The 61,189-nt window shown below is 39.1% G+C and overlaps 1 protein-coding gene and 2 pseudogenes across 1 annotated transcript; all 3 read left to right on the forward strand.

Moving 5' to 3' along the window:
- LOC122334845 overlaps nucleotides 1–372 on the forward strand; it is a 1,571-nt pseudogene extending 1,199 nt beyond the window's left edge.
- Nucleotides 373–20,698: 20,326 nt separating this feature from the next.
- Nucleotides 20,699–22,271, forward strand: LOC122334843 (serine/threonine-protein kinase pim-3-like). Its single transcript, XM_043232735.1, has 5 exons — nucleotides 20,699–21,011; nucleotides 21,133–21,215; nucleotides 21,301–21,351; nucleotides 21,422–21,794; nucleotides 21,934–22,271. The coding sequence occupies exons 1-5, from the start codon at nucleotides 20,759–20,761 to the stop codon at nucleotides 22,269–22,271; spliced, it is 1,098 nt and encodes a 365-aa protein (XP_043088670.1). The 5' UTR covers nucleotides 20,699–20,758.
- A 17,430-nt stretch (nucleotides 22,272–39,701) lies between these two features.
- Nucleotides 39,702–41,934, forward strand: LOC122334844 (annotated as a pseudogene).
- Nucleotides 41,935–61,189: the final 19,255 nt, after the last annotated feature.

Consider the following 61,189-nt stretch of genomic DNA (forward strand, 5'->3'; position numbering starts at 1 on the left):
ACACAAATCCTGTGACGTTTGTTGTTTTGTGTTGCAGAACACAAGTGCTGTGTTGTGTGTAACAGAGTGCCGTCAGTTGATCAGCGCGTGTCTCAGTGCAGCGGCGGCAGATCGGCCCACTTTAGATGACATTGAGCTCCACCCCTGGTTAAACTGAACAGGTGGACAATGACTTTACAGAAATCACAATCACTGCGGTCTTTGGTTGGGTTGTATGGTCAGGATCAGTCTAGATAAATGGCTTGAATGATTTGTACTGACACAGAAACTGTAGAGAACAGCTTCCTCTGGGCACCAAAAGAAAAGAGGAGAAGAACATCAGCTTTCTCTCCTCTTCTTCAGTCTGTGAGGAGCTCTGTGTAGATGCTGGAGGAGCTGAATATGCAGCGCCAGCTGAAACCCGAGCTCTGATGGGATCAGATAGAAGCTAAATATAATTGTATATATGTATATATTAATTGTGTAAATAAATGTTTTGTTTTGTAATTAAAGTAGTACATTGTGCTTTTATAATTGAGACAGGGAAAAGCACCCGGGAAAATAAATAAAATCAAAGGTCAAATCTATCCTGTAGTTGATGACAAATAAATAAACATGCAAATGTTAAAGGAGAGAAACAACAGCACCCACCCACTTTGTTCTGAAATCCATTTTATGAGATTTTGAAAATGTCTAAAAGTTTTTCACAAACTAAAACAGCATTTAAACAGTATTTGGACAAATAATGTACCAAACTGTAACAGCTTTGTTGAGAGAAAGAACTACAGACCCATGCAGCATTGGATATGACATAATCAATTGAAAAACAGATCAATAAAAAAATAAAGAACCATTAATGCAAAATATATTTGACATTAATAGCAAAATATGCATATACTGTACATAAAAATGTTTAACTAGTTTTTGTAGGGAAATTGACTGTGACTACAGACATATTTTAAAATATGCATATACAATAATACAAACAATGTATTCATTAAAAAAGGCAAAATACAAAAAATTACAAAAACTTTGAGTGAAATTAAGGGTACAAATATGAAGTCAAATTTAAAATCAGAAATAAAATTATAGGTCAAATAGACAAGTAATTCATAATAAGCAAAAACTAACACATGAGCACTGAGACCGTATTATGGTAATACTTTGCTCCTTATCATAATGCAAAATATAAATTTCTGTCAGTATTGTCAATATTGTGAAGTAAAACACAATTGTGAAACTGTTCGGTATAGGTGACAATATCCACGTAGAATGTGAATAGCGATCAGTGAAAAAGTTTCATTCAAATTTAGTAATAATAAACTGAATTATATTGTTCATTGGTCCAAAACTAATATTGTTCTTGTTTTCATTTACGAAGCAAACAGGCCATTACAGTCCACTGTATTTTAACGGGGTCACATAATGCTATTTTAAAGATCATTATTTGGTGTAAGAGAATACGTTTATGTGTTTTTTTTCTACAAAGACCCTTGTATTTATACGTAGATGCCTCATTAGCGACTGTTTCTATGGGCCGCAGTATGTATGCCGTCCACCATATTGTTGCGGCCTTGACTTGGCTTAAAGGTAATGTACATTCTTCCGAGCCTGGTAACCTGATAACCTACTTGCAGAGGTAATGTTGTTACGCACAAAATAGGCATGATTTCCTGTACCCCACTGTGTGAGCGGAAGGCATGAGTGACAAACCGGTGCTACCAATACTTAAAATCGAATTTGGGGAACCACGTGATGCAGATTAACATCTTTTTGTCCTTTTGCGTAGAATCCTCCCTTTCTTTTGTTTCGCCCATATAGAAACCGCGTGCTTTGGACTTCTCTTTATGCTGCTAAATTATCCTGGTTACAACACGGAAGCTGCCATCAGTAACTCTTAAAGGGGACTGTTCGTGTCTGGTTTGGATGTGGTTTTAATGCCCGCTTCGAATGTATGTATTCTTTATTTCTGGGAGTAACGTTCAAGATCACCTCCCTTGTTCCCATTCGTTACACCTGTCTTTTTGTTTGTCTTCTTCCATTTCATTCTGTGAGTTTAGTTGATATTTACTTTTTCTTGATCGAATTGTTTGGTTTAAATTACCTTTTTGGATGTAACCTGATTTTGTATTTGATTTAAGTCTTTTTGTTTTCTCTTTTCTCTTTTGCCCCTGTTGGTGTGGCGTGGCTTTAATGTATTGTTTGTTATACTTTGTGGTTAACGTTGTAATTTTGTATTTATTTTGTTTGCTTCATTGCAGGAGCTGGGGTCCCACGGGTGGTTGGCTTTCTCTCCTGGTGGTGGTTCTTCTTGGTATACTGTGTAACACTGAGTATTTAGTAGTGTGATCTGAGTGCACAGGGGTGTGTGCGTGGAAGTGTGCCATCAGAAAACCGAACTCCTCTTGCCGCTGGAAGCTTCAGCCCTGCCGGATGTATGTGATTTATTGTAGGACCCCAATCTTAGATTATTTCTGTATTTGTATTCTTGTTTTGAAGCGGTGCTTTTTCTTTTGCGAAAGCATTTAAAATTTGTGTATTAATAAAATTTATACTTTTATATGCTACCCAAGTGTCTGGCCTAACTTCATATGAGGGATCCGAACCTGTCCAATTATAACTTTGTTCCCAGGAATAATCCCTAGGGTGGCGTAGTCGGAGTTAAGCGTTGCTGTTAAAAACTATACCCCTTCCGCCACATACTGTAGACAGCTTAAAAAAAAAGATAATTATATAAATAGTATTATATTTTGAATATTAATATTTGTAATAAAAATTCACTTCATTAAACGTTACAAGTACTCATGAAGCTGATGATATTTCTTACATATTACAATAGGGGCCTACAAAACAATTGAATTATACGAGGTTGGAGTGGTCCAACACAAGTAGTGGTCACTACAGGTCGGAAGAGGGGTTGTGTCAAATGGCAAATAAGACACATATATTTATGACGAGTGTAGGGACCCCAAGAAATATATATATTCTGTATTTAATACTATTCAAAAGTATTAATGTATGTATTTTATTTTTTTTTATGTTGGGAAAAAATAGCAAATAACCAACGTAGTTGGGTTCGGGTTATCCAATAGGAAAGTTTGTTCAGTGTAGGCATGCTAACGCCAGCCAATGACTGTTAAGCTTAATGTTGCGTGGTGGCGTGAGTCACGTAATAAGGAAGAACTCATCGCACATGGTGTGAGTGTGTGTTCCTGCAATCTGTCGTCAGTAACAGTCTATAATTCGTTCGGAGACTATTATATTTACTAAAATATAAGGCCCAAAGCGTTTTGTGACTATTCTTTTTTTTGTTTTGTGTTATTATTTAAAGTGTATATAATTTTATTTGACGTTTTTTATCCCGCGAGTCAACACTCCGATGCCGCGCGTGACGCTGGACGAAAGACCATAGAAACAGTTAAAATCTGGAACTCTCTTCGTGAATCGACCGAACTTCTTGGTGCGTGAGGGACTGAGGTGACTTTTGTGCTTCGCCGCGGAAAGTGGATCGGTTGCGTTCATCGTGTGTTCCTGACGTATCGTGACAGGACGTGGAGTGCGTAAGGAAGGAAGGATTGTTTCACAAATTCTCGTCGGAATAACGTAAGTGCCTTGTTTCCGTGAAGGATTACTGTGAATTCATCGCTTGTTTTAAGTGCACCAACGAACTGGGCCCCAACGAGTACGATCGATCGAACATTACCACTATTTGTTTTGCATATGGTTTGATTTAATTTGCATATTTGTAACATAATAAATATTTGTTATTCTTTTTCTTTACCACTTTGCAAATTTGTATTTTATTGTTTTTATCAAGTTAACATATTGGGGAATCGGAAAACTGAGTTTCTAAGAATTAAATGGAAAGAAAAAAACCGACCTAATTCACCAACTAATTGTCGGGGAACCACAAAGAGAAGTACTTACCTATGCTCTGCTGGACACCCAAAGCGACTCAACGTTCATTTTGGATGATCTCCTTGATGACTTAAATGCAAGCACTCAACTGGTGAAACTTAGACTTAGCACCATGACATCCGTTGATACCATCACTGGAAGTAAAAGGGTTTGTGGTCTGCAAGTTCGAGGACTTCAAGCAAGAAACTCTATTCAACTACGGCAAGCATATACTAGAGACTTCATTCCTGTTGACAAATCCTATATTCCAACCAAGACAACGGCATTGCAGTGGCCTCACCTCAAACATCTGGCTAACCAATTACCACCACTTCAGAATTGCGAGGTTGGACTGTTGATAGGATTTGACTGCCCATCAGCTCTAGCCCCTCTTGAAGTCATTATAGGGGGTACAAATGAACCCTTTGCTCAAAAAACCAAGCTCGGCTGGAGTATTATAGGTCTCTCTAATCCACATCTAGACAGACAGGGAAATCAGAGTTTCGTCCATCGAGTGGTAGTTAGAGAAATACCTGCTCCATCACCCATCGATGTCTTGAGAATTCTAGAGTCAGATTTCAATGAGAGAGGCTATGAGAATAAAAGTGTATCTCAGGAGGATGTTCGTTTCATACAGCATCTTAGTGCCAATATCAAACAGAAGGAAAATGGACATTATGAACTTCCTCTCCCTTTCAAATGTAGCGGCCAACCCTCACTGCCAAATAACAAGAGGTTAGCAGCTTCCCGCTTACAGCATCTGACGAAAGGACTCAAGTCTAACAAGCAATATTTTGATCACTACAAAGCCTTCATGGAGGAGAGCATTAACAAAGGTGATGCTGAACCAGCCCCAGTGATATCCGAAGGAGAGACTGTATGGTACATTCCACACCATGGGGTATGCCACCCTCAAAACCCAGATAAGCTGAGGGTCGTGTTCGATTGTTCAGCTAAATTTCATGGTATATCTCTAAACGACACTCTGCTGACCGGACCTGACTTAATTAACTCATTGGTGGGAGTACTCTGCCGATTCAGAAAGGAACAGGTTGCAGTCACTTGCGACATAGAAAGATGTTTCACTAGTTCTTTGTCCCTCCAGATGAACGCACAATTATCTAAGGTTTCAAACAAAACAAATGATTAGTTCAAATGAAAATGTCCTTTGTGAAGCTAAGTTGCTTGCAGAAAATAAAGCAACAGGAGATTGAAATGCAGCTAAAGCTAGAAGAGGAGAGGAAACAGTTACATCAGTTGCAAGTAAACAAAGAAGTAAAGATAGCAGCAGCTCGTGTTAAAGTGTATAATGATTTTGAAGGCACTATTCAGTGCGTTGATGAAAAAGGCTTTTCGAGACAAGCTGATGAGGTGGCCCAAAATTGGGGTAAATGATCCTACTGCCCTATGAGACTTCACTGAATTCCTACGAGGATGTGTCGAGGCGACTCCTCATGTTAAAGGACTAGCCATCCTAAATGATTGTGAGGAAAACTACAAGTTACTAAAGAAACTTCCTGAGTGGATAGTGCGCAAGTGGAATCGAATTGTGGTGGAAGAGCTAGACGCATCAGGGGACTATCCAAGTTTCAAGCATTTCACAGAGTTCCTGCAAAAGGAAACCAGAATAGTATGTAACCCCATCACGTCCCTGCTTTTTGTGAATCCGAAAAACTCAGATGAAAGGTTTCCCAAGCGAGCTAAGATTCTTAGCACGAAGGCTGATGTGAAAGATTGCAGCTTCAAAAGGCTTGAAACATTCAGTTCTAAACCAAAGGCATCATGCTTTGTCTGTAAAGATGAAAAACACAGCATTGCCCTATGTCCTACATTTGCAGAAAGAAACATCGAAGACAAGAAGGTCTCAGAAAGGGTCATATCGTTAAAGACTGTAAAAGACGACATAAATGTGGAACATGTGGCCGAAATCACCCTACCTGCTTGCATGAAGAAAGAAATAAAGTGCCTCCGAAAGACTTAAGGAAAACTTCTGTAGAGGTTCAAGCAAGTCAGGAACTGCACAAAGTCATGACCCATGCACTCACACAAAGTTCTTCTGCTACGTCCAGTATCGTGCCAGTCTTCATTTCTACAGTGGAAGAACCACAAAGAGAAGTACTTACCTATGCTCTGCTGGACACCCAAAGCGACTCAACGTTCATTTTGGATGATCTCCTTGATGACTTAAATGCAAGCACTCAACTGGTGAAACTTAGACTTAGCACCATGACATCCGTTGATACCATCACTGGAAGTAAAAGGGTTTGTGGTCTGCAAGTTCGAGGACTTCAAGCAAGAAACTCTATTCAACTACGGCAAGCATATACTAGAGACTTCATTCCTGTTGACAAATCCTATATTCCAACCAAGACAACGGCATTGCAGTGGCCTCACCTCAAACATCTGGCTAACCAATTACCACCACTTCAGAATTGCGAGGTTGGACTGTTGATAGGATTTGACTGCCCATCAGCTCTAGCCCTCTTTGAAGTCATTATAGGGGGTACAAATGAACCCTTTGCTCAAAAAACCAAGCTCGGCTGGAGTATTATAGGTCTCTCTAATCCACATCTAGACAGACAGGGAAATCAGAGTTTCGTCCATCAGAGTGGTAGTTAGAGAAATACCTGCTCCATCACCCATCGATGTCTTGAGAATTCTAGAGTCAGATTTCAATGAGAGAGGCTATGAGAATAAAAGTGTATCTCAGGAGGATGTTCGTTTCATACAGCATCTTAGTGCCAATATCAAACAGAAGGAAAATGGACATTATGAACTTCCTCTCCTTTCAAATGTAGCGGCCAACCTCACTGCCAAATAACAAGAGGTTAGCAGCTTCCCGCTTACAGCATCTGACAAGAAAGGACTCAAGTCTAACAAGCAATATTTTGATCACTACAAAGCCTTCATGGAGGAGAGCATTAACAAAGGTGATGCTGAACCAGCCCCAGTGATATCCGAAGGAGAGACTGTATGGTACATTCCACACCATGGGGTATGCCACCCTCAAAACCCAGATAAGCTGAGGGTCGTGTTCGATTGTTCAGCTAAATTTCATATATCTCTAAACGACACTCTGCTGACCGGACCTGACTTAATTAACTCATTAGTGGGAGTACTCTGCCGATTCAGAAAGGAACAGGTTGCAGTCACTTGCGACATAGAAAAGATGTTTCACTAGTTCTTTGTCCCTCCAGATGAACGCAATTATCTAAGGTTTCAACAAAACAAATGATTAGTTCAAATGAAAATGTCCCTTTGTGAAGCTAAGTTGCTTGCAGAAATAAAGCAACAGGAGATTGAAATGCAGCTAAAGCTAGAAGAGGAGAGGAAACAGTTACATCAGTTGCAAGTAAACAAAGAAGTAAAGATAGCAGCAGCTCGTGTTAAAGTGTATAATGATTTTGAAGGCACTATTCAGTGCGTTGATGAAAAAGGCTTTTCGAGACAAGCTGATGAGGTGGCCCAAAATTGGGGTAAATGATCCTACTGCCCTATGAGACTTCACTGAATTCCTACGAGGATGTGTCGAGGCGACTCCTCATGTTAAAGGACTAGCCATCCTAAATGATTGTGAGGAAAACTACAAGTTACTAAAGAAACTTCCTGAGTGGATAGTGCGCAAGTGGAATCGAATTGTGGTGGAAGAGCTAGACGCATCAGGGGACTATCCAAGTTTCAAGCATTTCACAGAGTTCCTGCAAAAGGAAACCAGAATAGTATGTAACCCCATCACGTCCCTGCTTTTGTGAATCCGAAAAACTCAGATGAAAGGTTTCCCAAGCGAGCTAAGATTCTTAGCACGAAGGCTGATGTGAAAGATTGCAGCTTCAAAAGGCTTGAAACATTCAGTTCTAAACCAAAGGCATCATGCTTTGTCTGTAAAGATGAAAAACACAGCATTGCCCTATGTCCTACATTTGCAGAAAGAAACATCGAAGACAAGAAGGCCTTCATCCAAGAAAATCATCTCTGCTTCGAATTGTGTCTCAGAAAGGGTCATATCGTTAAAGACTGTAAAAGACTGACATAAATGTGGAACATGTGGCGAAAATCACCCTACCTGCTTGCATGAAGAAAGAAATAAAGTGCCTCCGAAAGACTTAAGGAAAACTTCTGTAGAGGTTCAAGCAAGTCAGAACTGCACAAAGTCATGACCCATGCACTCACACAAAGTTCTTCTGCTACATCCAGTATCGTGCCAGTCTTCATTTCTACAGTGGAAGAACCACAAAGAGAAGTACTTACCTATGCTCTGCTGGACACCCAAAGCGACTCAACGTTCATTTTGGATGATCTCCTTGATGACTTAAATGCAAGCACTCAACTGGTGAAACTTAGACTTAGCACCATGACATCCGTTGATACCATCACTGGAAGTAAAAAGGGTTTGTGGTCTGCAAGTTCGAGGACTTCAAGCAAGAAACTCTATTCAACTACGGCAAGCATATACTAGAGACTTCATTCCTGTTGACAAATCCTATATTCCAACCAAGACAACGGCATTGCAGTGGCCTCACCTCAAACATCTGGCTAACCAATTACCACCACTTCAGAATTGCGAGGTTGGACTGTTGATAGGATTTGACTGCCCATCAGCTCTAGCCCCTCTTGAAGTCATTATAGGGGGTACAAATGAACCCTTTGCTCAAAAAAACCAAGCTCGGCTGGAGTATTATAGGTCTCTCTAATCCACATCTAGACAGACAGGGAAATCAGAGTTTCAGTCCATCGAGTGGTAGTTAGAGAAATACCTGCTCCATCACCCATCGATGTCTTGAGAATTCTAGAGTCAGATTTCAATGAGAGAGGCTATGAGAATAAAAGTGTATCTCAGGAGGATGTTCATTTCATACAGCATCTTAGTGCCAATATCAAACAGAAGGAAAATGGACATTATGAACTTCCTCTCCCTTTCAAATGTAGCGGCCAACCCTCACTGCCAAATAACAAGAGGTTAGCAGCTTCCCGCTTACAGCATCTGACGAAAGGACTCAAGTCTAACAAGCAATATTTTGATCACTACAAAGCCTTCATGGAGGAGAGCATTAACAAAGGTGATGCTGAACCAGCCCCAGTGATATCCGAAGGAGAGACTGTATGGTACATTCCACACCATGGGGTATGCCACCCTCAAAACCCAGATAAGCTGAGGGTCGTGTTCGATTGTTCAGCTAAATTTCGCGGTATATCTCTAAACGACACTCTGCTGACCGGACCTGACTTAATTAACTCATTAGTGGGAGTACTCTGCCGATTCAGAAAGGAACAGGTTGCAGTCACTTGCGACATAGAAAAGATGTTTCACCAGTTCTTTGTCCCTCCAGATGAACGCAATTATCTAAGGTTTCTATGGTGGGAGGGTGGAGACTTGGAGAAAGAGCCTCAAGACTATCGCATGGCAGTACACCTCTTCGACGCTACGTCATCTCCAGGGTGTGCTAATTTCGGTCTGAAGTACCTGGCGCAGCAGCACAAAGTCAATCACCCATTGGCAGCAGAGTTCGCTGAAAGGAACTTCTATGTAGACGATGGGCTAACTAGTGTTCATTCAGTTGATGAAGCCAAAGAACTGATTGCTGATGCCCAAGCGCTGTGTAGGCGTGGAGGCTTACGGCTTCGTAAATTCAACTCAAATAAGGATGAAGATCTCAGCTGCATAGATGCATCAGAAAGGGTTATTGCATCCAAGCCCCTTGACTTAAATTTGGAAACAACACAGACAGGTCACATACTTGGCATTCAGTGGTCAACAAAGGATGACACTTTCAACTTTAACATCAGCTTCAAAGATCTGCCATCAACCCGCCGTGGTATCTTGTCTGTTATTGCATCCCTGTACGACCCACTTGGATTTGTTGCACCATTCATTCTACAGGGAAAGAGCATCCTGCAAGAACTGTGTGAAAGAGGTATAGGATGGGATGATCAGCCTCCAGATGAATTATGTTCACGGTGGGAGGATTGGAAAAATGGTCTTCAGAAGCTTAAGGAAGTCACCATACCAAGATGTTATCACCCAAATGCTTACGGTGAAATCATCAGAACGGAGCTGCACCACTTCTCTGACGCAAGTAATACGGGATATGGATCTTGTTCTTATCTCCGGTTCAAAAATGCAGAGAATAAAGTGCATTGCAGTTTGGTGATGGCAAAGGCCAGAGTTGCACCTACAAAAATCACAAGCATATCTAGATTAGAACTTGCAGCGGCTGTCTTATCTGCAAAAATGAGTGTCGTGCTGAAAGCAGAGCTTGATATGAAGATTGACCAAGAGTTCTTCTGGACAGATTCACAGGTCGTTCTGGCTTATATCAACAACGAAGCACGAAGATTTCATGTATTCTTTGCTAACCGTGTGCAGATGATAAGGGACATTACGGATCCAGCTCAGTGGTATTACGTAAATACCACAGAAAACCCAGCTGATTATGCCTCTAGAGGGCTACACACCTCTGACATCTCTTCGTCGATCTGGTTACCTGGACCCAAATTCCTGTGGAAGCAAGAAGTAAGTTCAACACCGTACACCCCCATTAACCTGCTGGTTGGTGATCCCGAAGTCAGATCAGTCCAAACGTTCTCAACAACAGTCGATGACAGCGTGGACATTCTCAGTCGTTTCAGTCGATTTTCCTCTTGGTCAAGGCTCCTAAAGGTTGTTGCAAGGATCAAAAGGCTAGGATCAAAACAAAAATACCCCAGTGATCATGTGACTGTTGAGGAAGGTCAAAGAGCTGCTGAAGTGGTGATCAAACTGGTTCAGCAGGAAGCCTTCTCCAAAGAAAAGGGAATGATTGAGAAGGGAAACATTCTTCCAAGTACCAGTGCTTTGTATCACCTAGATCCCATTTTGGACAAAGGTCTTCTTCGGGTAGGTGGAAGATTGAGAGTGTCATCACTCAGTCAACAACTAAAACATCCTGTGATTCTCCCAAAGGATAGTTACATCTCCAAGCTAATTCTGTCACATTACCATGCCAAGGTTTGTCATCAGGGTCGGAATCAAACTCAAATGGAGCTTAGAATGAATGGGCTGTGGATCATTGGAGGCAGCAAGTTAGTTGCCAAGCTGATACACAAGTGTGTGCAGTGTCGAAAACTTAGACGACCTACAGAAGAACAACGCATGGCAGAACTTCCCAAAGAGCGTGTCGAAGTATCTGCACCCTTTACGTTCTGTGGCATGGACTGCTTTGGACCATTTGTCGTTAAGAAATCTCGCAAGGAGTACAAGAGGTATGGGTTAATATTCACCTGCCTCTCATCTCGCGCAGTTCATATTGAAATGGTTGAAGATTTGACAACGGATGCTTTCATCAATGCTTTGAGGTGCTTTGTGAGCCTTAGAGGAGCAGTTCGCAAACTTCATTGTGACCACGGTACCAACTTTGTGGGAGCCAGAAATTAGTTTAAAGAATCATTGAAACAAGTTGACACCAAAGCTCTGGAAGTTTTTCTTGCAGATAAACAATACGAATTGGTCTTTAATGCTCCTTCTGCAAGCCACGCTGGAGGCATCTGGGAGCGTCAAATACGAACTGTGCGGAATGTACTCAATGCCACACTTGCTCTGTGCCCAGGCAGGCTTGACGATGCATCACTTAGAACGATGTTCTATGAAGCAACTGCAATAGTTAACAGTCGTCCACTAACGGTTGATGGGATTAATGATCCAAATTCACTCGAACCTCTAACCCCAAACCATTTGATACTGATGAAGTCTGATGTTGCACTTCCACCTCCAGGAAAATTTGTCAAAGACGACATGTACGCTACAAAACGATGGCGCAGAGTCCAATACTTAGTTGAGCAGTTTTGGAGTCGCTGGAAGGAGGAGTATCTTCTTAACATTTCTATACGACAAAAGTGGCATACTCCTCGCAGAAATCTCAAAATAAATGATGTCGTAATCATCAAAGAGGATATACTCCAAGAAGTCAATGGCAGTTAGGCAGAGTGGTTGAAACTGTCAAGGAGAGTGATGGATTTGTAAGACGGGTGAAGGTACAAATAGGAGACCGAAAATTCTCAAATAAACACAGTCAACCCTCAAAGCCCACTATTATTGAAAGGCCCATCCAGAAATTGGTGGTGCTCCTTGAAGAAGAGTGACTGTTAATGACTTGAGTGATACCCTCACATCAGATCAAGTAATTATATCTCAAAATGTTCTAGTCATTACATACATTCGTGAAACTTAAAGGTGGTGATACTATGGTTCAAAATCATGTTCTGATTCATTTTCAGTTTGTTGATTCATCATATCATGATTGATGGGAGTGTAAATGACTGATTGGTGGTTCTGTCACTTTAAATTAGTTCTGAACATATTACGTGCCTTACACATTGGAGGGCAGGGCAACGCAGGTGGTCAGATCAGCAGAGAACGGTAACGATTGATGTCCTTCCGAAATTTGCCCAGATAAAAAAAGTTGTTCCTGGTAAATGAGGCTTTGGTTTCAGTTTATTTCAACTTAGTACCCTTTGGTAAAGCGGAGCGAGGTATGTAAAGTTGATTTATTTGTTGCATGTTGTAATTGTTTCAAGTTAATACAAGCTCTGCTTATTTAGTGGTTGTTTTCTACCGTTTTCATTATTTAAATTGTTATTTTTCGTCTGTTTTTTTGTAATTGTAACTTTTATTTACTATATTATTCTGTATATGAGTGGTATTTATTTGTCTTTGATTTTCTTTGTGTAGTTTCACGGTGCTACGCAACTAAGCTTGAATGACGCTCTTCACGGGCGGAATAAAGACAGAGAACTTGAAGCACCCGTCAGAAACTCTCTGTCTCTCTTGTTTGTGAGTACCAAGGGGCAGCTACAACATGGGAGGAAGCTCTGGTGTTCTGCAGATCTAACTACACCGATCTGGCTTCTTTTCATTTCGGGTGGCCAGTAAATCAGATTAAAAGTGAGACTAAAAATGTCCAGACAGACAGGGTTTGGACAGGCCTGCGCTTCTTGTATGGACACTGGTTTTGGCTGAACGTGAGAACTGAGAACAGAGACTGTGAGGAGAAACTCAACTTCATTTGTATCAAGAAATAAAGGCAAGTAAACAAAAGTTTTCATCTCATCTGAAGATTACATTTGATTCTATCTATGTGAAAAATATATAGTGAAATATATACAGTTAACTCACTTTCTCTTCTGTTGTCAGATGAAGATGAGTGTCTCCTCACGCTTCAGCTGTTCTTTTGATGCGGTTCTGCTCTGATTTCATGGTGTCCCTCTCTTTGAAAGCGGTCGCCAATTGTGTCCAACCGGTTCTTAAGATGTAATTTAAATTGTGTTGAATTGAGTAATTATTGTTGAAGTGATTAGTGTAATTTTTCTATTCTTTAAAATATATATTTAAATGTAACTTTAAAAAACTAAATACATTTTTAATCAAACACCAACTTCATTTTGTGAAATATATAACAGATTTAAATTTTATTGGCTTTTTAGGGTTTGTTGAGATTTTATGAAGGTAGTATAGTTATTCTTTGTATTAGGTTATTATGCCAGGCTTTATAATGTCAGTGAGTGACTGCTAAATTCAAAAAGTTCATTCATCCATCATAAACATACTTAACACGGCTCTGGTGGGTTAATAAATGCCTTCTGATTTTGATTCTTTATATAGTACAATAACTAGCTTCCGGTCAAACAGGCGTACAGAACTGACTTAACTTTCACAAAGTAGGATGTAGCTTAGAATGTCATGACAGCCTTTTCTTTTGTAAAATATGCTTTGCATCAGAAAGCCTCTATCTGTGTTGAATAGAGCTTCAAAAACTTTACTTTAAAAGTAAAGTAGATGGACAAAGCAGTTTATATAAAGGTTTATATAAATGAGTTAAAATAGCTCATTAAAACTTTAAATGTGTGGCAATTAACCTAAATAACCTGTATTGTATGTAACCTGTATGTAATTTTTACATAGTTTAAAAACAAAGAACACAAAAAGAACAGACTTGTGTACCGTTACAGACACTGTTACTATGTTCTCTCTTCAAACACTACAGACCTCCTTTAAATATCTAACACACATGAACATTAAACACGAGCATGTCTTCCCTTTACTTAAAACATAGATTATATCACTTATTCCCTAAATGTACTCCCTTAAAGCAGTCTGTTGCAAAGCATGCAGGGAAATATAGATAGTAAACTGACCATTTTAATTCTGTTAGGTACAGTGAACAGAATAAAACTCTTTTTTTTAGAGTTTTATTAATTAAAATGAAGAGGTTTTTGATAGTTTAAACATTCTATCTGCATTACAAATATTTTCTAAAATAATAAAAATACTAAGAGAATACAGTTTTGAGAATAAGCAAAACAGTGTGTGAACACATAACACATTGTGGCTGTAATAAAGTTTTTATTTCATTATACAAATATTACTATTTGTATTATGAAATCAATTTTACTTGACCAATACATAGTAATATAGTAATAATACAAACTAAAAACCTATTTAAAACCAATATACTCTTTATTATAACATTAGAGCAGCATTAATTATTATTACAGCTACAGTACATAGAGTAGTACTCAACTATTAGTTCATATTACTATTAAGTATATAAAGAAACAAAAAAGGTAAATAAATATAGATTTATTCCACCTTTTTTCTTGCTTCAGTATAGTTTAAATAATCGGCACCTCTATCTCTAAGTAAGCGCACACAGCACTTAAGTGTAGTAAATACATGGGTCATTACGATGAAGTAAAAACAAAAATCCCTCATAGCAGAACTGATTTAAATTCTCAGCAACATTCCATGAAGACAAACTATTAAACCTAAACCCTTAAATCAATTTCTCAAGCTTATTAATGTTTCTAATGTATATGCATATCTTGCAAGTAACGTAATATATTTTACATCAATTGCTCCATCTATAGTTTTATATTTATTTGTTGTTTTTTATTTGGTAATGTCATATACGAGACTTCCGGTGATGTCAGCAACCTGATGGCAGCTTGAAAGATCGCTCTCCGACAAAGTGATAGATTTTAGCCCCAAAACACGAGATACAAACTGGAATTTTCACTATCGTCAGTATGGAAGGAGGGGCCCAAGCACAAACTAGGCGAAGACCTAAAGGGAAATTAGTAAAAGAAGGAGTACAGGGTGAAAACGTCGAGCCGCCGTCTAACGTCAGCCCGGGTGAGAGTGTAATGGAGCGGGGAGGCGGCGACGAGCACGTGGAGACCGTTAGCCTGGCTATGATTTTCCAAGAGGTGCGCGATTTTAGGAGAGACAATTCTGATCAGCTAAAAGAATTAAAAAAAGGACATTCGAAAAACCAATGTCCGAGTAGAAGAAGCTGAGGAACGAATTGTCAGTTTGGAGGAGAGATCGCAAAACACCAAAAGCGTAATGGCGGAAGTTTTGAAACTACAGACGCAGTTAGAAGAAAGGATAACGGACCAAGAGGGCGCTCCGCGAAGGAACAACATCAGGATCTACGGGTCGCAGAAGGGGCTGAGGCAAACTCGCCAACTATGATCGCGTTTGTGGAGTATGCTGAAGGAAAACTCGATTTACAATCGCCTCAATCCCTTCAGATAGAGAGAGCGCATCGCGCCGCCTACCCACGGCCGGGAAAATGCACCGCCGAGATCAATTGTGGTGAACTTTCTCAGTTATAAGCTGAAGGAAGAAATTTTGAGAACGGCGTGGAGAAAGAAGGGCTTTGTCTGGGAGGAGAGGAGAGTGAACATTGATCACGATTATGCCCCTGACGTTATCAGAAAGCGCAAGGAATACACAGAAGCAAAGAAAATGCTGACCGAGAAGAAGATCAAGTTTCAAACCCCCTACCCTGCCAAACTACGGGTGTTTTTCACAGACGCGACCCGGGTAATCAACTCTGCGGAAGAAGCAACGAAGGATCTAGCTGACAGGATTCCCATCACGGTCATCCAGCCCCGGGTCACTGATGGAGCGAATTCAACGTCTCACCTGGCGCACGGCTGGTCAGAGAGCGGAGGGAGGCCGCATCAGGGACAAGCAAAGCTACAAAGAAAAGCTTCAGTCTTACAGGCGGTAAACAGAGCTTTGACTTTATTTATGTTAAATCTATAAATGTTAAATCTCAGTTACTGACTCGCAAGAGGGGATGTTGGTTAAGATTTGTGTTAATAGAGAATAATGTTACGTAGTATTAAGGTGATATCCTTCAATGTAAACGGGGTACTTAATCCAATTAAAAGAAGTAAAATTTTTTCAAAACTTAAAAAAGATAAAGTTCAGATTGCCTTCTTACAAGAGACACATCTATCACAGGTAGAACATAGTAAACTAAATAGATCAGGCTTCAGTGCTTTTTCATCATCTTATAAATCTGGCCACAGGAGAGGAGTAGCGATATTAATATCAAAGCAAATACATTTTGAGCATATATCTACTAATACAGACAAGGAGGGTAGATATGTTATCATAACAGGAAAATTAGAGAGCTCCTTGGTTACCTTTTTAAATGTATATGCTCCTCCAGGAGCGGATTGGTCTTTTTATAAACATATATTTGATTTAATGGCTACACATTCTCAGGGCATTACTATTTGTGGAGGAGACTTTAATGTAAGACTGAATCATAGACTTGATTCCTCTGGAAGTGGTTTAACCCACCCCAAACCTGTAAGTAAGAAAATTAATATGATCATGAAAGAGCTGGGGGTCATAGATGTATGGCGGGATCTTAATCCGTCTATACGTACTTATACACATTTTTCTTCACCGCATTCGGTTTATTCTAGAATTGATTATTTCTTTATTTTTAGTAAAGACAGAGACAGGGTCAAGTGCTGCGAGATAGGAACAATAGATCTTTCTGATCACAGTCCTGTCTATTTGACTTTCAACTTGAGTAGCAAACCAAAGACTACATTGTGGAGATTAAACTCAAGTATTTTAAATGGGCTTAAAGAACAGTTGAAGACAGAAATTAATATTTACTTGGAAAATAATGATAACGGGGAGGTCTCACCCCCTATGCTCTGGGATGCATGTAAAGCTGTGATGAGGGGAAAGATTATTGCAATTACCTCACTACTCAAAAAGATTAGGCAGGAGAGACTTAATACACTGCAGCAATATCTGGAGAAGTTACAAAGACAACACATGAGAAATCTTGATATTAATGTGAAAAAAGAGATTAAAAAGGAAGAGATAAATGATTTGTACATGCAAGAAATACAGAAAAAAATTATATTTACCAAGCAGAGATATTATGAAGTGGGGGGAAAATCTATTAAACTCCTGGCCTATAGGTTACGTAAACAGCAGGCTGATAATTCGATCTACAAGATTCGCAATCCAGCTACCAAAAAAATTGAAAATGGCCTGGATAAAATTCTTAAAATTTTTGAGACATTCTACAAACAATTATACTCCCAAAACCAATTAGATGTAGAATCTCGAGCGACAAGGGTCCTTGACTCTTTGAATTTGCCCCTAGTCTCTTCAGAAGACAATGATAGACTGTTATCAGAAATAACGGTAGAGGAATTAAATAACGCTATTACTAGGTTGAAAGTAAATAAGTCTCCAGGTCCCGATGGTTTTGTCTCTGAATGGTATAAATCTCTTAGAGAATCATTGTCTCCTATGTTACTGACTACCTTCAATTCAATATTAAAGGGTGGGGCTTGGAGGGAAGCAATTATTTCTGTTATACCAAAGGAAGGTAAAGATAAAAGTGAGTGTGGAAACTTTAGACCCATCAGTGTTTTAAATGTTGATTATAAACTATTTACATCCATTTTGGCTAGAAGGTTAGATATAATTATCCCTAAACTTATTGACCCAGACCAGACTGGGTTTGTTAGGCAAAGACAAACCCAAGACAACATTAGACGCTCATTACATATTATGAACCACATAACTAAGCATAATGTTGAGGCTCTTTTAGTGGGATTGGACGCTGAAAAGGCATTTGATTCTGTTACGTGGGACTATCTCTTCATGGTCATGAATCGATTTGGGTTCCATAAATCTATTATCAAAGTCATTCAAGCACTATATGATAAACCTGTAGCGAGAATTAAGGTGAATGGTGATCTCTCTAACCAGTTTTCTCTAGAGCGAGGAACACGCCAGGGTTGTCCAATTAGCCCTACTCTATTTGCCCTGTTTATAGAGCCACTAATTCAGTGTATTAGGCAGAACGACAAAATCATAGGCATAGAAACAGGGACAGGAATACAAAAGGTAGCTGCGTTTGCAGATGATATTCTAGTATACCTAAAGCAGCCAACCCAGTCATTTCAAGAACTGATGTCTCTCCTTGGTACATACGGATCCTTCTCGGGTTATAAAGTAAATATACAGAAAACCCAGGTCCTTACCTTTAATTATAAGCCACCCGGCTTCATTATTAAGATTTTTGTCTAAATTGGGAAGCGGTGTCAATGAAGTATCTAGAGTACTTTTACCAAAAGATACATCAAAATTATACCAAATTAATTTTGCCCCTCTAATTTTAAAGATTAAAAAAGATATTTCTAGATGGAATATTATTCCCTTTCTAAGCATGAGCTCAAGAATAGAATCAATCAAGATAAACATTCTACCGAGACTACTATATTTATTTCAATCTTTACCAGTGATTATACCATCGCAGCAGTTTCTAGAATGGGATAAATTATTTTCAAGATTTATCTGGAATGGGAAAAAACCCAGAACTAGATTTAAAACACTTCAGCTAATGAAAGAAAAGGGGGGAATGGGACTTCCCTGTTTGCAAGATTATTATTATGCTGCCCAGATTAAACCTTTAGTGTGTTTATGTAATCCGGCATATCACTCAAGATGGAAAGAAATAGAAGGTGCTATATCCCGAGATGTCCCGGTCCAGGCAGCATTAGGAGATGAGGTATTGATAAATAAATTAATAAATATAGATAATCCTTGGCTAAATGTGTCCTTGAACATTTGGAAGAAATTAGCGAAAGGTCATTTGAAAGATTCCAGGATATTGTTGAGCTGGTGCGCCTATGATACAGAGTTTGCCCCTAACAAAATGGATATTAGTTTTAAAAGATGGACAACTAAGGGCCTAACTGCCTATTGGACATTTATGAGTAAGGGGAAGCTTCAGAGCTTTCAGATACTTAAAGAAAGACATGGACTAGAGAACCAGGACTTTTATAGATATCTCCAACTGCGTCATTATTTAGAATATGCTATAGGAAATGTATCGAAAAAAGAAGACGGGTTATTAAAAGTGTTCTTGTTAGCCTACCAATCTGACGATTGTAAAAAAGTTATTTCAAAGTTGTATAGAGGGCTACAACAAGCCAAATTGGTAGATACATTATATTTAAAGGAGAGATGGGAGCAAGAAGGCAACTTCAGCCTTTCAGTAGAGGAGTGGGAAAGTGTATGTGAGTCACAATGGAAAACTACACATTCCTTGTTTTGGAGAGAGTTTGCATGGAAGGGGATTGTTAGGTTCTTCTCCACACCTGCTCAGAGTAAGCAACAGATACATAAAACCAAATGTTGGCGACAGTGTGGGGCCGATAAGGCTAATCATTTTCACATCTTTTGGAGTTGTCTTTCTATAAATCAGTACTGGTATGAAATACATAAATGTTTAGAGGATATCTTTAACATTCAAATTCCCTTTTGTTTTGAAGTGATGTACCTGGGACTGATTTCTAGCGATTTTCCAAATAAATACCTGTTTAGAATCTTAACAATTGCAAGTAAGAAAGCAATTACAAGACAGTGGCTCCATCCAAGCGTGCCAACTCAGGAAAACTGGGTAGAAATAGTACATGAAATTTTTTCAATGGAGAAGTTAACCTATGCCCTAAGACTTAAGTCTCAGTTATTTGCAGTATTATGGAAAGAGTGGATTAAGTATATATCCCTATACGACCAGATTTTGTTTAAACAAATGAAACATAGACAGTGAGTCTATACCAAGTCTATTCTTTAAAGCAGACACCCCACAAGAATCGGGTCGAAAGTGTTTTGTGGCAGACTTGTTTCCGTGTTGTTTTTGTGTATGTCATTTATTTTTATGTTCTGTATCTTTTCGCACATTACCATCTCTATAAAGGGATTGTACAGTACTTTTCTTTGACAAGTGTTTAAAAATGTAGAGTCCTTTTCTCCCCCTCTTTATGTTTGTTTATTTGTTTTTATGGGACTCAATATTGCGATATACTTATTAATATTACGCCTTTGATTATGTAAATAAGAAACATTGACAATGTTTGTACTTCCCTGTAGTGAATGGATATTTCAATAAAAATAAAATATAAAAAAAAAAAAGATAATGTCATATACAGTGCTTCATAGGTTTATAGTTTTTTTTTTTTTTTTTACACTTCTAATCAAATTTTGTAATGTTGTGATTTACCTCATAGCTGGTAGGTTTACTTGATTTTTAAAGGAATAGTTCACCCAAAAACAAAAAGGGCTTTGTAGTTTTTTCCCTCATTAAAGCTGTTAAGAACATAGTCTTGTTTCTTATTTTTCTTATTTATTTATTTTTTTTAAATACCATACACTTAAGTACATACCATACACACTTTAAATACCATAAACACCCATCAAAGTGTGTAATGTTGTGATTTACCTCATATCTGTCACAATCTGGTGAAGGAAAGAAGGGAGTTTATTGAAACAAGGCAATGAGCGGCTTCTAGACCATCAAACGAACTGAAGATATCTCTTAATAAAGAGTTCAAAACAGTAAGTATAAAGTTCTTTCCCTAACGGATGATCGCTGAGAAAGAGAGTGCTTCGGGTTGGCAGGCAGAAATGACCAGAGCCTTATGTGTGTAACCTCAAGATCAGGCTCTGTTATATGGAGTTATATGGAGTGAGGGCAAGTGGCTGCAGCTGCGGCTGATCAGTCGTCTGGTGATGGTGAGCCTGACCAGGTGTGAGGATCGGCGGTCAATATCTTGTTTCTTTCTTTCATTCTTTAACAAATATTTTTTGTCTGATCCGCTGACACAGAAACGGCCAACTCAGAAGGCAGAGGAGCTATATAGCCAGGCAGCTCTTGACTCGGAGTCGGATCAGACTAACAGGAAGAGGAAGTGGCAGAGCGGCAGTCAGGGAGATCAGCATCCATCCACCTCATGCAGAAGACCTGCCAAACGCTCTCGCAGAGGTCAGAATAGACTTACATTAAAGAAATCAGGCTCAGATTATGAGAAGACTTGTTACTGAACAGTTTTAGATACTACAACGTGTTTTCTCTCGCAGACATTTCTTGTGATCTTATGTTACAGGAACATATGTGAAGGGTTCATTGCTGGGAAGAGGTGGATTCGGCTCTGTGTTTACTGGGACACGCAGGTCTGATGGACTGCCAGTAAGACATTTCCTTCTGTTATTCATTCAAGAAGCCTAAGAATTGAGATCAGTATATGTTATACAGGAGCTTGTTCTGTCTACAGGTTGCCATCAAATATGTCTCTAAAGTCACGCCGCAGAGGAGACTGAAAGTTGTGAGTGAATCTGTTCTGTTTCTCATTGGTTTGAACACATCTGGATATAACGCAGCATTTGTCCCTTCAGGAAGGACATGGCCGGCTGCCGCTGGAGGTGGCATTGATGACTCTGGTGAATTCAGCTCCTGCCTGCCCCAATGTCCTGCAGCTCGTGGAGTGGTTTGACAGTCCCGCTCAATACATCATGATCCTGGAGCGTCCCGTTCCTTGCCAAGATCTCCAGAGTTTCTTTGAGGAGAACGGCTACCTGGATGAGAGCCTGGCAAAGAAAGTGCTGCTGCAGCTCATCAGTGCGTTGAAACACTGCGAGAGCCGCGGAGTCCTGCACCGGGACGTCAAGCCCCAGAACCTGCTGATTTCCACGGACTCACATGAAGTCAAGCTGCTGGACTTTGGCTGTGGACACCTAGTAAAGGACTCGGCCTACAGATGGTTTTCAGGTAGTTTTATCGTTACAGCAGGAAAGATCTCTCTACATCACTCTGTGGATGTGTTTGTACGTAGATGATGATCAAACAAAGAGAAAGCGTTGAAAGATATTTTGGACTGGAGTCTTTCTGTTGTTGCTGTGTCTCTCAGGCACTCTTCAGTCACGCCCTCCTGAATGGTTCGGTCAGCGTCGCTATCATGCAGGACCGGCTACTGTTTGGTCAGTCGGGGTGACTCTCTATAAAATCCTGTGCGGGTGGTTGCCCTTCAGAGTCACACGGAGAGTCACCTCCAAAAGCATACTGCGCTTCCCTCGAAAGCTGTCTACAGGCAAGAGACACAAATCCTGTGACGTTTGTTGTTTTGTGTTGCAGAACACAAGTGCTGTGTTGTGTGTAACAGAGTGCCGTCAGTTGATCAGCGCGTGTCTCAGTGCAGCGGCGGCAGATCGGCCCACTTTAGATGACATTGAGCTCCACCCTGGTTAAACTGAACAGGTGGACAATGACTTTACAGAAATCACAATCACTGCAGTCTTTGGTTGGGTTGTATGGTCAGGATCAGTCTAGATAAATGGCTTGAATGATTTGTACTGACACAGAAACTGTAGAGAACAGCTTCCTCTGGGCACCAAAAGAAAAGAGGAGAAGAACATCAGCTTTCTCTCCTCTTCTTCAGTCTGTGAGGAGCTCTGTGTAGATGCTGGAGGAGCTGAACATGCAGCGCCAGCTGAAACCCGAGCTCTGATGGGATCAGATAGAAGCTAAATATAATTGTATATATGTATATATTGTGTAAATAAATGTTTTGTTTTGTATTTAAAGTAGTACATTGTGCTTTTATAATTGAGACAGGGAAAAGCACCCGGGAAAATAAATAAAATCAAAGGTCAAATCTATCCTGTAGGTGTTGACAGATGCATAGAATGCATATCACTAAAATATTTTGTAAAAACTAAATAAAATGATATATTTTTATTTTTATTTTAACTTTTTATTTTATTAAATATAATTTACATTTTAGCTACAGTTACCAAAAAAGCAACAGCAACGGTGGAAACTGAAAAAAAAATCAGAAGAAATTAAACCAAGGGCTTAAATGAATAAAGGCCCAGGGGTGATTAATATTGTTTTAATAATCAGATGAAGTCTAAACTGAACTCAAACGACTTAAACATAACATGCAAATGATCAATCAGAGAGTAACAGTGAGATAAAAAAATATTTGTTAAAGAATGAAAGAAAGAAACAAGATATTGACCGCCGATCCTCACACCTGGTCAGGCTCACCATCACCAGACGACTGATCAGCCGCAGCTGCAGCCACTTGCCCTCACTCCATATAACTCCATATAACAGAGCCTGATTTTGAGGTTACACACATAGAGCTCTGGTCATTTCTGCCTGCCAACCCGAAGCACTCTCTTTCTCAGCGATCATCCGTTAGGGAAAGAACTTTATACTTACTGTTTTGAACTCTTTATTAAGAGATATCTTCAGTTCGTTTGATGGTCTAGAAGCCGCTCATTGCCTTGTTTCAATAAACTCCCTTCTTTCCTTGACCAGATTGTGACAGATATGAGGTAAATCACAACATTACACACTTTGATGGGTGTTTATGGTATTTAAAGTGTGTATGGTATTTAAAAAAAATAAATAAATAAGAAAAATAAGAAACAAGACTATGTTCTTAACAGCTTTAATGAGGGAAAAAACTACAAAGCCCTTTTTTGTTTTTGGGTGAACTATTCCTTTAAAAATCAAGTAAACCTACCAGCTATGAGGTAAATCACAACATTACAAAATTTGATTAGAAGTGTAAAAAAAAAAAAAAACTATAAACCTATGAAGCACTGTATATGACATTATCTTTTTTTTTATATTTTATTTTTATTGAAATATCCATTCACTACAGGGAAGTACAAACATTGTCAATGTTTCTTATTTACATAATCAAAGGCGTAATATTAATAAGTATATCGCAATATTGAGTCCCATAAAAACAAATAAACAAACATAAAAGAGGGGGAGAAAAAGGACTCTACATTTTTAAACACTTGTCAAAGAAAAGTACTGTACAATCCCTTTATAGAGATGGTAATGTGCGAAAAGATACAGAACATAAAAATAAATGACATACACAAAAACAACACGGAAACAAGTCTGCCACAAAACACTTTCTCGAATTCGATTCTTGTGGGGTGTCTGCTTTAAAGAATAGACTTGGTATAGACTCACCGTCTATGTTTCATTTGTTTAAACAAAATCTGGTCGTATAGGGGATATATACTTAATCCACTCTTTCCATAATACTGCAAATAACTGAGACTTAAGTCTTAGGGCATAGGTTAACTTCTCCATTGAAAAAATTTCATGTACTATTTCTACCCAGTTTTCCTGAGTTGGCACGCTTGGATGGAGCCACTGTCTTGTAATTGCTTTCTTACTTGCAATTGTTAAGATTCTAAACAGGTATTTATTTGGAAAATCGCTAGAAATCAGTCCCAGGTACATCACTTCAAAACAAAAGGGAATTTGAATGTTAAAGATATCCTCTAAACATTTATGTATTTCATACCAGTACTGATTTATAGAAAGACAACTCCAAAAGATGTGAAAATGATTAGCCTTATCGGCCCCACACTGTCGCCAACATTTGGTTTTATGTATCTGTTGCTTACTCTGAGCAGGTGTGGAGAAGAACCTAACAATCCCCTTCCATGCAAACTCTCTCCAAAACAAGGAATGTGTAGTTTTCCATTGTGACTCACATACACTTTCCCACTCCTCTACTGAAAGGCTGAAGTTGCCTTCTTGCTCCCATCTCTCCTTTAAATATAATGTATCTACCAATTTGGCTTGTTGTAGCCCTCTATACAACTTTGAAATAACTTTTTTACAATCGTCAGATTGGTAGGCTAACAAGAACACTTTTAATAACCCGCCTCTTCTTTTTCGATACATTTCCTATAGCATATTCTAAATAATGACGCAGTTGGAGATATCTATAAAAGTCCTTGTTCTCTAGTCCATGTCTTTCTTTAAGTATCTGAAAGCTCTGAAGCTTCCCCTTACTCATAAATGTCCAATAGGCAGTTAGGCCCTTAGTTGTCCATCTTTTAAAACTAATATCCATTTTGTTAGGGCAAACTCTGTATCATAGGCGCACCAGCGCAACAATATCCTGGAATCTTTCAAATGACCTTTCGCTAATTTCTTCCAAATGTTCAAGGACACATTTAGCCAAGGATTATCTATATTTATTAATTTATTTATCAATACCTCATCTCCTAATGCTGCCTGGACCGGACATCTCGGATATAGCACCTTCTATTTCTTTCCATCTTGAGTGATATGCCGGATTACATAAACACACTAAAGGTTTAATCTGGGCAGCATAATAATAATCTTGCAAACAGGGAAGTCCCATTCCCCCCTTTTCTTTCATTAGCTGAAGTGTTTTAAATCTAGTTCTGGGTTTTTCCCCATTCCAGATAAATCTTGAAAATAATTTATCCCATTCTAGAAACTGCTGCGATGGTATAATCACTGGTAAAGATTGAAATAAATATAGTAGTCTCGGTAGAATGTTTATCTTGATTGATTCTATTCTTGAGCTCATGCTTAGAAAGGGAATAATATTCCATCTAGAAATATCTTTTTTAATCTTTAAAATTAGAGGGGCAAAATTAATTTGGTATAATTTTGATGTATCTTTTGGTAAAAGTACTCCTAGATACTTCATTGACACCGCTTCCCAATTTAGACAAAAATTCTTAATAATGAAGCCGGGTGGCTTATAATTAAAGGTAAGGACCTGGGTTTTCTGTATATTTACTTTATAACCCGAGAAGGATCCGTATGTACCAAGGAGAGACATCAGTTCTTGAAATGACTGGGTTGGCTGCTTTAGGTATACTAGAATATCATCTGCAAACGCAGCTACCTTTTGTATTCCTGTCCCTGTTTCTATGCCTATGATTTTGTCGTTCTGCCTAATACACTGAATTAGTGGCTCTATAAACAGGGCAAATAGAGTAGGGCTAATTGGACAACCCTGGCGTGTTCTCGCTCTAGAGAAAACTGGTTAGAGAGATCACCATTCACCTTAATTCTCGCTACAGGTTTATCATATAGTGCTTGAATGACTTTGATAATAGATTTATGGAACCCAAATCGATTCATGACCATGAAGAGATAGTCCTCACGTAACAGAATCAAATGCCTTTTCAGCGTCCAATCCCACTAAAAGAGCCTCAACATTATGCTTAGTTATGTGGTTCATAATATGTAATGAGCGTCTAATGTTGTCTTGGGTTTGTCTTTGCCTAACAAACCCAGTCTGGTCTGGGTCAATAAGTTTAGGGATAATTATATCTAACCTTCTAGCCAAAATGGATGTAAATAGTTTATAATCAACATTTTAAAACACTGATGGGTCTAAAGTTTCCACACTCACTTTTATCTTTACCTTCCTTTGGTATAACAGAAATAATTGCTTCCCTCCAAGCCCCACCCTTTAATATTGAATTGAAGGTAGTCAGTAACATAGGAGACAATGATTCTCTAAGAGATTTATACCATTCAGAGACAAAACCATCGGGACCTGGAGACTTATTTACTTTCAACCTAGTAATAAGCGTTATTTAATTCCTCTACCGTTATTTCTGATAACAGTCTATCATTGTCTTCTGAAGAGACTAGGGGCAAATTCAAAGAGTCAAGGACCCTTGTCGCTTGAGATTCTACATCTAATTGGTTTTGGGAGTATAATTGTTTGTAGAATGTCTCAAAAATTTTAAGAATTTTATCCAGGCCATTTTCAATTTTTTTGGTAGCTGGATTGCGAATCTTGTAGATCGAATTATCAGCCTGCTGTTTACGTAACCTATAGGCCAGGAGTTTAATAGATTTTCCCCACTTCATAATATCTCTGCTTGGTAAATATAATTTTTTTCTGTATTTCTTGCATGTACAAATCATTTATCTCTTCCTTTTTAATCTCTTTTTTCACATTAATATCAAGATTTCTCATGTGTTGTCTTTGTAACTTCTCCAGATATTGCTGCAGTGTATTAAGTCTCTCCTGCCTAATCTTTTGAGTAGTGAGGTAATTGCAATAATCTTTCCCCTCATCACAGCTTTACATGCATCCCAGAGCATAGGGGTGAGACCTCCCGTTATCATTATTTTCCAAGTAAATATTAATTTCTGTCTTCAACTGTTCTTTAAGCCCATTTAAAATACTTGAGTTTAATCTCCACAATGTAGTCTTTGGTTTGCTACTCAAGTTGAAAGTCAAATAGACAGGACTGTGATCAGAAAGATCTATTGTTCCTATCTCGCAGCACTTGACCCTGTCTCTGTCTTTACTAAAAATAAAGAAATAATCAATTCTAGAATAAACCGAATGCGGTGAAGAAAAATGTGTATAAGTACGTATAGACGGATTAAGATCCCGCCATACATCTATGACCCCCAGCTCTTTCATGATCATATTAATTTTCTTACTTACAGGTTTGGGGTGGGTTAAACCACTTCCAGAGAATCAAGTCTATGATTCAGTCTTACATTAAATCTCCTCCACAAATAGTAATGCCCTGAGAATGTGTAGCCATTAAATCAAATATATGTTTATAAAAAGACCAATCCGCTCCTGGAGGAGCATATACATTTAAAAAGGTAACCAAGGAGCTCTCTAATTTTCCTGTTATGATAACATATCTACCCTCCTTGTCTGTATTAGTAGATATATGCTCAAAATGTATTTGCTTTGATATTAATATCAAAACTCCTCTCCTGTGGCCAGATTTATAAGATGATGAAAAAGCACTGAAGCCTGATCTATTTAGTTTACTATGTTCTACCTGTGATAGATGTGTCTCTTGTCCAAGAAGGCAATCTGAACTTTATCTTTTAAGTTTTGAAAAATTTTTACTTCTTTTAATTGGATTAAGTACCCGTTTACATTGAAGGATATCACCTTAATACTACGTAACATTATTCTCTATTAACACAAATCTTAACCAACATCCTCTTGCAAGAGTCAGTAACTGAGATTTAACATTTATAGATTTAACATAAATAAAGTCAAAGCTCTGTTTACCGCCTGTAAGACTGAAGCTTTTCTGTGTAGCTTTGCTTGTCCTGATGCGCCTCCTCCGCTCTCTGACCAGCCGTGCGCCAGGTGAGACGTTGAATTCGCTCCATCAGTGACCCGGGGGGCTGGATGACCGTGATGGGGAATCCCCTGTCAGCTAGATCCTTCGTTGCTTCTTCCGCAGAGTTGATTACCCGGGTCGCGTCTGTGAAAAACACCCGTAGTTTGGCAGGGTAGGGGGTTTGAAACTTGATCTTCTTCTCGGTCAGCATTTTCTTTGCTTCTGTGTATTCCTTGCGCTTTCTGATAACGTCAGGGGCATAATCGTGATCAATGTTCACTCTCCTCTCCTCCCAGACAAAGCCCTTCTTTCTCCACGCCGTTCTCAAAATTTCTTCCTTCAGCTTATAACTGAGAAAGTTCACCACAATTGATCTCGGCGGTGCATTTTCCGGCGGCCGTGGGGCGAGCGCGCGATGCGCTCTCTCTATCTGAAGGGATTGAGGCGATTGTAAATCGAGTTTTTCCTTCAGCATACTCTCCACAAACGCGATCATAGTTGGCGAGTTTGCCTCAGCCCCTTCTGCGACCCCGTAGATCCTGATGTTGTTCCTTCGTGAGCGCCCTCTTGGTCCGTTATCCTTTCTTCTAACTGCGTCTGTAGTTTCAAAACTTCCGCCATTACGCTTTTGGTGTTTTGCGATCTCTCCTCCAAACTGACAATTCGTTCCTCAGCTTCTTCTACTCGGACATTGGTTTTTCGAATGTCCTTTTTTTATTTCTTTTAGCTGATCAGAATTGTCTCTCCTAAAATCGCGCACCTCTTGGAAAATCATAGCCAGGCTAACGGTCTCCACGTGCTCGTCGCCGCCTCCCCGCTCCATTACACTCTCACCCGGGTTGACGTTAGACGGCGGCTCGACGTTTTCACCCTGTACTCCTTCTTTTACTAATTTCCCTTTAGGTCTTCGCCTAGTTTGTGCTTGGGCCCCTCCTTCCATACTGACGATAGTGAAAATTCCAGTTTGTATCTCGTGTTTTGGGGCTAAAATCTATCACTTTGTCGGAGAGCGATCTTTCAAGCTGCCATCAGGTTGCTGACGTCACCGGAAGTCTCGTATATGACATTATCAAATAAAAATCAACAAATAAATATAAAACTATAGATGGAGCAATTGATGTAAAATATATTACGTAATATATTATATTGCAAGATATGCATATACATAGAAACATTAATAAGCTTGAGAAATTGATTTAAGGGTTTAGGTTTAATAGTTTGTCTTCATGGAATGTTGCTGAGAATTTAAATCAGTTCTGCTATGAGGGATTTTTGTTTTTACTTCATCGTAATGACCCATGTATTTACTACACTTAAGTGCTGTGTGCGTTTACTTAGAGATAGAGGTGCCGTTTATTTAAACTATACTGAAGCAAGAAAAAAGGTGGAATAAATCTATATTTATTTACCTTTTTTGTTTCTTTACTTAATAGTAATATGAACTAATAGTTGAGTACTACTCTATGTACTGTAGCTGTAATAATAATTAATGCTGCTCTAATGTTATAATAAAGAGTATATTGGTTTTAAATAGGTTTTTAGTTTGTATTATTACTATATTACTATGTATTGGTCAAGTAAAATTGATTTCATAATACAAATAGTAATATTTGTATAATGAAATAAAAACTTTATTACAGCCACAATGTGTTATGTGTTCACACACTGTTTTGCTTATTCTCAAAACTGTTTTTTAAGTATTTTTATTATTTTAGAAAATATTTGTAATGCAGATAGAATGTTTAAACTATCAAAAACCTCTTCATTTTAATTAATAAAACTCTAAAAAAAAGAGTTTTATTCTGTTCACTGTACCTAACAGAATTAAAATGGTCAGTTTACTATCTATATTTCCCTGCATGCTTTGCAACAGACTGCTTTAAGGAGTACATTTAGGGAATAAGTGATATAATCTATGTTTTAAGTAAAGGGAAGACATGCTCGTGTTTAATGTTCATGTGTGTTAGATATTTAAAGGAGGTCTGTAGTGTTTGAAGAGAAACATAGTAACAGTGTCTGTAATGGTACACAAGTCTGTTCTTTTGTGTTCTTTGTTTTTAAACTATGTAAAAATTACAGGTTATTTAAGTTAATTGCCACACATTTAAAGTTTTAATGAGCTATTTTAACTCATTTATATAAACCTTTATATAAACTGCTTTGTCCATCTACTTTACTTTTAAAGTAAAGTTTTTGAAGCTCTATTCAACACAGATAAAGGCTTTCTGATGCAAAGCATATTTTACAAAAAAAAATGCTGTCATGACATTCTAAGCTACATCCTACTTTGTGAAAGTCAGTTCTGTACGCCTGTTTGACCGGAAGCTAGTTATTGTACTATATAAAGTGTAGTGAAATCAGAAGGCATTTATTAACCCACCAGAGCCGTGTTAAGTATGTTTATGATGGATGAATGAACTTTTTGAATTTAGCAGTCACTCACTGACATTATAAAGCCTGGCATAATAACCTAATACAAAGAATAACTATACTACCTTCATAAAATCTCAACAAACCCTAAAAAGCCAATAAAATTTAAATCTGTTATATATTTCACAAAATGAAGTTGGTGTTTGATTAAAAATGTATTTAGTTTTTTAAAGTTACATTTAAATATATATTTTAAAGAATAGAAAAATTACACTAATCACTTCAACAATAATTACTCAATTCAACACAATTTAAATTACATCTTAAGAACCGGTTGGACACAATTGGCGACCGCTTTCAAAGAGAGGGACACCATGAAATCAGAGCAGAACCGCATCAAAAGAACAGCTGAAGCGTGAGGAGACACTCATCTTCATCTGACAACAGAAGAGAAAGTGAGTTAACTGTATATATTTCACTATATATTTTTCACATAGATAGAATCAAACGTAATCTTCAGATGAGATGAAAACTTTTGTTTACTTGCCTTTATTTCTTGATACAAATGAAGTTGAGTTTCTCCTCACAGTCTCTGTTCTCCCATCTCTCTGTCTTGGTGTTGCGGGCTCCACAGCGGTACGGCTCAGGTGGACACGACGGCAGAGGAAGGTTGTTCTGTACATTCTTCACGTTCAGCCAAAACCAGTGTTCATACAAGAAGCGCAGGCCTGTCCAAACCCTGTCTGTCTGGACATTTTTAGTCTCACTTTTAATCTGATTTACTGGCCACCCGAAATGAAAAGAAGCCAGATCGGTGTAGTTAGATCTGCAGAACACCAGAGCTTCCTCCCATGTTGTAGCTGCCCCTTGGTACTCACAAACAAGAGAGACAGAGAGTTTCTGACGGGTGCTTCAAGTTCTCTGTCTTTATTCCGCCCGTGAAGAGCGTCATTCAAGCTTAGTTGCGTAGCACCGTGAAACTACACAAAGAAAATCAAAGACAAATAAATACCACTCATATACAGAAAAATATAGTAAATAAAAGTTACAATTACAAAGAAACAGATGAAAAATAACAATTTAAATAATGAAAACGGTAGAAAACAACCACTAAATAAGCAGAGCTTGTATTAACTTGAAACAATTACAACATGCAACAAATAAATCAACTTTACATACCTCGCTCCGCTTTACCAAAGGGTACTAAGTTGAAATAAACTGGAACCAAAGCCTCATTTACCAGGAACAACTTTTTTTATCTGGGCAAATTTCGGAAGGACATCAATCGTTACCGTTCTCTGCTGATCTGACCACCTCGCGTTGCCCCCCCTCCAATGCGTAAGGCACGTAATATGTTCAGAACTAATTTAAAGTGACAGAACCACCAATCAGTCATTTACACATGTCTTATTCTCCTGCACCGGAATGAAGTTGTGTTGTGTGTTGTGATGTGTTGTGATTTTGAAGGGTTTCGTTTGTATTTATAGTTAGCCCTTCTTACTAAAGCTCTTTATTTCTATTTTAATTTCCTTTTCCAAAGGATACTGATATTTGTTACAATGATTAGAGACTAATTTGCACTTCTGAAAGAGAAAGTCTGAAGGGTACTTTGATTTAAGAAGAGTGATTCAGAAAGTAAAAGGAAAACATTTCTTTTGAATATATCTTTATTTGTGTAAAACTTTAACCCTTTAAGTGTGCTGTTGTGAAAAGAGTCAATCAAGCACTTTATGCAAAAGTGAAAGTTTATTTATAAAGAAAACATACTTTTTTACTAAACTTTGGTTCCTTCTGTTTATTCCCAACTCATCATACATTTTTGCTGTATAGTAGTTCAATCTATACAAACTGATAAGTAACCAGTATTGGTAAAACATGTAGCTTACTGAAGCCAACATTGCATTTCCTAAGCAGTGGTATAAAGCAGGGTCACTTTTGATTTTAAAGAAAAATCACGTTGAGAAACACATTAAAAAGAACCTGGGTTTTAGCGCCAACAACTCTGAATAGGGCGCTACATATACAAAAAGGGAGATTTTCTAGAAGGATTCCCACCACGGAGGTAATGGTGTCCTCGTACTTCAGTAACTTGCATGAGTTTTTCTCGCTGTTGATCCAGCTATCACCATACGTTCATCCAGCTGCCTCTTCAAGCATCTTGAAATCCTCATTGTTAGAGACGACAGACATATTTTTATAAAACTCTTCACAAAACCCCTGAGCAACAGCACAGGTCAGTGGAGTGGTCACGTAAAAGTGCACTTTAACTCCAGTACCAGTTGCTTTCCGGTAATTTTTAAAAAACATATACCCGATAAATTATTCTTTTCGTTTTGTGTACATGATTTAGAGTAGCTGATCTGTTTAACTTTGGTGGCTTTTGACTGAAAATTTGTACATTTTGAAAATTAAAAATCGTTTGTGTTCAAGTTTGCCTGTAGTAACAATAATTCAAGCGCGTGATCCATAAATCAAGGCCGCATGAGGCTGGCCTATCAGAACATGATCATGGTTTTATATTAATTTGATTTCACAAAGGGACATTTTCATTTGAACTAATCATTTGTTTTGTTGATCAGGTGGCACTGAAATTTGTCAAAAACAGAAAACATGAAATATATCAACATTGTAAGTAGACTGCACTCTCTCTGTTATCTCTCACAGTCTCTGTTTTAATCATAGACAGGCAAATCATTTCTGTATTTAAAAACTGTCTTTCCGCTTAGCCTGATCACGCCGAACCCGTTCCTGGAAATCGGCCTGACCGCCCTTGCCAATAAGGGTCCCAGCTCACCCCACATCATTGAGCTGCTGGACTGGCAGGAGTTTCCAGACCATTATGTTATGGTCTTGCAGCGCTGTGGAGGCATCTTAGATGAAAACTTTGCACGGCACGTGATGCAGCAGGTCGTCGAGGCTGCTGACAAATGCTGCAGCCGCGGAGTTCTTCATAGAGACATCAAACTGGAGAACTTGTTAGTTAACACAGACAACCTGGACGTGACTCTGATTGATTTCGGCTGCGGGACCTGCTGCATGAAATGCCGTACAGCACCTTTAGTGGTATGTATTATCAGGGTGCCTGAGATTTTCTGCAGTATTTTTAACTTTCGTGAGTAGTCAGACCAACTTGTCATGTTGCACATGCTAACGGTGAAGAGAAAACATGCCCTGCCGGTATAAACTCCAGGTACAGAGGAATACTGCCCCCCTGAATATTCAGAGACGGGCAAGTACAACGGACGACCAGCAACAGTGTTTTCACTGGGGGTAGTTTTGTACACTTTGGTCTGCGGCTATTATCCAGACCACACCGATCTGGACAAGATCAAGAACTGGCTGTGGTATCTGCCCAGCTTGTCAAAAGGTCAGACCTTCAAAAAACAAAGCCAACAGTAATTCTATATCGCAGAAAAGCACGAAAAAGTGCCATCTGAGCCAAGTGTCCGTCTTCCTCTAGATTATTTTTGCAAGCAGGTGAGTTGTTGTAAAGGAAGTTTAAGATAGCAGTCAAACGTCTCTCTCTTCTTTCTGAACAGAATGCAGCCATTTGATCAACGCCTGCCTGCATCCCAACCCGAGGAGAGAATGCCTCTTGACAGACTCCTACTCCACGACTGGTTTAACGTACCTATATATGATCAACATACATCATTGAGATAACTCAAATTGCTTTTACTCTTTGTTAGTTGTTTCGTTTGCTGTCTAATGATCAATAAACCTGATTTTTTTTTTCTGTTTTTGTCGTGAGGTCATCCCAAAAGTAGTGGAGACAAGAGCACCCTGCTACGGCCACACAGGAAGTGCCCTGCAGTCAGCGTAGTGTCTGGTGGGCTGACACGAGTGGCCCATCCATCCGTCCGGATCTTTGCATCTTGCGAGACCGGCAAGCTCTGGTAGCGTCTGGCGCCAGGCTTGACACCCAAAAAATGTTAATAAACAAAAAAATAAAATACTCTGTGTGTGAAGATTTGTTATTCCTCGTTATAAAAATATGTGTCTTATTTGCCATTTGACACAACCCCTCTTCCGACCTGTAGTGACCACTACTTGTGTTGGACCACTCCAACCTCGTATAATTCAATTGTTTTGTAGGCCCCTATTGTAATATGTAAGAAATATCACCAGCTTCATGAGTCCTTGTAACGTTTAATGAAGTGAAATTTTACTACAAATATTAATATTCAAAATATAATACTATTTATATAATTATCTTTTTTTTTTTAAGCTGTCTACAGTAGTTAAACAAGATTTCGGCAATAGTCTTTTTGTGAATATTTTATTTGCTCATGTCATTAGATACAAATATCGAATATCGTGACCACTACTTGTGTTGGACCACTCCAACCTCGTATAATTCAATTATTTTGTAGGCCCTTATTGTACAAGATGGCAGTCAGAAAATGTTTGTTGTTTGTTTGTTTTTGGTCAAACTTGAGTTCTGCTGTGGTTGTAGAATTTAGTTCCATCCCTGATTAAATACATACGAACCGGTTAATCACGTTCTTCAGGATTAGCAGAACATTAAACTCAATTAACAATATATAGTTTTGTTACTGTCTTCCAGGCTGAATGTCGCACCATCTCAAAATCATGGCTGATTGCATAGCTTACAAATATTCAGGACATTCAAAATGTTTTATTAACTAGAACTTACTTAAGCTGCTTTTTCCCCAACAAGTCAATCCTACTGGACCCCTGCATTGGTATCCTCCCCATGAACCATAAGCTGTCTACCGCCCTCCTTTGGAAGTGAGAAAACACAAACATTAAAGGAAAACTCAATAGCCAAAAGCCAAGAGAGAGAATAGAGAAAATAGCTATTCAAAAGTGTAAAATTATCACAGTATTGTAAAGACTCTTGTTTAGAGAAACCCAAAATAATATACATGAATATACATCCCCTCCGTAAACGATATGCATGGACTGCATTTCATGAAATAAAAGGTTTTAAGACAAAATAGTTTCATTGTTGTTTTTATTATTATTATTTTTATTTAAGCAGAGGTTTTGTATTGTACTTCCAGGAATGCAGAGAAATATCATCAGCTTCATGAGTACTTGTAACGTTTAATGAAGTGGTGAAATTGTATTACAAATATTAATATTCAAAATATAATATTATTTACATAATTATCTCTTTTTTTAGCTGTGTACAGTAGTTAAACAAGATTTCGGCAATAGTCTTTTTGTGAATATTTTATTTGCTCATATCATTAGATACAAACATCGAATAATACAAATGGCAACCAGGCAACCAGACTCCATGCAAGATTCTTTGCTGTTCCGTTCTCTTATGATGTCACATTCAGAATTCTCTTATGGAATGTTGGAGCATGTAAAGTGTCAAACTCCAATATTACTTTTGTGGGTAGTTTGGAGAGACAGCAATGTGTTAGTGCCATCATGGGTCAGCAAAACTCTTGTTTAAAGAAAGCGTAGAGAGTGAGTGTGTGTACAACTCCCATCTAAGTACACCACTTCAGTCCAACATGCCAAATCCTCATCAGCGTGCTGGTACTGTTGAGGAAGATGGAGGAGATAGGGCGATGAGTGAGAAGAAAGAAGGTGATGAGGAAAAAAATGGAGGTTTTGGAAGAGGTTGGCCTGTTTCCACTTCTCTCGCCAAGAGCTGGGAAGAGTGAGAAAGCTCAGGATGAGAAAGTGGAGCAAAGCGAGAAGCTGGAGCAGGCTGGATCTTCTAGGTGCTCTGATGGTAAATCACATCAACGTCACCTAAATGTGCATAGAATCGGAGCTCTGTGAATCAAAAAGTGTCTTAATGCTGCTCTTATGATTTATTCAAGTATTGTTTTTGCGATCGTTCAGTCTTTTGTCATTTCCGATCCTCTCTTTAGATCAGATTTCTCTGCAGAACATCACATGTGATGTTCATCAGGAAGTTCCGAGCTCTAAAGTCCTCCCTCTTCTGAAGAGCAGCCGAGGAAGGAGCATCTTCAGGAGGAGTGTGAAAGATAATCTGTCCGAAGGAGAGATTAAGTCCCGTTGACAGAACAACAGGACAGTGAAGTGGCCACGAGCAGTGAGAGTGGGTTTATTGCCATAACCCAAAACATACACACATATTTTATGGCTGCTTGATATATAACGCAGACATGAACATTCAGGCTGTTTACGCTTTCGCAGAGATCAATACAAATATTCCATACGGTTTCTCCATTAACATTTAAAAACTACTCATACATGAGAATGTGAAAAAATGTTAATGTTTCTTTATAGATATCTACTTGAACTACAGCATCGGTTGCTAAACTGGGTGAAGGAGGATTCGTGCTGTTTACAAGGGAGTGCGATGCAAGGATGGCTTTCCGGTAATTTTTAAAAACATATACCCGATAAATTATTCTTTCGTTTTGTGTACATAGTGTACAACTAATCATTTGTTTTGTTGATCAGGTGGCACTGAAATTTGTCAAAAACAGAAAACATGAAATATATCAACATTGTAAAGTAGACTGCACTCTCTCTGTTATCTCCTCACAGTCTCTGTTTTAATCATAGACAGGCAAATCATTTCTGTATTTAAAAACTGTCTTTCCGCTAGCCTGATCACGCCGAACCTGCTCCCTGGAAATCGGCCTGACCGCCCTGCCAATAAGGGTCCCAGCTCACCGCACATCATTGAGCTGCTGGACTGGCAGGGAGTTTCAGACCATTATGTTATGGTCTTGCAGTGCCTCGCCCTGTGAGAATCTCTTTGACTACTTGGAGCGCTGTGGAGGCATCTTAGACGAAAACTTTGCACGGCACGTGATGCAGCAGGTCGCCGAGGCTGCTGACAAATGCTGCAGCCGCGGAGTTCTTCATAGAGACATCAAACTGAGAACTTGTTAGTTAACACAGACAACCTGGACGTGACTCTGATTGATTTCGGCCATGGGACCTGCTGCATGAAATGCCGTACAGCACCTTTAGTGGTATGTATTATCAGGGTGCCTGAGATTTTCTGCAGTATTTTTAACTTTCGTGAGTGGTCAGACCAACTTGTCATGCGTTGCACATGCTAACGGTGAAGAGAAAACATGCCCTGCCGGTATAAACGCATAAATGTCTTTCCTCCAGGTACAGAGGAATACTGCCCCCTGAATATTCAGAGACGGGCAAGTACAACGGACGGCCAGCAACAGTGTTTTCACTGGGGGTAGTTTTGTACACTTTGGTCTGCGGCTATTATCCAGACCACACCGATCTGGACAAGATCAAGAACTGGCTGTGGTATCTGCCCAGCTTGTCAAAAGGTCAGACCTTCGCAAACAAAAGCCAACAGTAATTCTATATCGCAGAAAAGCACGAAAAGTGCCATCTGAGCCAAGTGTCCGTCTTCCTCTAGATTATTTTTGCAAGCAGGTGAGTTGTTGTAAAGGAAGTTTAAGATAGTAGTCAAACGTCTCTCTCTTCTTTCTGAACAGAATGCAGCCATTTGATCAACGCCTGCCTGCATCCCAACCCGAGGAGAGAATGCCTCTTGACAGACTCCTACCCACGACTGGTTTAACGTGCCTTTATATGATCAACATACATCATTGAGATAACTCAAATTGCTTTTACTCTTTGTTAGTTGTTTCGTTTGCTGTCTAATGATCAATAAACCTGATTTTTTTTTTTTTCTGTTTTTGTCGTAGGTCATCCCAAAAGTCGTGGAGACAAGAGCACCCTGCTACGGCCACACAGGAAGTGCCCTGCAGTCAGCGTGGTGTCTGGTGGGCTGACACGAGTGGCCCATCCATCCGTCCGGTCTTTGCGTCTTGCGAGACCGGCAAGCTCTGGTAGCGCCTGGCGCCAGGGCTTGACACCCAAAAATGTTAATAAACAAAAAAAAAAATAAAATACTCTGTGTGTGAAGATTTGTTATTCCTCGTTATAAAAATATGTGTCTTATTTGCCATTTGACACAACCCCTCTTCCGACCTGTAGTGACCACTACTTGTGTTGGACCACTCCAACCTCGTGATAATTCAATTGTTTTGTAGGCCCCTATTGTAATATGTAAGAAATATCACCAGCTTCATGAGTACTTGTAACGTTTAATGAAGTGAAATTTTACTACAAATATTAATATTCAAAATATAATACTATTTATATAATTATCTTTTTTAAGCTGTCTACAGTAGTTAAACAAGACTTCGCAATAGTCTTTTGTGAATATTTTATTTGCTCATGTCATTAGATACAAATATCGAATATCGTGACTACTACTTGTGTTGGACCACTCCAACCTCGTATAATTCAATTATTTTGTAGGCCCTTATTGTACAAGATGGCAGTCAGAAAATGTTTGTTGTTTGTTTGTTTTTGGTCAAACTTGAGTTCTGCTGTGGTTGTAGAATTTAGTTCCATCCCTGATTAAATACATACGAACCGGTTAATCACGTTCTTCAGGATTAGCAGAACATTAAACTCAATTAACAATATATAGTTTTTGTTACTGTCTTCCAGGCTGAATGTCGCACCATCTCAAAATCATGGCTGATTGCATAGCTTACAAATATTCAGGACATTCAAAATGTTTTATTAACTAGAACTTACTTAAGCTGCTTTTTCCCCAACAAGTCAATCCTACTGGACCCCTGCATTGGTATCCTCCCATGAACCATAAGCTGTCTACCGCCTCCTTTGGAAGTGAGAGAAAACACAAACATTAAAGGGAAAACTCGAATAGCTAAAAGCCAAGAGAGAGAATAGAGAAAATAGCTATTCAAAAGTGTAAAATTATCACAGTATTGTAAAGACTCTTGTTTAGAGAAACCCAAAATAATATACATGAATATACATCCTCCGTAAACGATATGCATGGACTGCATTTCATGAAATAAAAGGTTTTAAGACAAAATAGTTTCATTGTTGTTTTTATTATTATTATTTTTATTTAAGCAGAGGTTTTGTATTGTACTTCCAGGAATGCAGAGAAATATCATCAGCTTCATGAGTACTTGTAACGCTTTAATGAAGTGGTGAAATTGTATTACAAATATTAATATTCAAAATATAATATTATTTACATAATTATCTCTCTTTTTTTTAGCTGTGTACAGTAGTTAAACAAGATTTCGGCAATAGTCTTTTTGTGAATATTTTATTTGCTCATATCATTAGATACAAACATCGAATAATACAAATGGCAACCAGGCAACCAGACTCCATGCAAGATTCTTTGCTGTTCCGTTCTCTTATGATGTCACATTCAGAATTCTCTTATGGAATGTTGGAGCATGTAAAAGTGTCAAACTCCAATATTACTTTTGTGGGTAGTTTGGAGAGACAGCAGTGTGTTAGTGCCATCATGGGTCAGCAAAACTCTTGTTTAAAGAAAGCGGTAGAGAGTGAGTGTGTGTACAACTCCCATCTAAGTACACCACTTCAGTCCAACATGCCAAATCCTCATCATCAGCGTGCTGGTACTGTTGAGGAAGATGGAGGAGATAGGGTGATGAGTGAGAAGAAGAAGGTGATGAGGAAAAAAATGGAGGTTTTGGAAGAGGTTGGCCTGTTTCCACTTCTCTCGCCCAAGAGCTGGGAAGAGTGAGAAAGCTCAGGATGAGAAAGTGGAGCAAAGCGAGAAGCTGGAGCAGGCTGGATCTTCTAGGTGCTCTGATGGTAAATCACATCAACGTCACCTAAATGTGCATAGAATCGGAGCTCTGTGAATCAAAAAGTGTCTTAATGCTGCTCTTATGATTTATTCAAGTATTGTTTTTGCGATCGCTCAGTCTTTTGTCATTTCCGATCCTCTCTTTAGATCAGATTTTCTGCAGAACATCACATGTGATGTTCATCAGGAAGCTCCGAGCTCTAAAGTCCTCCCCTCTTCTGAAGAGCAGCCGAGGAAGGAGCATCTTCAGGAGGAGTGTGTGGAAGATAATCTGTCCGAAGGAGAGATTAAGTCCCCGTTGACAGAACAACAGGACAGTGAAGTGGCCACGAGCAGTGAGAGTGGGTTTATTGCCATAACCCAAAACATACACACATATTTTATGGCTGCTTGATATATAACGCAGACATGAACATTCAGGCTGTTTACGTTTCGCAGAGATCAATACAAATATTCCATACGGTTTCTCCATTAACATTTAAAAACTACTCATACATGAGAATGTGAAAAAAATGTTAATGTTTCTTTATAGATATCTACTTGAACTACAGCATCGGTGCTAAACTGGGTGAAGGAGGATTCGGTGCTGTTTACAAGGGAGTGCGATGCAAGGATGGCTTTCCGGTAATTTTTAAAAAAACATATACCCGATAAATTATTCTTTCGTTTTGTGTACATAGTGTACAACTAATCATTTGTTTTGTTGATCAGGTGGCACTGAAATTTGTCAAAAAAACAGAAAACATGAAATATATCAACATTGTAAGTAGACTGCACTCTCTCTGTTATCTCCTCACAGTCTCTGTTTTAATCATAGACAGACAAATCATTTCTGTATTTAAAAACTGTCTTTCCGCTAGCCTGATCACGCCGAACCCGTTCCCCTGGAAATCGGCCTGACCGTCCTTGCCAATAAGGGTCCCAGCTCACCCCACATCATTGAGCTGCTGGACTGGCAGGAGTTTCCAGACCATTATGTTATGGTCTTGCAGTGCCCTCGCCCTGTGAGAATCTCTTTGACTACTTGGAGCGCTGTGGAGGCATCTTAGACGAAAACTTTGCACGGCACGTGATGCAGCAGGTCGTCGAGGCTGCTGACAAATGCTGCAGCCGCGGAGTTCTTCATAGAGACATCAAACTGGAGAACTTGTTAGTTAACACAGACAACCTGGACGTGACTCTGATTGATTTCGCTGCGGGGACCTGCTGCATGAAATGCCGTACAGCACCTTTAGTGGTATGTATTATCAGGGTGCCTGAGATTTTCTGCAGTATTTTTAACTTTCGTGAGTGGTCAGACTAACTTGTCATGTTGCACATGCTAACGGTGAAGAGAAAAACATGCCCTGCCGGTATAAACGTACAAATGTCTTTCCTCCAGGTACAGAGGAATACTGCCCCTGAATATTCAGAGACGGGCAAGTACAACGGACGGCCAGCAACAGTGTTTTCACTGGGGGTAGTTTTGTACACTTTGGTCTGCGGTTATTATCCAGACCACACCGATCTGGACAAGATCAAGAACTGGCTGTGGTATCTGCCCAGCTTGTCAAAAGGTCAGACCTTCAAAAACAAAGCCAACAGTAATTCTATATCGCAGAAAAGCACGAAAAGTGCCATCTGAGCCAAGTGTCCGTCTTCCTCTAGATTATTTTTGCAAGCAGGTGAGTTGTTGTAAAGGAAGTTTAAGATAGTAGTCAAACGTCTCTCTCTTCTTTCTGAACAGAATGCAGCCATTTGATCAACGCCTGCCTGCATCCCAACCCGAGGAGAGAATGCCTCTGACAGACTCCTACTCCACGACTGGTTTAACGTACTATATATGATCAACATACATCATTGAGATAACTCAAATTGCTTTTACTCTTTGTTAGTTGTTTCGCTTTGCTGTCTAATGATCAATAAACCTGATTTTTTTTTTTTTCTGTTTTTGTCGTAGGTCATCCCAAAAGTCGTGGAGACAAGAGCACCCTGCTACGGCCACACAGGAAGTGCCCTGCAGTCAGCGTAGTGTCTGGTGGGCTGACACGAGTGGCCCATCCATCCGTCCGGTCTTTGCGTCTTGCGAGACCGGCAAGCTCTGGTAGCGCTCTGGCGCCAGGGCTTGACACCCAAAAAAATGTTAATAAACAAAAAAAAAAAAATACTCTGTGTGTGAAGATTTGTTATTCCTCGTTATAAAAATATGTGTCTTATTTGCCATTTGACACAACCCCTCTTCCGACCTGTAGTGACCACTACTTGTGTTGGACCACTCCAACCTCGTATAATTCAATTGTTTTGTAGGCCCCTATTGTAATATGTAAGAAATATCACCAGCTTCATGAGTACTTGTAACGTTTAATGAAGTGAAATTTTACTACAAATATTAATATTCAAAATATAATACTATTTATATAATTATCTTTTTTTAAGCTGTCTACAGTAGTTAAACAAGATTTCGGCAATAGTCTTTTGTGAATATTTTATTTGCTCATGTCATTAGATACAAATATCGAATATCGTGACTACTACTTGTGTTGGACCACTCCAACCTCGTATAATTCAATTATTTTGTAGGCCCTTATTGTACAAGATGGCAGTCAGAAAATGTTTGTTGTTTGTTTGTTTTTGGTCAAACTTGAGTTCTGCTGTGGTTGTAGAATTTAGTTCCATCCCTGATTAAATACATACGAACCGGTTAATCACGTTCTTCAGGATTAGCAGAACATTAAACTCAATTAACAATATATAGTTTTTGTTACTGTCTTCCAGGCTGAATGTCGCACCATCTCAAAATCATGGCTGATTGCATAGCTTACAAATATTCAGGACATTCAAAATGTTTTATTAACTAGAACTTGCTTAAGCTGCTTTTTCCCCAACAAGTCAATCCTACTGGACCCCTGCATTGGTATCCTCCCCATGAACCATAAGCTGTCTACCGCCTCCTTTGGAAGTGAGAGAAAACACAAACATTAAAGGAAAACTCGAATAGCCAAAAGCCAAGAGAGAGAATAGAGAAAATAGCTATTCAAAAGTGTAAAATTATCACAGTATTGTAAAGACTCTTGTTTAGAGAAACCCAAAATAATATACATGAATATACATCCTCCAAGAAACGATATGCATGGACTGCATTTCATGAAATAAAAGGTTTTAAGACAAAATAGTTTCATTGTTGTTTTTATTATTATTATTTTTATTTAAGCAGAGGCTTTGTATTGTACTTCCAGGAATGCAGAGAAATATCATCAGCTTCATGAGTACTTGTAACGTTTAATGAAGTGGTGAAATTGTATTACAAATATTAATATTCAAAATATAATATTATTTACATAATTATCTCTCTTTTTTTAGCTGTGTACAGTAGTTAAACAAGATTTCGGCAATAGTCTTTTGTGAATATTTTATTTGCTCATATCATTAGATACAAACATCGAATAATACAAATGGCAACCAGGCAACTAGACTCCATGCAAGATTCTTTGCTGTTCCGTTCTCTTATGATGTCACATTCAGAATTCTCTTATGGAATGTTGGAGCATGTAAAAGTGTCAAACTCCAATATTACTTTTGTGGGTAGTTTGGAGAGACAGCAGTGTGTTAGTGCCATCATGGGTCAGCAAAACTCTTGTTTAAAGAAAGCGTAGAGAGTGAGTGTGTGTACAATTCCCATCTAAGTACACCACTTCAGTCCAACATGCCAAATCCTCATCAGCGTGCTGGTACTGTTGAGGAAGATGGAGGAGATAGGGTGATGAGTGAGAAGAAGAAGGTGATGAGGAAAAAAAATGGAGGTTTTGGAAGAGGTTGGCCTGTTTCCACTTCTCTCGCCCAAGAGCTGGGAAGAGTGAGAAAGCTCAGGATGAGAAAGTGGAGCAAAGCGAGAAGCTGGAGCAGGCTGGATCTTCTAGGTGCTCTGATGGTAAATCACATCAACGTCACCTAAATGTGCATAGAATCGAGCTCTGTGAATCAAAAAGTGTCTTAATGCTGCTCTTATGATTTATTCAAGTATTGTTTTTTTGATCGTTCAGTCTTTTGTCATTTCCGATCCTCTCTTTAGATCAGATTTTCTGCAGAACATCACATGTGATGTTCATCAGGAAGCTCCGAGCTCTAAAGTCCTCCCTCTTCTGAAGAGCAGCCGAGGAAGGAGCATCTTCAGGAGGAGTGTGTGGAAGATAATCTGTCCGAAGGAGAGATTAAGTCCCCGCTGACAGAACAACAGGACAGTGAAGTGGCCACGAGCAGTGAGAGTGGGTTTATTGCCATAACCCAAAACATACACACATATTTTATGGCTGCTTGATATATAACGCAGACATGAACATTCAGGCTGTTTACGCTTACGCAGAGATCAATACAAATATTCCATACGGTTTCTCCATTAACATTTAAAAACTACTCATACATGAGAATGTGAAAAAATGTTAATGTTTCTTTATAGATATCTACTTGAACTACAGCATCGGTGCTAAACTGGGTGAAGGAGGATTCGGTGCTGTTTACAAGGGAGTGCGATGCAAGGATGGCTTTCCGGTAATTTTTAAAAAACATATACCCGATAAATTATTCTTTCGTTTTGTGTACATAGTGTACAACTAATCATTTGTTTTGTTGATCAGGTGGCACTGAAATTTGTCAAAAAAACAGAAAACATGAAATATATCAACATTGTAAGTAGACTGCACTCTCTCTGTTATCTCCTCACAGTCTCTGTTTTAATCATAGACAGGCAAATCATTTCTGTATTTAAAAACTGTCTTTCCGCTAGCCTGATCACGCCGAACCCGTTCCCTGAAATCGCCTGACCGCCTTGCCAATAAGGGTCCCAGCTCACCCCACATCATTGAGCTGCTGGACTGGCAGGAGTTTCCAGACCATTATGTTATGGTCTTGCAGTGCCCCTCGCCCTGTGAGAATCTCTTTGACTACTTGGAGCGCTGTGGAGGCATCTTAGACGAAAACTTTGCACGGCACGTGATGCAGCAGGTCGCCGAGGCTGCTGACAAATGCTGCAGCCGCGGAGTTCTTCATAGAGACATCAAACTGGAGAACTTGTTAGTTAACACAGACAACCTGGACGTGACTCTGATTGATTTCGGCTGCGGGACCTGCTGCATGAAATGCCGTACAGCACCTTTAGTGGTATGTATTATCAGGATGCCTGAGATTTTCTGCAGTATTTTTAACTTTCGTGGAGTGGTCAGACCAACTTGTCATGTTGCACATGCTAACGGTGAAGAGAAAACATGCCCTGCCGGTATAAACGCACAAATGTCTTTCCTCCAGGTACAGAGGAATACTGCCCCTGAATATTCAGAGACGGGCAAGTACAACGGACGGCCAGCAACAGTGTTTTCACTGGGGTAGTTTTGTACACTTTGGTCTGCGGCTATTATCCAGACCACACCGATCTGGACAAGATCAAGAACTGGCTGTGGTATCTGCCCAGCTTGTCAAAAGGTCAGACCTTCGCAAACAAAGCCAACAGTAATTTATATCGCAGAAAAGCACGAAAAGTGCCATCTGAGCCAAGTGTCCGTCTTCCTCTAGATTATTTTTTGCAAGCAGGTGAGTTGTTGTAAAGGAAGTTTAAGATAGCAGTCAAACGTCTCTCTCTTCTTTCTGAACAGAATGCAGCCATTTGATCAACGCCTGCCTGCATCCCAACCCCGAGGAGAGAATGCCTCTTGACAGACTCCTACCCACGACTGGTTTAACGTGCCTATATATGATCAACATACATCATTGAGATAACTCAAATTGCTTTTACTCTTTGTTAGTTGTTTCGTTTGCTGTCTAATGATCAATAAACCTGATTTTTTTTTTTCTGTTTTTGTCGTAGGTCATCCCAAAAGTCGTGGAGACAAGAGCACCCTGCTACGGCCACACAGGAAGTGCCCTGCAGTCAGCGTAGTGTCTGGTGGGCTGACACGAGTGGCCCATCCATCCGTCCGGTCTTTGCGTCTTGCGAGACCGGCAAGCTCTCTGGTAGCGTCTGGCGCCAGGGCTTGACACCCAAAAATGTTAATAAACAAAAAAATAAAATACTCTGTGTGTGAAGATTTGTTATTCCTCGTTATAAAAATATATGTCTTATTTGCCATTTGACACAACCCCTCTTCCGACCTGTAGTGACCACTACTTGTGTTGGACCACTCCAACCTCGTATAATTCAATTGTTTTGTAGGCCCCTATTGTAATATGTAAGAAATATCACCAGCTTCATGAGTACTTGTAACGTTTAATGAAGTGAAATTTTATTACAAATTAATATTCAAAATATAATACTATTTATATAATTATCTTTTTTTTTAAGCTGTCTACAGTATGTGACGGAAGGGGTATAGTTTTTAACAGTAACGCTTAAGTCAAAGAAATCCGACTACGCCACCCTAGGATTATTCCTGGGAACAAAGTTATAATTGGACAGGTTCGATCCCCTGGGAAAACACACCTCATCCTCCCCTCACTCTCAGCACTGGAGCCCCTCAGGTTGTGTTCTGAGCCCCCTGCTGTACTCGCTGTACACACATGACTGTGTGGCCACTACAAACTCCACCACCATCATTAATTTTGCTGACGACACTGTCGTGGTGGGCCTGATCTCCAACAACGATGAGATGGCCTACCTTCAGGAGATCAACAACCTGGAGAGATGGTGTCAGGAGAACAATCTTCTCCTGAACGTCAGCAAAACAAAGGAGTTAATAGTGGACTTCAGCACGAAGCAGGTGCGCTCTTACCATCCCATCATGATCGACGGGACCCCAGTGGAGAGAGGACAGTTTCCGGTACCTGGGTGTTCACATCACGCAGGACCTGTCTTGGTCCTGTCACATCAACACCCTGGTGAAGAAGGCCCGCAGCGCCTATACCATCTGAGGCGCTTTAAGGGACTTCAGACTCCCATCTCAGGTGCTCAGGAACTTTTACACCTGCACCATCGAGAGTGTCCTGACGGGAAACATCACCTCCTGGTTCGGGAACAGCACCATGCAGGACAGGCGAGCTCTTCAGAAGGTGGTGCGGTCAGCTGAGCGCACCATCCGCACTGAGCTCCCTGTGCTGCAGCACATCTACAACAAGCGTGCTGTACCAGGCCAGGAAGATCGTGGAAGACCTCAGCCATCCCAACAATGGACTCTTTTCTGCTGCTGCGCTCAGGAAAGCGCTGCTCCCCTGAAGGCAAACACAGAGAGAATGAGGAGGAGCTTCTTCCCGCAGGCCATTCGGAGTCTGAACCAGAGAACACCCAGCACCTAATTACCGGGATTCCCATGTTCACCCCTCTTTCCCAGATACTCGCCACTTACATTTGGACAATTGCACAGCCACTTTACACTTACACTTTATACACTTTACACTTTATATCTTATACTTTATATTTATATTCTATTTTATTTTATTTTTTTATTCTACTTTGCACACTTCTTTTTTATACATATTTTTATATTTTATATTTATATATACATTTAAATTTTGTTTCTATTTTGATGCTGGACGGTTGTAAAGAACATTTCACTGCATGTCGTATCATGTATGTATGTGTATGTGACAAATAAAATTTGAATTTGAATTTGATTTTTCATATGAAGTTAGGCTAGACACTTGGGTAGCATATAAAAGTATAAATTTTATTAATACACAAATTTTAAATGCTTTCAGAAAAAGAAAAAAGCACCGCTTCAAAACAAGAATACAAATACAGAAATAATCTAAGGTTGGGGTCCTACAATAAATCACATACATCCGGCAGGGCTGAGGCTTCCAGCGGCAAGAGGAGTTCGGTTTTACGATGGCACACTTCCACGCACACACCCTGTGCACTCAGATCACACTACTAAATACTCAGTGTTACACAGCATACCAAGAAGAACCACCACCAGGAGAGAAAGCCAACCACCCGTGGGACCCCAGCTCCTGCAATGAAGCAAACAAAATAAATACAAAATTACAACATTAACCACAAAGTATAACAAACAATAATACATTAAAGCCACGCCGCACCAACAGGGGCACAAAGAAAAGAAAACAAAGACTTAAATCAAATACAAAATCAGGTTACATCCAAAAGGTAATTTAAACCAAACAATTCGATCAAGAAAAAGTAAATATCAACTAAACTCACAGAATGAAATGGAACAAGACAAACTAAAAGACAGGTGTAACGAATGGGAGAAAGGGAGGTGATCTTGAACATTACTCCCAGAAATAAAGAATACATAATTTCAAGCGGCATTAAAACCACATCCAAACCAGACACGAACAGTCCCTTTAAGAGTTACTGATGGCAGCTTCCGCGTTGTAACCAGGATAATTTAGCAGCATAAAGAGAAGTCAAAAGCACGTGGTTTCTATATGGGCTAAACAAAAGAAAGGGAGGATTCTACGCAAAAGGACAAAAAAGATGTTAATCTGCATCACATGGTTCCCCAAATTTTAAGTATTGGTAGCACTTACCGTGAGAATATTACGCAGCAATAAATATCTATGGGCACCGGTTTGTCACTCATGCCTTCCGCTCACACAGTGGGGTACAGGAAATCATGACTATTTTGTGCGTAACAACATTACCTCCGCAAGTAGGTTAACAGGTTAAAAACACCGCTCGGAAGAATGTACGCTACCTTTGCCAGCCAAGTCAAGGCCGCAACAATATGGTGGACGGCATACATACTCATGCCCACAGAAACAGTCGCTAATGAGGCATCTACGATAAAATACAAGGGTCTTTGTAGAAAAAACACATAAACGTATTCTCTTACACCAAATAATGATCTTTAAAATAGCATTATGTGACTTCGTTAAAAATACAGTGAACTGTAATGGCCTGTTTGCTTCATAAATGAAAACAAGAACAATATAATTCAGTTTATTATTACTAAATTTGAATGAAACTTTTTCACTGATCGCTATTCACATTCTATGTGGATATTGTCACCTATACCGAACAGTTTCACAATTGTGTTTTACTTCACAATATTGACAATACTGACAGGAATTTATATTTTGCATTATGATAAGGACCAAAGTATTACCATAATACGGTCTCAGTGCTCATGTGTTAGTTTTTGCTTATTATGAATTACTTGTCTATTTGACCTATAATTTTATTTTTTGATTTTAAATTTGACTTCATATTTGTACCCTTTAATTTCTTTGTAATTTTTTGTATTTTGCCTTTTTTTAATGAATACATTGTTTGTATTATTATATATGCATATTTTAAAATATGTCTATAGTCACAGTCAATTTCCTACAAAACTAGTTGAACATTTTTAAACATTCCGATCAGAACATCAAACAGGTTCTCCCCCACTCAGTGACGCACTCCACTGAGAAACCTGATCAAAGTGCTCTAGTAATTGGCGATTCTATTGTACGGAACGTGAAAATAGAGACACCAGCCACCATAGTCCAATGCTTACCGGGAGCCAGAGCGCCTGACATCTTGTCAAATTTAAAAGTGCTGGCTAATGCTAAACGTAAATTTCGTAAGATTGTTATTCACGCCGGCGCTTAATGATGTTCGACTTCGCCAGTCGGAGATCACTAAAAATAATATTAAAGAGGTGTGTGAATTTGCAAGCACGATGTCGGACAATGTAATATGCTCTGGTCCTCCCTGCTTACCGGGTGATGAGATTTACAGCAGATTGCTGGGTCTCAATGGCTGGATGTCTAAGTGGTGCCCGCAGAACAACATAGGCTTTATAGACAATTGGATGAGTTTCTGGGGCAGACCTGACCTGTTGAAAAGAGATGGTCTTCATCCCTCTTGGGGTGGTGCCGCTCTTCTATCTAGAAATATGGCATATAGTCTTATAGCTCCAACATGACCAACTAGTGCCCAGGTCAGGAAGCAGACAGACCGGCTAAACCGACTGCCTGCTAGCTGCCTCACGCCACAGAAGGCAGTTAATTCTCAGCACATTCTCAGAGACTCTTTCACCTAGATATCACACTATAGAGACTGTGTCTGTTCCCCGAATTAGAATATGCAGAGAACGTCCAAACCTAATCAAAAGCAATAATTTAATTAATGTCCAACAAATTAAAACTACCTATAATTCAAATAAGCAAACGATAAAACTTGGCTCGCTAAATATTAGATCACTTTCCACAAAAGCACTTTATGTATATGATTTGATCAATGATCAGAAGCTAGATTTGCTTTGTTTGACAGAAACCTGGCTAAAACCAGATGATTATATTACTCTAAATGAATCTACCCCCAAAATTATTTCTATAAAAATGAGCCACGCTTAAAAGGTAGAGGGGAGGTGTTGCTACAATTTATAACAATATTCTTAGTTCTTCTCAGAGGGCAGGCTTTAAGTATAACTCATTTGAAGTTTTGGTGCTGCATATAACATTATCTACAGAATCATGTGCTAGTGATAAATCTTCTGTTATGTTTGTACTGGCTACCGTATACAGGCCACCAGGGCACAGCACAGATTTCATCAAAGAATTTGCTGATTTTCTAACTGAGTTAGTACTGGCCGCAGATAAAGTCTTAATTGTTGGCGATTTTAATATCCATGTTGATAATGAAAAAGACTCATTAGGATCAGCTTTCTTAGACATTTTGAACTCCATTGGGGTTAGACAACACGCCTCTGGACCTACTCATTGTAGAAATCATACTCTAGATCTAATACTGTCACATGGAATGGATGTTAAAATGGTTGAAGTACTGCAGCAAAGTGATGACATTTCAGATCACTATCTAGTCTTGTGTGAACTCTGTATAGTTAAACCTGTAAACTCTGCACCTTATTACAAGTATGGTAGAACCATCACTTCCACCACAAAAGAAAGCTTTCTAAATAACCTTCCTGACTTATCTCAATTCCTTAGCTCATCCAATACGACGCAAAACTTGATGATGTAACAGAAACTATGCACTCTCTTTTTCTAGCACTTTAGATACAGTTGCTCCTTTGCACTTAAAAAGATAAAAGAAAACAATCTGACTCCATGGTATAATGACAACACACGCACTTCTAAAGAGAGCAGCCCGGAAAATGGAGCGCAGGTGGAGAAAAACCAAATTAGAAGTATTTCAGTATTGCCTGGCGGGAGAGTATGCTGTCATACAGAAAAGCATTAAAAATAGCAAGATCTGATTATTTTTCATCCCTTTTAGAAGAAAACAAACACAACCCCGGTATTTATTCAGTACAGTAACTAAATTAACAAAAATAAAGCATCAACAGGTGCTAATATTCCCAAGAGCATAGCTGCAATGAGTACATGAATTTCTTTACTTCTAAGATTGATACCATCAGAGATAAAATTGTAACTATGCAGCCACAACTACAGTTTCACATCAGATAGTGAGCTTTAGATCCCCTGAGGAACAATTACACTCTTTCTCTATTATAGGAGAAGAAGACTTGTACAAACTTGTTAAATTATCTAAACCAGCAACATGTATGTTAGACCCTGTTCCATCTAAACTATTAAAAGATCTGCTTCCAGAAGTCATAGATCCTATTTTGAACATTATTAATTCATCATTGTCATTAGGTTATGTTCCCAAAACCTTTAAACTGGCTGTAGTTAAACCTCTCATTAAGAAACCACATCTTGATCCCAAAGACTTTTTAAATTACAGACCAATCTCTAATCTCCCTTTCTGTCAAAGATACTAGAAAAGGTAGTATCCTCACAACTGTATTCCTTTTAGAAAAAATGGTGTCTGTGAGGATTTCCAATCAGGTTTTAGACCGTACCATAGTACTGAGACTGCTCTCATTAGAGTTACTAATGACCTGCTTCTATCATCTGATCGTGGTTTTATCTCGTTATTAGTGCTATTAGATCTTAGCGCAGCATTCGATACTATCGATCACAACATTCTCTTGGATAGACTAGAAAACTATGTTGGCATTAGAGGAAGCGCCTTTAGCATGGTTTAAATCATATCTATCTGACCGCTATCAGTTTGTGGCATTAAATGAGGAGGTATCATATCGATTAAAAGTAAAATATGGAGTTCTCAAGGCTCAGTGCTTTTCAACCTGTACATGTTACCTCTGGGAGATATTATCAGGAGTCATGGTGTTAGTTTTCACTGCTATGCTGATGATACTCAGCTCTATATTTCAGCGCAGCCTGGTGATACACACCAAAATTGAGAATCTAACAGAATGCATAGTCGATATAAAAAGCTGGATGATGAGTAACTTCTAATGTTAAATTCTGAAAAACAGAGGTGCTAATAATTGACCTAAAACCCCACATATAATAATCTAGAACACAGCCTATCACTTGATGGCTGCTCTGTTAATTCTTCATTGTCAGTTAGGAACCTAGGTGTGCTGTTTGACCGCAATCTTTCCTTTGAAAATCATGTTTCTAGCATCTGTAAAACTGCGTTTTTCCATCTTAAAATATATCTAAAATTACGACCTATGCTTTCAACCTCTAATGCAGAAATATTAATTCATGCGTTTATGACCTCAAGGTTAGATTATTGCAATGCTTTATTGGGTGGTTGTTCTACACGCTTAATAAACAAACTTCAGCTAGTCCAAAACGCAGCAGCCAGAGTCCTTACTAGAACAAGGAAGTATGATCATATTAGCCCAGTTCTGTCAACACTGCACTGGCTCCCTATCAAACATCGAATAGATTTTAAAATCTTATTAATTACCTATAAAGCCCTGAATGGTTTAGCTCCTCAATCCTTCACAGCGAGCTCTTATCACATTATAGTCCTGCACGTCCGCACGCCTCTTCTTGAACAATCTCCTAACTCTGTTCGGGAAGCAGACACACTCTGCCAGTTTAAATCTAGATTAAAGACACATCTTTTTAACTTAGCCTACACATAACACACACCAACACGCTTTTTATTATTCAAACTGCTAAAGGATTTTTAGGCTGCATTACTTAGATTTGCTGGAACCGGGAACACTATCTCCTAAAATACGATGTACTTGTGACATCGTGAAAAGAATGGCATCTACGCTAATATTAGTCCTGTCTCTTTCTCAATCTGCTTTCACAGTTTGTATCCAGACTAGATGGTGGATCAGCACCCAGAGATTATGTTCATCAGAGACCAGAACACCTAGATGCGCCCGTGGACCAATCACCAGATCCTGATGCACACACGCACACGCACACACTAAGTCATTTACACTACCTGACACAGCTGCGCTTAAAATTGAACTGGAAGTTAAGTGCTGGGCGCCCGGGTCAGAGGAGAACTGACCCCAACTGAGTCTGGTTTCTCCCAAGGTTTTTTTTTCTCCATTCTGTATGCATGGGGTTTTGTTTCTTGCCGCTGTCGCCTCTGGCTTGCTTGGTTGGGGACACTTAACTTCTAGTGACTATCGTTGAATTGACTACAGAGACCGCTCTCTGCATTTAATAAGAAATTGGTCACTCGCTCATTATACATCCATGTCATTATACTCGTACAGTGCTTTGATGCAACCTGTGTTGTTAAAAGGCGCTATATAAATAAAAATTATTGATTAATTGATTGATTTTTATGTACAGTATATGCATATTTTGCTATTAATGTCAAATATATTTTGCATTAATTGTTCTTTTAGTTTTTTATTGATCTGTTGTTTTTCAGTTGATTATGTCATATCCAATGCTACATGGGTCTGTAGTTCTTTCTCTCAACAAAGCTGTTACAGTTTAGTACATTATTTGTCCAAATACTGTTTAAATGCTGTTTTAGTTTGTGAAAACTTTAAGACATTTTCAAAATCTCATAAAATGGATTTCAGAACAAAGTGGTGGGTGCTGTTGTTTCCCTTTAACATTTGCATGTTTATTTATTTGTCATCAACTACTGGATAGATTTGACCTTTGATTTTATTTATTTTCCGGTGCTTTTCCCTGTCTCAATTATAAAAGCACATTATACTACTTTAAATACAAAACAAAACATTTATTTACACAATTAATATACATATATACAATTATATTTAGCTTCTATCTGATCCCATCAGAGCTCGGGTTTCAGCTGGCGCTGCATGTTCAGCTCCTCCAGCATCTACACAGAGCTCCTCACAGACTGAAGAAGAGGAGAGAAAAGCTGATGTTCTTCTCCTCTTTTCTTTGGTGCCCAGAGGAAGCTGTTCTCTACAGTTTCTGTGTCAGTACAAATCATTCAAGCCATTTATCTAGACTGATCCTGACCATACAACCCAACCAAAGACTGCAGTGATTGTGATTTCTGTAAAGTCATTGTCCACCTGTTCAGTTTAACCAGGGGTGGAGCTCAATGTCATCTAAAGTGGGCCGATCTGTCGCTCTGCACTGAGACACCAGCTGATCAACTGACGGCACTCTGTTACACACAACACAGCACTTGTGTTCAGCAACACAAAACAACAAACGTCACAGGATTTGTGTCTCTTTGCCTGTAGACAGCTTTTCGAGGGGAAGCGCAGTATGCTTTTTGGAGGTGACTCTCCGCAGACTCTGAAGGGCAACCACCCGCACAGGATTTTATAGAGAGTCACCCTGACTGACCAAACAGTAGCCGGTCCTGCATGATAGCGCGACGCTGACCGAACCATTCAGGAGGGGGCGTACTGAAGAGTGCCTGAGAGACACAGCAACAACAGAAAGACTCCAGTCCAAAATATCTTTCAACGGTTTCTCTTTGTTTGATCATCATCAACGTACAAACACATCCACAGAGTGATGTAGAGAGATCTTTCTTGCTGCGTAACGATAAAACTACCTGAAAACCATCTGTAGGCCGAGTCCTTTACTAGGTCTCCACAGCCAAAAGTCCAGCAGCTTGACTTCATGTGAGTCCGTGGAAATCAGCAGGTTCTGGGGCTTGACGCCCGGTGCAGGACTCAGCGCTTTCGTGCAGTGTTTCAACGCTACTGATGAGCTGCTGCAGCACTTTCTTGGCCAGGCTCTCATCCAGGTAGCCGATCTCCTCACAGAAACTCTGGAGATCTTGGCAAGGAACCGACGCCCAGGATCATGATGTATTGAGCGGACTGTCAAACCACCTCCACGAGCTGCAGGACATTGGGGCAGGCAGGAGCTGAATCTCACCAGAGTCATCAATGCCACCTCCAGCTGGCAGCTGGCCATGTCCTTCCTGCAGGGACAAATGCTGCGCAAGTATATCCAGATGTGTTCAAACCAATGAGAAACAGAACAGATTCACTCACAACTTTCAGTCTCCTCATGCGCGTGACTTGAGAGAGACATATTTGATGGCAACCTGTAGACAGAACAAGCTCCTGTATAACATTTACTGATCTCAATTCTTAGGCTTCTTGAATGAATAACAGAAGAAAATTTCTTACTGGCAGTCCATCAGACTCATGTGTGTCCCAGCAAACACAGAGCCGAATCCACCTCTTCCCAGCAATGAACCCTCACATATGTTTCTGTAACATAAGATCACAAGAAATGTCTGTAGAGAAAACACGCTTGTAGTATCTAAAACTGTTCAGTAACAAGTCTTCACAATCTGAGCCTCCGATTTCTTTAATGTAAGTCTATTCTGATTTCACCTCTGGTGCGAGCGCTTGGCAGGTCTTCTGCATGAGGTGGATGGACGCTGATCTCCCTGGATCGCCGCTTCTGCCACTTCCTCTTCCTGTTAGTCTGATCCGCTGGACACAGAAACGCCAACCTCAGAAGGTAGGGTGCTATATAGCCAGGCAGCTCTTGACTCGGTGTCTGTTTGGTTTGGCAGCGGTTCTGGTCGTGGTCACCAGAGACACGCCTCCCAACCTCCTGAACAGCAGCACTCCTGGATCTGGAGCGGCCTGAAGATGGAGCATTTCATCCATACAATAACTAAAGGTCCTATTATAATAACCAGATATCACATACCAATAACACAAATAATAAACAACTGAAATATATAAACACTCACCGCTGCTCTTCAGCCATGTGAGCCATTTAAACCAAACCAAACTCCAATAAATAGAAATACAAAGCAAGAAAAATAAATAAAATAGCAAAATAAACTAAATCAATTAGCGAAAGAAATAATAAATGTATACTGTCCTCGAAAACAACGTAACAAAACAGAAAAACCTCCAAACTTCTTCTTCAAAAATTAAGAGAAGAACAGCAAATAAGTATTCTCAGGATAAATATCTGCAAAGTCTCTTGAGGTCGCCTCATCTCTCATAAGACATTTATATTCAGAAAGAAATCATTTAGGTGCACTATTGGCTGATAGCAACTAAAATTCGAATCAAAACAGACGTCGCGTGCGTGAGCGCCGCATACGTTGAAAAAACAAAAAACAAAAAAACCCTTTCTTTATTTTTAACTATTTATTTAAATTTGTGAGATTTATAAATACACAAAGTTTTTCCTATGTGATTTTTATATTGAAACACACATTTAAAAAAATATATTAATACGGATTTTTCTTTGGCGCACAGCATCGCCAAGTTAATGTTAATTGGTGTAGTATTATTTAATTATCATAACTTTTTATTAGAAATGTAGTTATAGTTGTGTAATTCATATTATATTTATTTGACAGGTATTCTTTTTACGAATCAATTTACAAAATTAATTTAAAATCAATTACGGAGCAAAAATACATATGCTGTTGAAACGGAATGCACAATGTAATTAAGAATGTTAATTAATCACATATATAATTTTCATTTGAAGTGATTAAGCATTTTATTAAAAATTAATTTAATTGGATTTAACATTGTCAGCATATATTTATTGTGTGCGTATTCGAATCACGTGACCTGGACCGCTTCCTCTTAGCTAGTCCATAAAAATATGAATATAAAACCGCAGGTAGGTTAAGTTATTAATAATAACTTAAATATTTGTTTTTAATCTCAAAATCCCGTTCAAATAATATTTATCACGTCTACACTTACTCATTGATATTCATCAAATTCATATTTTCAGTTAAGGAATAGAGACTTTTCTACTACTAACAAAATTGATCGTACATGAAGATAATTTTGACAATGATGTGAAGAAAGGTTGTTTTAATTTAGCCAGAGCTCATAATAAAACAATATAAATATACGGATAATAATAATAATAATAATATACAATAATAATAATAATAATAATAATAATAATAGCTTGTTATAAAATAATCACAAAAAAATCTGAACAAACGCAAACCATCCCAACCATGCGGATTAAGATATTTGATGTAACTAGGTCTATTTGTGAATAAACGGACGGACGCACGCCGACATGTCATTATAGCAACGAGTGTAACGCATATGAATTCGCTGAAAATATAAACACTGTCTGTTTTGAGAGACGACGAGACGACTTCAAAGACTTTCGGAGAGTATTTTCTGCGCAAAACTGGGATTTTGACTTTGAAGATTTCTACGCAGAGAGTTCAAGATTATTTCTTCGAGAACACTTTTATTATATTATATTTTTTTTCATCTGGAAGAAGTTCGGAGGCGTATTCAATTGTTTCTACTAGAGGAGTATTTCTGAGGACAGTATTTATTTACTTGTTCGTTCATTCATTTCAGTGGTATTAGTTTGGTCAGTTATTTTATTTAATTTTAATTTTAATTTAATTTTATTTTTCAGATTTATTGAGTTTGTTTGGTTTAATGGCTCATGGCTGAAAGACGCGGTAAGTGTTTTATATTTCAGTTGTTTATTATTTGTAGTTATTGGTATGTGGAGGACTGGTTATTATAATAGGACCTTTTAGTTATTGTATGGAGGAAATGCTCCATCTTCTAGGCCGCCCCAGATCCAGGGAGTGTTGCTTGTTCAGAGCTTGGGAGACGTGTCTCTGGTGACCACGACCAGGAACCGCTGCCAAACCAAACCTAGACTCCGAGGTCAAGAGTTGCCTGATATATAGGCCCTCTACCTTCCTAGTTGGCTGCTTCAGTGCCAAAGCGGATCAGACCAATAGAAGAGGGGCAAGTGGCAGAGCGGCAGTCAGGGAGATCAGCGTCCATCCACCTCATGCAGAAGACCTGCCAAACGCCTCGCAGAGGTCAGGAATAGACTTACATTGTGCAAACCAGTCACAGATTTATGAGAAGACTTGTTTACTGGAACAGTTTTAGATACTACAACGTGTTTTCTCTGTAGAGATCTAGTGATCTTGGTGTTGCAAAACATATGAAGCGTTCATTGCTGGAAGAGGTGGATCTGCTCTGTGTTTGCTGGGACACTAAGATCTGATGCGCGACTGCTGTGTAAGACATTTCCTTCTGTTATTCATTCAAGGTTTCTAAGAATTGAGATCAGTATATGTTATACAGGAGCTTGTTCTGTCTGTACAGGCTGCCATCAAATATGTCTCCTAAAGTCACGCAGAGGAGACTGGAGTTGTGGAGGAATCTGTTCTGTTTCTCATTGGTTTGAAATACATCTTGATATAACGCAGGCATTTGTCCCTGCAGGAAGGATAAGGTCCGGGCTGCCGCTGGAGGTGGCATTGATGACTTGGTGAATCTAGCTCCTGCCCGCCCCAATGTCCTGCAGCTCAGCAAAGTGGTTTGACAGTCCCGCCTAATGGCATCGCGACTCTGGAGCGTCCGGCCCCCTGCCATGATCTCCAGAGAGCGTCGTGAGGAGAACGGCTACCTGGATGACAGCCTGGGCAAAGAAAGTGCTGCTGGCAGCTCACTACGCGCGTTGAAACACTTATAGAGCCGCGGAGTTCCACCCCGGGACGCTGCCCTCCAGAATCTGCTGGATTTCCAATGGACCTGCCATGAAGTCAAGCTGCTGGATCTTTGGGGCTGTGGAGACCTAGTAAAGGACTCTCGCCTACAGATGGTCTTTCAGTGTAGTTTTATCGTTACAGCAGGAAAGATTCCCCAGCACTCACTCTGTGATGTGTTTGCACGTGGCTGATGATCACCAAACAAAGAGAAACCGTACAGAGATATTTTGGACTGGAGTCTTTCTGCTGTTGCTGTGGCTCTCTGTGGCACTCCTTCAGTACGCCTTCCTGAATGGTTCGCACAGCGCCACTTTCACGCATGGACCTGCTACTGTTTGAGCTTCAGTCGGGTGATTTCCTATAAAATCCTGCAGCGGGTGGTTGCCCTTCAGAGTCGCAAGTGACGGAGAGTCACTTCCAAAAGTATACTGCGCTCCCTCAAAAGCTGTCTATATAAGGCAAGAGACATAAATCCTGTGACGCTTTGTTGTTTTGTGTTACTAAACACAAGTGCTGTGTTGTGTGTAACAGAGGCTGGCCATGTTGATCAGCGCCGCAGGTCTCTGGCGTGGCAGCGGCGTAGATCGCCCAATTTTAGATGACATTGAGCTCCACCCTGGTTAAACTGAACAGGTGACAATGATTCTACAGAAATCACAATCACTGCAGTCTTTGGTTGGGTTGTATGGCTGTGGATCAGTCTAGATAAATGGCTTGAATGATTTGTACTGACACAGAAACTGGAGAGAACAGCTTCCTCTGGCAATCGTCTAAAGAGGTGCAGAGAGAAAGAACACATCAGCTTTCTCCTCTTCTCTTCAGTCTGCTGTGAGGAGCTCTGTAGATGCTGGAGGAGGCTGAACATGCAGCGCCAGCTGGAAACCTAGAGTTCTGATAGCAATTGTATATATGTATATTAAATTGTGTAAATAAATAATTTGATTTTGCTTTGTATTTAAAGCAGCATAATGTGCTTTGCAATTAGGCTAGGAAAGCATCCTGAAATTAGAAAAATTATAAAAGAAAACAAAAGGTCAAATCTATCCAGTATAAAAGGACAGATGGCCAGAATGCATATCACTAAAATATTTTTGTAAAACAAAATAAGTATTAACCAAAAATAAATAAAATTATATTTTTGAGTATCACTGTACTCTGTAGTGACTATTACTTGTGTTGGACCACCCAAACCTCGTGATAATTCAGCTGTTTGTAGTCCTCATTGTAATGGTGTATATAAATATCACCAGCTCATGTGAGTACTTGCAACGCTTAATGAAGTTTAGGAATTTTACTTACAAATATTAAATATTCAAAATATAATACTATTTATATAATTATCTTCTTTTTTAAGCTGTCTACAGTAGTTAAAACAAGATTTCTGTAATAGTCTTTTGTGAATATTTTATTTGCTCATGTCATTAGATACAAATATTCAGTTATCGTGCACTACTATTTGAAGTGCTAATTTTCACCCAACTCGTGATAATCTAATTATTTTGTAGGCCTCTGCCTTGTACAAGTGATGGCAGTCTGAAAATGTTTGCTGTTTGTCTGTTTTTTGGTCAAACTTGAGTTCTGCTGTGTGGTTGCAGAATTTAGTTCCATCCCCTGATTAAATACATAATAATCAAATGTTAACTACGCCTTTCAGGATTAGCAGAACATTAAACCTCACCAACAATATATAGTTTTGCTATACTGTTCTTCCAGGCTGAATGTCGCACTCATCTCAAAATCAGCGGCTGATTTGCATAGCTTACAAAATATCTATGACATTCAAAATGTTTTATTAACTAGAACTTTACTAAGCCAAGCTTCTTTCCCCAACAAGTGTTTAATCCTACTGACTTCCTGCACTTGTATCCTCCCCATGAACCATAAGCTGCCCACGCCCCTCCCTTTGGAAGCAGTGAGAGAAAAATACAAACATTAAAGGAAAATCTCGGCAGCCAAAAGCCAAGAGAGAGAATAGAGAAAATAGCTATTCAGCAGTGTAAATTATCACAGTATTGCAAAGACTTTGTTTAGAGAAACCCAAAATAATATACATGAATATACATCCTCTCCGTAAACTATATGCATGGACTGCATTTCCCATGGAAATAAAAGGTTTTAAAAGACAAAAAGAAGTTTCATTGTTGTTTTTATTATTATTATTTTATTTAAGTAGAGGCTTTATATCACTGTAGCTTCCAGGAATGCAGAGAGAAATATCATCAGCTTCACATGAGTACTTGTAACGCTTTTAATGAAGTGGTGAAATTGTATTACAAATATTATTATTCAAAAGACAATATTATTTACATAATTATCTCTCTTTTTTTTTAGCTGCGTACAGTAGCAGTTAAATGAAGATTTCGGCAATAGTCTTTTTGTGAATATTTTATTTGCTCATATCATTAGATACAAAATATCAGAATCAATACAAATGGCAAACACAGGTAACTAGACTCCATGCAAAGATTCTTTGCTGTTCCGTCTTCTTATGATGTCACATTCAGAATTCTTCATGGAATGTTGAGCATGTAAAAGTGTCAAACCTCAACATTACTTTGTGGGTAGTTTGAGAGACAGTGTGTTAGTGCCATCATGGGTCAGCAAAACTCTTGTTTAAAGA

The sequence above is a fragment of the Puntigrus tetrazona genome, unplaced genomic scaffold (genome assembly GCF_018831695.1).
Source record: "Puntigrus tetrazona isolate hp1 unplaced genomic scaffold, ASM1883169v1 S000000649, whole genome shotgun sequence".
In the NCBI taxonomy this organism is placed as follows: domain Eukaryota; kingdom Metazoa; phylum Chordata; class Actinopteri; order Cypriniformes; family Cyprinidae; genus Puntigrus; species Puntigrus tetrazona.

Excerpts from the sequence above, each read along its gene's own strand:
- LOC122334843 (XM_043232735.1), top strand. The coding sequence starts at position 20,759 with ATGGTGAGCCTGACCAGGTGTGAGGATCGGCGGTCAATATCTTGTTTC. Across the intron at positions 21,012-21,132 it reads TGCCAAACGCTCTCGCAGAG|GAACATATGTGAAGGGTTCA; the intron begins GTCAGAATAGAC and ends CTTATGTTACAG. Across the intron at positions 21,216-21,300 it reads GCAGGTCTGATGGACTGCCA|GTTGCCATCAAATATGTCTC; the intron begins GTAAGACATTTC and ends TTCTGTCTACAG.